This window comes from Zootoca vivipara, chromosome 11 (genome assembly GCF_963506605.1).
Source record: "Zootoca vivipara chromosome 11, rZooViv1.1, whole genome shotgun sequence".
NCBI classification, from domain to species: Eukaryota; Metazoa; Chordata; class Lepidosauria; order Squamata; family Lacertidae; genus Zootoca; species Zootoca vivipara.
In genome coordinates, this window is record NC_083286.1 from 3,271,274 (window position 1) to 3,343,362 (window position 72,089).

General features: G+C 43.4%; 1 non-coding gene across 1 annotated transcript; it reads left to right on the plus strand.

The window, feature by feature from the left end:
• The first annotated feature begins 41,455 nt into the window (after positions 1-41,455).
• On the plus strand, positions 41,456-41,527 carry TRNAA-UGC (transfer RNA alanine (anticodon UGC)). The gene has a single exon. It is a non-coding gene; the product is annotated as a tRNA-Ala (tRNA).
• Positions 41,528-72,089: the final 30,562 nt, after the last annotated feature.

The window sequence follows — 72,089 nt, forward strand, 5'->3', positions numbered from 1 at the left end:
GCACTTTGCCGTGCTTTCGGACTGCTAGGTTGGCAGCAGCAGGGACTGAACAATGGGAGCTCATCCTGTCACGGGGATTCAAACCGCTGACCTTCTGATCAGCGAGCCCTAGGCTCTGTAGTTTAACGTTCATCGTCTGGAACGGATTAATCCACTTTCCATTACTTTCAATGGGAAAGTTCGCTTCAGTTTATGAACACTTCAGTTTATAAACAGACTTCCGGAACCAATTGTGGTTGTAAACCGAGGTACCACTGTAGTGCTAGCCCACACCCAATAGTCCGCCGTGTGTATACCTAGTTCTGCACACATTGTCTCATACTTGGGAGCCCCAGGATACATTTCAAGAAACCTGAGTGTATCTTATCTAAATAACTATTTTATGCTTGTATCCATAATGGGATCCCAAAAAGTACCTGGGATGACACCTTAGCTTGAAAAATCTGAATTGTAACTGGTATAACTTGGTTAACTTTCTGAAAATAAAAGTGAGCTACTGCTGAGGAGGTACACTTTGCCTGGTTTAAAGCACTTGTGCGATGGTTTGACCAACCTGAGTTGCTCTGGAATAAAATTCTGAGATATCTGTGCATATTTACTGAGCAGAACTCCATGCATGCAGCATTTGACAAGACCCATTGTTATTATGGATATTTAGTAATGTAATTTGGCATTCCCTCCACCCCTGTAAATCACTTTGGGACTCAGTTTTGGTGCCCAAAGCTATAAATAAATTTAATAAACTAAAGCCAAAGCGTGCTTGTATTAACAATTTGACAGTGGCACTCATCATACCTTAACACTCACTAAATCCCTGAACTACCCCTTTCCCCGTGAAATATGACCTTGTAAGCTAGTTAGTTTCCTCCCATGTTAAGTTTTTGAAGTTTTGCTACAGTTTGACAAATGCAAGTGTTTCATCTATAATATTAAAATGCAGCAAATGTTTCTCAGGCTTTATCTGTTTTGGGATTTTTGTCAGTATTACCTCTATTGAACCTGAAGCACTTTTATCTCTTTCTCTGGGCTAATTTTATTTCTGTTTTTCATTTGTGTGTGTGTGTGTTTCCACAAAAATAAAGGATATTCTTCACAAACTGCATTTGATGATGATGATGACGATTACAATGATAATTTTAAAAAATCCCTCTTGAAAGATTGAATGGAGAGCAGGATAATAATCTTAGAGAATGACAAAGTCACACAAGACTTTCCGGAGTTCCTTGAACTTCACATAGTACCATGTTCCCCCTGGAACCTGTGGGCTTTCATGTAGTATCCAAAAGAAAAGAGCATGATGGAATATTGTCTGGCAAAAAGTAACCCAAATGAAAGAAAGAAACTACAGTATTATTGATTGTAAAATAAAAAGGCACAAGAGGTGAAGGGAGTCAATCTTTCAGGTGAGTAAATACAAGATGCGGAGAGTCTCTTATATACTAAAGCTACACTAAGCTAAATGATGACCGAATCAAAGACCTCCAGGACCCTGTGGGTGCAAGAGAGTCTGAAAGCCATATCTAGAAGTAAGTTTATTTTGTGCTGATTAGGTCATGTTTTGATAATGTAAATGTTCTAAGTTTTGTACCAGATTTGTATATATTTTACTGAATGATATTGTATACATTGCAGCAGCCTTTGGCTATAAGCAATAAACTTCATACCGAAGTTTATTTAATGTGGGCATGTCAGTGTCGTGTGCCCTGTATCAGGACCTGAGAGCTGTCCCAGGAAGACTCCAATTGAACATGCACAGGGTCACCACAGATGGGGCAGCCCCCTTTTACAACCCACCCCCTTTTGCAGTAGCCCTGTCTCTTCTCTACAGCCATGCAGGAGTACACAACAGCAGAAACAGCTAAAGGCACTTAAAGGTATGCATGCAGGTCTCCCAAGGGATTTCACCATTGGAGGGGAAAGCTCTGCCAACCTTCTTAAGCCCAGGGTGGGGAACCTGGATTCCAATCAGGCTTAGAAGGCTATTTCCTCAAGCTGCCTCTCTTGTCCTGCACACCTGACATCACCTGGCCCATTCAGTGAGGAACAGGTAGAGACATATAGTAGCTGTACAGTCAGGAGCCTAAAAATGTGCTCCTGATTGGCAAGGGAGGCTAAGGGCTCATCCAGACTTCTGTTTTCCCTACCACTTCCCCCTGCGAAAACCCACTGTTTCCCACTGAACTGAATCTACTTTTTCTCCAGATTGACATTCGCTCTGATTTAGTACCAAAGAGTGGGTTTTCCAAAGAAAGCAGTGAAGTGAAGACAAAACTGCTCAAACTTGTGCCTAGAATGCACGAGACCAGTGCTTTCTAGGCACTGGACAAGGGGAAGTGTGGACAAGCCCTTGCAAATTTCACAGCAGCTTCTCCCAACAGCATGGATGCTCTGGTTTCACAGTGTTTCCCAGTCCTTCTCCAGGAGATGGCTGCTTCTGAACATCCATTCAATGTTTAGTAGAAAGAAAACTGCAGGCAGATCACACTTGGCAATACCTCCACAGTTGGAGGCAGTAATGCTTCTGAATTCCACTTGCTGGAAACGGCAGGAAGGGAGATTGCTGTAGCACTCAGATCCTGCTTGTGGACTTTCCATACGCATTTAGTTGGCCACTGTGAGAACAGGATTCTGGATCAAATGGGCATTTGGCCCAATCTAGCAGGCTCAAGTTATGATCTTATGTTCTTTCACGTCATTAGAGTCCTATGGCCAATATCCAAGAAAAGACCTCAATTTGTTACACTGGAGCTTGTAGAAAACAAGTGTCTAGCAAATTGTGCCACTAATGGCAAGCTGACGAGGAAAAAAAAAAACCCTGCTTCCCCTTTCCAATGTGACAATAGTTTTCTGAGAAAAGAAATAGAGAAAGAAAGATCCATGCTTCTCAGCTATTGGTGAGCATTGTTTAAATGACTATTGGGAGGTGCTAAAAAAATATGATGGTGATGACAATAAATAAATAAGAGTGTGGGGACCCGGATATATATTTTATCTTGTCTGTTTGAATGGATTGTCAACCAGATCTGAGATTCATGTTTAGCCATCACAAGTTGAGGGAAATTGCACCCTATGGTTGGTTTGCGTAACTCTTCCAGGATCCTGTATAGTTGTGAGCTGGCTATAGTGTGCATGTATGTTTAACCTGACACAAATTAAACATATTTTCACTTGAGACCGTATTTGAAAACTAATTAAATAATGACAAGCTCTTTTCCCTCCCAGCACATCGTTTTTGTAAAGAATCTTAATCCTTTTAACTATTTTGATAATGAGATTGGGAGAGAGGGAGTTGAAAATATATTTGATAATGTTTTCCAAGTATAATGAACTTGTACTCACATACTATTATTTATTGTTGGTGGATATGTTAAACAACACACCCATATTCCATCCTTATTAGATACAATTTTTTTAGAGCAAGGGGTACCTATGAAACCTGAAATCTTCTGATGATGTTGCTTCCTGTTTAGCAATGTGCACAAAATTGTTTCAAATGCTATGTTGCTGTGAGTCCTGCTATTGATTATGTGATAGTGATTACTGTTGTGCTTTAAGTGTCTAGAAATTCCAGTCAGTTATGCTTTATTATTGATATATATAAATTTATTTATTGTTGATATATACAAATTTATTACTTAAGAAAGAGTCCACCCCCTGAGGAAACCATTCCTGTGAAATGGGGAAGAAGCTAGCCACCCATCGGATGAGATAAGAACGCATGGGAAGAGATAAGAACACATGATACATTGTAGCACTTTATTATTGGACTTGGTTATTGCACCTTATACTGGACTTTTAAGACTTAGAGCATGAGATTTTGTACACATTTTTGAATCTTTTTGTATATGTGAAGGTTGTTGGTGCATATACATTTAAATATTTGCACATCACGGTTGTTTACTTTTTCATTGTTTTGCTAACATTACCGTGTTGTCTGTTTGTTGCTTTTATCCTTAACCTTAACCTAGCTCCCTAAGCCATTCATCAGCTCCTTAACCTTCTCTTCTCCAGGCTAAACACACCCAGCTCCCTAAGCTGTTCCTCATAAGGCATCGTTTCCAGGCCTTTGACCATTTTGGTTGCCCTCCTCTGGACATGTTCCAGCTTGTCAGTATCCTTCTTGAACTGTGGTGCCCAGAACTGGACACAGTACTCCAGGTGAGGTCTGACCAGAGCTGAATACAGTGGTACTATTACTTCCCTTGATCTAGATGCTATACTCCTATTGATGCAGCCCAGAATTGCATTGGCTTTTTTAGCTGCTACATCACACTGTTGACTCATGTCAAGTTTGTGGTCTACCAAGACTCCTAGATCCTTTTCACATGTACTGCTCTCAAGCCAGGTGTCACCCATCCTGTTTTTGTGCCTTTCATTTTTTTTTGCCCAAGTGTAGTACTTTACATTTCTCCCTGTTAAAATTCATCTTGTTTGCTTTGACCCAGTTGTCTAATCTATTAAGGTCATTTTGAAGTGTGATCCTGTCCTCTGGGGTATTAGCCACCCCTCCCAATTTGGTGTCATTTGCAAACGTGATCAGGATGCCCTCAAGCCCATCATCCAAGTCATTGATAAAGATGTTGAATAAGACTGGGCCCAAGACAGAACCCTGTGGCACCCCACTAGTCACTTCTCTCCAGGATGAAGAGCCATTGATGAGCATCCTTTAGGTTTGGTCAGTCAGCCAGTTACAAATCCATTGAATGGTAGCATTGTCTAGCCCGCATTTTTCCAGCTTCTTTACAAGAATATCATAGGGCACCTTGTCAAAGGCCTTGCTGAAATCAAGATATGCTATATCCACAGCGTTCCCTTCATCTACCAGGCTTGTGACTCTGTCAAAAAATTAGATCAGACTAGTCTGACATGACTTATTTTTCAGAAACCCATGCTGACTTTTAGTGATCACAGAGTTCCTTTCTAGGTGCTCACAGACCGTTTGCTTAATGATCTGCTCTAGAATCTTTCCTGGTATTGAGGTCAGGCTGACTGGGCGGTAATTGTTTGGGTCCTCTCTTTCCCCCTTTTTGAATATAGGGAGAACATTTACCCTCCTCCAGTCTGCTGGAACTTCGCCTGTTCTCCAGGAATTTTCAAAGATTTTTGCCAGTTGTTCTGAAATCACCTCTGCCAGTTCTTTTAATGCTCTTGGATGTAGTTCATCTGGCCCTGGAGACTTGAATACATCTAAACTAGCCAAGTATTCTTGTACTTATTCTGGGCTGTGTTTTCCCTGCTAAATGAGCTGCTCCATATTCTTCAGGTCGGGCATTGTTTTCTTTTTTGGAGAAGACTGAGGCAAAGAAGGTATTGAGGAGTTCTGCCCTTTCTCTGTCCCCTGTTCGCATTTCACCATCTTCTCCTCTAAGTGACCCAACTGTTTCCTTGTTTTTCCTTATGCTACGGACATACCCATAAAAGCCCTTTTTGTTGCTTTTAACCTCTCTAGCAAGCCTGAGTTCATTCTGTGCTTTAGCTTTTCTGACTTTGTCTCTACACGTGCTGGCTATTTATTTGAATTCCTCTCTGGTGGTTTCCCCCTTTTTCCATTTTTTTGTACATATCCCTTTTAAATCTTAACTCAGTCAAAAGTTCTTTAGATAGCCAGCCTGGCTTCTTTAGGCACCTTCCATGTTTCCGTCTCATTGGTATTGCCTGAAGTTGTGCTTTTAATATCTCCCTTTTAAAAAACTCCCAACCATCATGAACACCCTTCCCTTTTAGTATTGCTGTCCGTGGGATCTCACCCAGCGTTTCCCTAAGTTTTCTGAAGCCGGCTTTCTTAAAGTCTAGAATTTGAGTCTTAGTATGCTTGGTTGCTCCTTTCCACTGTATAATAAACTCCAGAAGAGCATGATCACTCCCACCCAATGATCCTGCCACTTCTACCCCACTAACCAGGTCATCACTATTGGTATGGACCAGATCTAAAATGGCTGATCCTCTTGTTGCTTCTCCTACTTTCTGGACAATGACATTGTCTGCAAGGCCAGTGAGGAATCTTTTCGACCTTATGCTCTTGGCTGAGTTTGACATCCAACAAATATCAGGATAATTGAAATCCCCCATTACTACTATCTCACTTCCTTTTGAATGCTTGGTCATCTGTTCCAGGAAGGCATCATCTGTGTCCTCAGTTTGGCTTGGGGATCTATAGTAAACTCCCACAATGAGATCACTGTTATTTTTCTCTCCTTTAATTTTTACCCAGATACTCTCAAATTGGCTTTGAAGTTTTAAATCCTGGATCTCTTCACAGGTATACACATCTCTGATATATAATGCCACTCCCGCTCCTTTCCTGTTTGGTCTATTTCTCAGAAATAGATTGTATCCCTCTATTACTACATTCCAATCATGAGACTCATCAAGACTCTTCAAGAAACTGCAGACCATGATCTAAGAATCCAAACCGTTCTTGCTTGCACAATTTGTGAAGCCAATTGTTCACCTCCCCTATTTTGGCTCCCAGTATATTTCCGAGCACAATTCAGAGTGTTGGTGCTGACCTTGAAATCCCTAAGTAGCCTTGGCCCAGAATACCTGAAGGAGCGTCTCCACCCCCATTGTTCAGCCTGGACACTGAGGTCCTCCTCCTGTTGCCTTCTGGCAGTTCTCCCACTGTGAGAAGTGTATCAGCGCCGTCTTAGGCGCCCCCGGCGCCTTGGTGTGCCGGATCCTCCAGCGCCCGCCGGATCCCTTCGGCGCCCTCCCGCCCCGTTCCGACACCCTCCCACCCCGTTTCCCAGCGCGGTGGGCGGGTGGGCGCCGCGCAGGTGCAACAGGCGCTGCTGCACGGCAGGCGGGCGGGCAGGCGCAGCGGCGCGGCGGACCGGTCGGCCAGCGGGTGGGCGCAGCTCGCGGCGCCCTCCTGGCGGGCCGGCGCCATGGTGCCCTGCGCCACCCAGCCTGCACGTAGGGCTGGGCCTGAGTGTAGTTACAGGGAACCAGGCAGAAGGCCTTCTTGGTAGTGGCACCCACCCTGTGAAACATCCTCCCATCAGATGTCCAAGAAATAAACAACTATCTGGCAGCCCTTTATCGGGAAATTTTTAATGTCTGATGTTTTACAATTGTTTGTGCATGCTGTGAGCCACCCAGAGTGAGATAGATAGATATCTTTATTTCAGCTATAAGCCCGCATAAATAAAAATAGGTCAAAAACATAAAACGCACATACACATTTCTGATACATAAATAAAATGAAACAAAAATAAAATGATTACACCACCACGTATAGGGGGCACAATCTTTAGATATCACATATGATTACTGATAATAAATCAAATAATGTGTTAAAATTTAATAATCGTGGAGCATTCCAGTTCACATTTTTTTGCGAAAGAAATCTTACTACCTGCAATGTTCTGTGCAGGTCATTGTCTTGAAGCACGCATGCTAAATGGGACTCAGATAGTTTATCCGCCATCTCCAAAATTATTGGATTTAGAATGCTGGTCCGAGCAACAGTGTGCAGGGGGCAATTAAACATTATATGGTGAAGGGATTCTATTGATTTATTATCGCAAGCACATAAAACAGAAAATTGGCCTTTGGAGAACCTGTGGCTCAATACATTAGATGGAAACACATTGAACCTCGCTTTGATGAATGCAAATCTATGTGATGCAATGGAAAGGGAGGACAGATATGGTGGAATCTGAGACATAGGAGAAATGCTAAGGTTCAACGGAGAACAAGTTCCTCTGCCCGTCATAAGGTTATTTTGTAGATCAACATCATCCAGTCTTTGTTTGATGACTCTTTTGGCTGAGGCGAGCTCTAGGTTCAACATATCAGATGGAGATATTCTGTAAGACAGAAGTTTAGCATGGATTTTTTTTTTACCTACCATGGGCTGTTAAATTCGTCTCACCATAGGCATTTAATAAGATAATAGCTAAGAGTTATTTTCTGCACTGGTCCAGTAAAACGCTTGTGCTGCGCAGACCAGAAACAGTTCTCTTTGCAGAGCATTAACAAGCACAGCGGCTGGATTCTTGTTGTGGTAAAAGCCTTATAGCTTTCCCAGTAACGACCCACGGAAGCCCAATTTTCGAAGACAGTTTTATTGCAGACAGATAACAGAAACACCTCCAGAGCTTTCAGACATGACTGCTCCACACCCCACAGGCAAACAAAACAAACGCTCTATATATACTGAGCATCTTAACAACTTAACGACTTGACAACTTAAATCACATGACCTTGCTACTTTGCCAGCATCTTAGCTTTAAAGCCCTAACACCCCCTCTCGCTGGCAAAAAATAAACAATCCTACAAAGTTATTTCAGACCCATTTATTCACAAAATTCTTCATGACGCTGAAACCCAAGCGATTTTGTAAATCCATCAGCTAAATTTTCATGACTGGGACAGTAACTTAATTTAACAATTCCTGCTCTCACTGTTTGACAAACATTTTGAAAGCGGATATCCAAATGTTTTGTACGACCTTTATACTGACCATTTTGTGCTAATTTAAGACATGGTTGATTATTACCCCATATAGCGATGAAAAACACACCAAGCTCCTTCATAGAATTCAATTCCTTCTGGATGACATCGTGCCACTTTCTGGCCTCCTCCTGGGGTAATTGCTCAACTTCCTCAAAACTTTCAAGTTCGCAATTCGCCAACCCTACCCAAACACTAATGGCTTGATACCTTTCTGGAGGTTTTCCTTTGTTGGTACGCTTGGAATGCCTTGGCAGCTCCTGCGATGCTCCATCAGTTGCCCCCCCCAACCCAGAATCACTGGTCATCACCTGTTCGTCACTAGCAGTTGAGGGACTTTCTCAACATCGTGCAAGTTTTCCCCATAATAGCTCTCTGGGGATGCTATCAAAAGCTGCCTTCAGATCTATGAAGGCAGCACAAAGTTGACCACGGCCAGATGACGAATATTTCCGAGCGAGATGATAAAGGATTAATGTGTGGTTGGTGGTAGAGCGATTTGGTCTGAAACCAGCTTGTTCATGACCGATCAGTTTGGTGTCACCCAGAGTGACTAGGGAAACCCAGCCAGATGGGCAGGGTATAAATAAATAAAGTTGTTATTGCTGCTGCTGCTGTTGCTGTTGTTAAAACCACAACAACCAGTAGTTTGGAAAGGTATATTTGGTTTCCTGCCCTCCCTCCCTCCCTTCCCAAGCAGCTGGTTGTAGTGTCCTTTTTTCTTTAGGGTCTGTGTTGTCACAGCCTAGGGTGTTCCATTTCCTCTGTGTGAGACTGGCACCAGTGTGTTTAGCACACCACACAAGTGACACACCTGCTAAGGGATTTGAATTCACTTCAGTGGAACATGCTTCATTGAAACACACATTAAAGGAACCACATAGACAGACGTCTGTACATGAACCCTGAACCAGCATGGAAGCGACCCCAAAAGCAGTAGGGTGTGTCATTAGGGGGGTATTAGATGTGTTTGTCTGTACATCAGAGCAGTTTATAATGTTAATGTACATTATGATTCTCGTTGTAAAGTGGTAAAAGCTGATGCACTGCCAATGAATTTAGTGGGGGTGTTTCATTCAATGGGATAATTGCTTCAATCAATAAAATGTTCAGCATAGAGGGAAACTTAATCTTAGACTAAACAGAACACCAAAAATAATCCTGAGCGGCAGGAAATAATTGATCCTGCCTTGCAAGGAACTGTCTCTTCTCATTATAAATCTCAGGGCATTACATTTTAACTGATTTATTTTATTTTAAATATGAAAAGCTCTTCCTGGGCTTTAGGGCTCCCAAAGCCCTAAAAGAAGCATTCCTGTATAGCAGGAATATCCGTGTGAACGTAATTAAGTTTGCTGAAACTGTTTCCACAAAAAACTTATTGTGGAGATAACAGCACCCTTTTCATGAGCTGGTCAAAAGACAACAAGCTGTCACAATTTTTAGTACAAATTGGCAGAAGTAATGTACCGGTAATACTATTATCATGCAGCAACCCTGTATGTAAGGTATTTGTGCCATCACTTCAAGACCTTTTTCTTACAGATTGTAGTTGTTTGTCAGGTTTGACCTTTTTACTTTTGGCCCTGCAAATTTATCAACTTTGACATTTCAAGCGGCACAGGAAATAAGTTTGCCAGAGCCTAACAGGTTCCTTTCATGTGTCATTCACTCAACATCAGTCAGGTAGGGGACTTGAATTCATACACAGATTATTTAGATTGTGGACCTTTGGATGAGCAAGGAGCCTATCTATACCTATCTTGAACCCATGGAATAAGGCTACATTATCAATAAATATGTATGTATATAATCTGAAATTTAACAAAAAAAATCTGAAACTTTAAAAAAAATGTCCAGAGGCAATCACAAAAATTATAGACAAATAATATTCAATAATGGGCAAGATGTTGAAATTGTGGTTGAGAGTTTTAAACTAGGAAAGTCAGAAGCTGTCTCAGACTGGAGGGAAGGGAGATAGTATATGCCCCCGTTACTAGGGACAACTAAGGTTTTTTCCCCGTGCCTCTGGTAAATGGCTGTACCTAAGTTTTGCTTGGAGAAGGAATGACTTTTTAATCTTTTGTTAGTGTGACTTGCTAGAGTTTAATTTCTCCAATGTTCAGCCCTCTCCTCAGGGTTTATTGACATTACATATGAATGGGTGGGTAGATGCTACAGTTGCTTGTTTAGCCGGCATTTTTCAGTCCAACAACCTGAATGCAGTCATCTTTTAGTGATATATTTTAGGGTTTCATGTGCAAAAAATGCATATTTTGGGATAAAACACATCCCAATTTAATTTACATTTTCATGTAGTTTTTAAAAATTACCAATTGATATGAGCATGCATATTAAAGTACCATGTAACACACACCTGTCATTTCACACATTATAGCTGCTGATCCTTCCAGGATGCCAGAACAAACCTGCTCCTATTTTTACATGTGAAATGTTGGAGGATATGGATAATATATCACCAGTTCCTTCTCCTCCTCCTTTTCCTGCAGGGCACATCTCTTTGGATATAGGTATGAAACCACCTATATATAGCCAAACAGAACTACTAATGAGCAAGCGGGAGGTAGCCCACACAGACAAATAAGAAGATCGAAGTACACACACAAAAAAAACTGGGGGGGGGACCCAAGCGCAGAAGTCCCAAAATAGACTGGTGAGGATCGAGCATGTTAAGTGGACATAGAGTGCTGACTGTTGGAGAGTAATAGAATGGATTCTTTTGAAAGATGTAGCAGATGGACTGAAACATCCTGCAATATTCTGTTGTAGACCCCACTTGTGACTCCTAAAAAGCAATGCAGCCTATCCCTGTCAGGCTCCTACTTCCTTGGTAACATAAGAATCCACACTCCCCAATCTCCTACGGAACAATCCTAAAACAGTTTGCCTTGCCGGCTCACAGCCACCGTGGTTGCTTCTAAGCAGTGGGGATTTGAACCATGCCCAAGGTAAACCCTAAGCACTGCCTTGCACAGGCTGTTCAGGGTTCAATAAATAGTGTCCCGTATGTGTTACTTTTCTTTGTTTTCATAGGCTGAGAGTTTTTGTAAAAAGCAGGAATAAGGCTGTCTGACATGTGGCAGATTAAAAGCATAACAAAACTAGTCTCATGAGGATGACACAAAAGAAGGTTTGTTATGAGAGCCACATATATGTACTGTATATACATACACACACACACACCAGCCCTTTCTTTATTCCAGACATTGCTGTTTCCTCATAATATCGACAAAAAAGGCAACATCTGCATTAGTAAGTTCCACATCCCAGTGTATCTTAGGCGCACTAACTTAGAGCCTCCCAAGGCAATTACTTGTCTATATGTCACAAATGATATCCCCAAGTAGTTTGACATTTCATCTATTGAAATGACTATAGTATGCGTGTCTCTAAGCAAGATAAAAGCCTTTCATCTTACTAATGCAACAGCAGTATGTCATTTTGGCAAATCTGATATGTCCCGTTGTGAAAAGAGCTAAGCTTTCTCCAGCATGGCTTATAATTCCAGGAAAGGCTCCATGTATAGAAGAATGAACTGAACAACACAAATAGGGCTACAGAAACCAAATTTGGGGCTCTCTCTCCTCTTTACATGAAAGTCATGGAGGAAAAACCGAAGAAGAAGAAGAAGAAGAAGAAGAAGAAGAAGAAGAAGAAGAAGAAGAAGAAGAAGAAGAAGAAGAAGAAGAAGAAGAAGAAGAGATTTGAGTCAAAATCTAGACACTCTCTTTCTGAGATTCTTTGCTACAGGAGTAATTTAAGGAGAAATTACCATTCTGTCTTTCTACCACCTCCACTGGGTCTTAACAAAATAAGGTTATGGCCTTACAAAATGCATGAACCACGTCAGATTTCTTAGGTCACATTCGCATCATGGATGGTATTCAACTAAGTAGTTGGACTAGCACAATGGGGTCTCCTACCTGCCATGCACACATGAGCCACCCCCAAATCTGCTCTGGAGGGTTGAGGCAACTCCCACTGTAGGAACTGAAAATTGAGAGTAAATTCAAATATATGACTGTTGACTGGTAACACTGGTTGACTGGTAATGTAATAATAATAATTAATAATAATAATAATAATAATAATAATAATAATAATAATAATAATAATAATATATGCCAGTGTGTGCCAACATGACAATTGTTGATTCATGATAATTCAACATGATAATTCAACCATGTAGGTTTGTATTGCTACAGCAATGATTAAAATAGTTTCATATATTTATTGGCATGTTTTATGAAACTGTTTTTAGAGAAAAGGATGAAGAAGAATGCTGTCCCCGGCTTTTGGGGGGCTGTCAACTTATATATTCTCCAATGCACAAAATAAAACAAAGCTTTGTTTAACATTTTACAATTCCTCGAGGAAACTCTTTTTTCTCCAAATACAACGGGGTCGGTGAAGGCATTTTTACTTCCTAATTCTCCTGAAGTATGATGCTTTTGCTTTTTGTTGTTGCCTTTTTTTGCCTTTTTGAGTTGTATGAAACTTTGAGCAATCCCTTTTCATAATTGCTAGATAAATATATTCACAAGATTGCATACCAGTCTGCATAGATGTCAGAGAAAAATCATTCTTTTTACAATATGCTCACGAGATCCATTAGGGATGGTTATAGACCTACAGCAATGAGCTCTGAATTGGCTGTTGCCTCATGCATCAAATATAAAAAATGCTCTTAGGTGAACTTAAATGGGCATGGTCCCAACCCTGCTTTTTACCCTTAAACCCCACGAGATTCAAAATAGCATAGGATCTCTGCCAGTTAATTAGTCAAAGAGGAATTTTGCACTGAAGTTGTCAAAATAATATGGTTCCTCAATCTAATATAATGCACCAATATTTTAAAATTAGCATCTGCATTTCACGTGACATTGCAATTAATATCTATTATTCTGCTCAATTTATCAGCTTCACACAAGCTAGTAATGACTATTTTGTTCAGAAGTTAGTAATTCATGCATAATAGATGAACAGTGATTCTTTCCAGGACTCTAATTTCTCTACCATTTGTTTTCTAATAAGGTAATTAGTTGCCATAATTGTAGAAGAAATGTATAGACTGTTTATTAGCTCCAATACACATTGAGTGAGAAAGAAGACTTGCTCTGGGATTTTCCAAGACACTTAGATCATTTTTTAAATGCACACGTACTGGTGCTTATAAGTGTAACTGTATTATTTTAACTATCTCCCTCATTTAAACACAGATGAATGGAAACTGCTGACAGTCGATGTTCAAAGCAGTGTGGGTGGGGTTTATCCTTGAGGCTGCCATTGATCTTAATGAAAGTTGCCTGGCACTGGCAGAAATCTCTGTGCACCACTTTGAGCAATTTTCTCTCCATCAAATAGGTTGCCATTAACATTATGGAGAGCAAAGTCATGGGACACTGAAACACATCCATCATTCTGCTGCACTTTTCCATGGAATGAGTAGAGACTATTGGGAGAAAAAATGATAATCTAATACTATGGCTTTCTTATTGGTTGATTGATAATTGATCAAGGCTGAGATTCTCACATGTAAAGACAAGGGCCTCCAGGTTCCCATGTGCATTACAAGGCTCCTATTACCAGCTATTTATAGATGTTGTACCAACATCCAAAGCTTTCTTCCCATTTATATATCCAACCTGGGACAAAACATCCTCATGGATGCCAGGCTTAATCAGTAGAGCATAGCCAGGTTAAACTGAAGAACCTCTGAACTCACTGGGTCCCAGATCTTTAGATGCAACAGTATGTGCACTATATTTCTCCATGCACAATGGCTAATTTTATATTCCTGGTAAACTGATGACCTTCCATACGCCCCAGGCTCCTGATACATAAGGGTGATGTTCACTGTTCAGAAGTAACTGATGATTTAATAAAAAAATTTAATAAGTGGCTTCACCTTCTTGTACACAATACAAGTTGGATTGCAGTATGTGTATAAAAAGCCATTGTCTTGGGTTTGGTCATTTGTAGAAAAGTGATTCAAAGAACTTCAGAGCTCTCTATGAAAACCACCGCTTCATAAAATAAGTGGCCACACTAAATAGGGTTTATTACTCCTAAGCCAAAAGGCAGTATATCTTTAGCCACTTGTCATTTTTCAGGTTGTTGTTTTTTTAATGTCACAAACCCAAGTACCGAGTGAACCACCAAAGTAGAACAGAAAAGTTGAATAATGAAATGGAACATCCCCAAGGCAACAAGCAAGCTTTTAATTGCTTTAACATCAGTTTTGCTAATAAAGGATTTTCAAGGTGATTGTGTGATGAGAGGTTTCACCAAGCCCTAAATTTTGAGCAATGTGCTAAATAGATTTGTAACAGCTCTAGCTGTTCATTCAGCTGTGACCTTGCTAACACGGCTACTGATTATCTCAGGTTTGCTTGCTTAGCCTCTGACACTGTGGGGAAGAAGAACAGTCCTGAAGACATATCTGAAAGCATTCACAAAAGCCCTCTTCTGGTGTTCAAGTTGAGCATGTGAAGGGGCAAGTGGGAAGGAATCAGGTGAGCACCACTCCATTGATGAGGCTACATGTCCCAGGCACACTTCTGGCCCATGCAAGATTGGCATTAGTCTAAAAAGGACCACCTTATTCATGCAAGTGGTTTCTTCCAACACTGGAATAGTTGGCCAGTATTCCTATCCCCATTGGGGGGGAGGACCCTGTGCAAAAAAGGCAGTCCTCTTATGAGTAACACCAATCTCAAATTGGTCAGAGTGTGCCTAGGTAGAGATGGGGCAAGAATTTCTCTGATCTGCTTTTTGCAGTGGACCAAACTGATTTCACTCCTGAACTCCCTTGCACTTTGGAGTGGAACTCCCAGTTGAACTATATGGTTCTCTGAACTTTGCAATACAATTTATTTATTTTTTGGTGTACAAAACCTGTATGCAGAACTGCATGTTTTATGTAAGAGATGCATACAAAATGGATTATTTTACTAGTGAATGCTTTGAAAAGTTTGTGCTTTCCATAAAAAGTGCACACAAGATGCATACAAAATATAGACAATGAGGCAAAACGACATGCAATTGGGTGGTATGAGATGCAATGGCACACCTCAGGATAAGGTAGAATGAACTTCTGATTGAAAGCTAAGAGCAAAATGGCACTGAATAAGCTTCTTAGCCCAGAACACAGTACATGCAAATCTCAAGTTAAAGAGATCTCAGGGAACAGTACTGGAAACAGAACATTGGATAGATGTTGCCAGTCAGTGTAGGGTAATATAGGGTAGCTTCATGGAATCGTATTGTTATTTACACTTTAAGCATGTCCAAAATGCACCTTCCAAAGGAAATATTTGCAGAGCGAATTGAGGGAAAGATGTACAGTGGTACCTCGGGTTACAAACGCTTTGCGTTACAAACACTTCAGGTTACAAACTCTGCTAACTCGGAAGTAGTACCTCAGGTTGAGAACTTTGCTCCAGGATTAAAATGGACATCGCGAGCCAGTGGCATGGCAGCAACAGGAGGCCCATTAGCAAAAGTGCGCCTCAGGTTAAGAATGGTTTCAGGTTAAGAACAGACGTCCGGAACAAATTAAGTTTGTAACCCGAGGTACCACTGTACCATCCAACCAAGTTTTAGTTGTTGAAGCAGGGGATGCCAAAGGAAGTTGAAAAAAAGGCTGTGGTCATATAACTTGGAAAGATATCTTCTCGAGCCTAGTGACCTAGCCCTCTGGACATCTTTACAGTAACCACACAAATACCACTAAATGCAATTATATGGACAGACTCATCTTGTTTGGCATCTGCCGGTCTTGGGAGACAATGAAGGAGTTTGCCTTTGGAGGTGAAGTCAAACCATTGGAGAGTTGTAGTACCAGATGTGTCTGTAGAGACCAAAGAAGGAGATGCATGTTTTGTTGCAGCTGGGGCAGAAGGCGGCGTCCAGTTGTGGTGCTGCAGTTGCACCAGGGTGTTTCTCCTCTCTGTGCTCGTCCCAGGGTTCATTCCTCCTCTGGTCACTGCTATGGAAAAATGTCTCCAGATGCTGGGGTTGTCTGCAAGGGATTCCCACACAGCAGGGTCGATGTTGCCAGCCTTCAAGTCCTGTTTGCAGACATCATTGTAACACAGAGTTGGTCTGCCAATGGGCCTGATGTTTGGAATAGGTAACTTTTAATAATGAAAAATCATTAACCTAACCAAGGCTAGGTTAGCAACTGTTTTCTCAACTGCTAATGACACATGTTAGACACTTGGATCTAAGTGACAGATAAGCCCTCTTCATTTGTCATACCTACAGTGAGGAGGGGGCAAGTGCACAGTGGAGCTCTGCTGAGTAGCCCCTCCAACTGACACCCGTGTCAGTGAGGGAGCCTCTGCATGTAAAGCTTTCCTATGACCTGAAACTCTTGAAAAGGGCTACAGTGTTCCAGGTACAATGCGCTGGAAGTTGGCTATTTCTGGTTGCCAATGAGCAGCACAAGCTCTTAAAATAAAGAGTGACATGATGCACAGATAACATTTCCAGGGATGCTAGAAAGTATCTAGGAAGTAAACAGAATCTGGATAGTCATCATTTTGGGATTCTGCATTGGTTGGGGTTGGACTAGATGAACTTTGAGGTTGCTTTTAACTCTCTGATTCTATTGTTATATATCATCCCCAGGCCCTACAGGGGCCCCTTGCACACAGGGGGCTGGTAATGAAGATGGCGGGGAAACCAGCAGTAGGTGGAGCCAGAGCCAAGGAGAGGCAGATCCATTGCTCTGCAAGAAGGGAGGCAGGAGATGCTGGTTGAGGCAGACGGAGCTTTGCCCTCACTGACCAGCCATCATTGCTCACACATCTGCTTTTCACAGCTTCCAGCTTATGTGTGAAGCGACTCTAGAATTGCTATTCTTCTAGGATAAAGAGTCCATTGATCAGATCAGATCAAATTTATTGCAGCTATAAGCTCATACAGCATAAAATAAATACATCAAGACATGCTTGCTTTGCAGTCAATAAAAAAAAATTAAAATACAATATAAAATACAATACAATAAATACAAATGAATATAAGGCTAAAAATATGCTACTTCAGGTAATATAAGAATAAGAAAAGCAATGTGATAAAAGGTTTCAGGACAGGGCCGGCTCTTCGTAGACCCCCGGTGGCGCAGTGCACCATGGCGCAGGGCTGGCAAGCTGGGCGCCGGCCTGGCAAGGAGGGCGCCGCACGGCGAAGCCACGCGGAAACCAATTGCACCCTGCGAGGGCGGGGCGGGCGACGGAGCGATCTCCGCCCCTCAGCACCAGGGCGCGCGATCTGCTCAAGACGGCCCTGTTTCAGGATTTGTATAACAGTCCATTTCGCCTCTTATAGGACAGAACAGCAGTTAGAAATCTTGCCACTTGCAAGGTTACAAAAGAATCCGTGTCTTGCAGTAATAGGGTGAGGTGAGTCTCTACTGGAAGTCCAGAGAATTTTTGGATTAATGGACTCAGTAGATTTCTCCTGACAGCACTATACAGGGAGCAAGCAAAGACTATGTGCTGGAGGGATTCCATCGACTGGTTATTAGGGGAGGTATTGAACCTTGCTTTGATAAATGCTAAGCAGGGGCTAGCAATGGAGAGGGATGATAGATAAGCTAGAAGGTGCTGTATAGGAGTGACACCCATGTGCCAAGGCGAACACAACCCCCCCCCCTGCATAATATTACGTTGCAACTCAGTATTGACCAGTCTTTGGTTAATAAGTTTTTTTTGGCAGAGGTAAGATCGAGTTTCAGAACTTCTAGGGGGGAAATTCCCAAGTGCAAGAGTTTAGCATGAATCTTGCTGGCCCAGGGACTGGTAAATTCATCGCACCATAAACATTGAGCTAGAGAATAATTTGGTAATCTATGCCAAAGAGTTAACCAGTAGTTTAGAGCCTGTTTCCACAGGAGTGTTTCTATCGAAGGGATCTTCAATTCTAGACGTATGGCCACATTGCTCACACATGGGGGAGGTTTCAAGAGGCGGCATAAGAATTGATTTTGGAGAGTCTCAAGAGGGGCAAAATTTGCCAAGGCAGCCCAGAGTGGTGCTGCGTATGAGAGTATGGCAGCTACTTTTGCATTATATACCTTCAATCCCGAAGGCACATGCAGAGCCCCATCAGAGAAATAAAACTGGAGGAGAGCATGGGACACCGTTTTAGTCTTGTTGAGGAGGTAATGAATATGTGCTGTCCATTGCAAATTTGGTTGAAAAAATATACCTAAATATTGAAATTTGGAGACTTGTTCCACTGCTTCTCCCTCGAGCTTCCATTTATACAATTTTCAGCTTCTAGAAAAAAACATTATTTTGGATTTAGAATGGTTAATGACTAACTGATTGGTTTGACAATAAGAAACAAAAATCTTCAGTGCTCTGTTTAGACCGACTCACAAATAGGAGAGGATTACTGCGTTGTCCACATACAAAAGGAGTGGACAGCGATAATCCGCAAGGCGGGGGGCATGAATATTAGCCAGTGATTCGATTAGAGGTTTTATCATATCACTTATAAACAAATTGAAGAGATAGGGAGCTAATATACAGCCTTGACGGACACCCTTTTTTATAAGCACCAAATTTATGAGTTCGCTAGCTGGACTTAGTCTTACTCTGGCAACTGAACCCTCATGCAGTTGGATCATAAGCCATAAGAGTCTTCTATCAATGCCCCAAGCCACGAGTTTCTCCCATAAGATGTTTCTGGGGATGCTGTCAAAAGCTGCCCTCAAGTCGATAAAGGCAGCACATAGTTGGCCCCTACTAGGGGTAGAGTATTTCAGAGCAAGGTGGTAAAGAATTGTAGTGTGGTCCTTTGCGGAGCGGTTAGATCTAAAACCTGCTTGTTCATGGCCGATTAAATTGGACTTATCCAACCACTGGGACAATTTAGACAGCAGGAAGCGGGCATATATTTTCCCAAGGGTTGAAAGTAGGCTGATGTTGCGATAGTTTCCAGGATTAGCGGTGGATCCTTTTTTATGAATTGGGATGATAATGGCCTCCTTCCACAATTTGGGAATAAGTCCTGTGGCGTTTATTGCATCAAAAGCTTTGGCCAGAATTCCAGCCCACCACACTGAATTTGTCTTAATGGCCTCTGCTGGGACCAAGTCTGGCCCAGGAGCCTTACCCACTTTCAGTTGGGATATCAGATCATTTATTAACCCCAGGTCGGTAGGAGGCCAAATGGATAGATGTCTAAACAGGTGTTCCAAGCAGAGAGATGGGGTGTCTGCCAATGAGAAGCACTTCCTCAAGAACTGCTCCCATGTAGGGGCAGGGATAATGCCCGGGGGGTATTTTCTCACTCTTCTATTGATTAGCAACCAAAATTCACGTGACCTATTCGCTTTGGATGCTGCGATTAAAGCCTGCCAGCGATTCGCTTGCCAGGTGCATTTAGCCTTTGCCTGGCCCTGTTTATAAGCTAAGTTGGCTTGAAAATATATACAACAACAACAACAACAACAACAACAACAACACCGTTTATTGTGAGGACCATGCCTGTACACAAATATCAACACAACAAGAGTCAAGAGTCCATAGAGTTTCCTCTTATGTTGCATATAAAGCAGTGACAAATTTATTTTTCCCCATTTCCCACAAAATCCACACATAAGGCCAATAATATATTTCACTATCACTTTCACTTCAGATCTGTCAAGATTTATATAGCCTTTTCTGAGGATGATCTCAGGGCCTCTTCTGTCGTTACCTAGTTTACAGAGTGATCAAATACTTTGTTACCACTATTCTGATAAAATATTGTTTAACTAAAGTGAATGGGGTAACTGTGCCCCTGAAGGACCAGGTGTGCAGCCTGGGAGTCAGTCTGGACTCACAGCTGTCCATGGAGCCACAGGTTAATTCTGTGTCCAGGGCGGCTGTCTACCAGCTCCATCTGGTATGCAGGCTGAGACCCTACCTGCCCACGGACTGTCTCGCCAGAGTGGTGCATGCTCTAGTTATCTCCTGCTTGGACTACTGCAATGTGCTCTAAGTGGGGCTACCTTTGAAGGTGACCCATAAACTGCAATTAATCCAGAATGCGGCAGCTAGACTAGTGACTGGGAGTGGCCGCTGGGACCACATAACACCAGTCCTGAGAGATCTACACTAGCTCCCAGTATGTTTCTGAGCACAATTCAAAGTGTTGGTACTGACCTTTAAAGCCCTAAACGGCCTCGGTCCTGTATACCTGAAGGAGCGTCTCCACCCCCATCATTCTGCGCGGACACTGAGATCCAGCACCGGGGGCCTTCTGGTGGTTCCCTCATTGCGAGAAGTGAGGTTACAGGGAACCAGACAGAGGGCCTTCTCAGTAGTGGCACCCACCCTGTGGAACGCCCTCCCAGCAGATGTCAAGGCAATAAGCAACTATTTTACTTTTAGAAGACAACTGAAGACGGCCCTGTTTAGGGAAGTTTTTAATGTTTGATGTTGTACTGTTTTTAATATTCGGTTGGAAGCCACCCAGAGTGGCTGGGAAAACCCAGCCAGATGGGCGGGGTATAAATAAATTATTATTATTATTATTAATATAAGTGTCTGACTTTCAGCTCATAACTACCCTCAAAACATGACCATTCAACCCAGTCTGATATTTTCTTTTCCATTCAAAGCTCATTTGAAATGGGTGGTGTAGCCTCTAGGCCTGTCTGAGGATGCACTGATCAGTGATTTGACACTTAACTCAATTTATTAGGAAAAGGAGGGGGGAGAACTTTGCATTCCATTAGTAAAATTGTCATTATATTTTATCTTCTTCAACATCAAAGGGATCTGAGGGTTTATTTTCCCAGTTTTTATTGTTTAAACATTTTAATTAAAAATATGCAATTTATTATGTGAATCATTGATGGCAACTGGGTACAACAGCTCAGATTTACATATGAAAGCAAGCAAGACTATGGAATCTACTAGTCAGCAATTTTACATTTTTTAAAAATAATAATGATGCAAAACCTGTTATGGGTTCTTAAGTATTTTTTCAGATTCTGGAATCTTGCTTCAGAGTAACCAACATTAAAGCTTCTTAGTCTACTTGTGAGAGTTTAACAAATAGATTAAACATTTTCAGTGCTTATGAAAAATTGAAGTTCCCCTTTATTATTTCAGTCTAATATTCCAATATACAATATTCCAATATCCATTGTTAAAATGAAGTACTTAGAGTTACTTTCACTCCAGTCCAGCAAATGAGATCAATGCATGTAAGAAATCTTCATGTGCACTGCAGATGGACTTACACACCTAGAAGCAATCCTCATGGTTGTGACAACTGAATTGACCCAATGGATAATCAAGTGCAAAGCCAAACATATAGCCTGATCTCCATGACAATTACATTATGTGTGCCTAGATTCCCACCGCTGGGTTGGGGCAAATGACTTCAGTGGAACCCCAAACCCAATTCTAAATAAGATGGCTTTGATTCAAGAGCCGTTGTGCATTCAAAGCATCACACTCACACTGCTGGACCATTCATGTTCACACACACACACACACACACACACACACACACATCCTCAGCAGTTCACAAAATTAGGAATGTTCACTTCTGTGTTGTGTGGAACACAGTGGCTTGTGGTCATTTCAAAGAAATAAGTATGACTGCAATAAAGGAGAATAATGGTGTAATTAAAAGGTCAGTCGGTGGCCTTTTCACATTTCTCATAATAGTTTTTGAACCAAACACAAATTAATCATGTTTGTGGTTTGGGATTAAAGGTATATTGCCCAGCTTATCACAGCTGATCAGATGGTTTAGTAGGTAAGGGCTCTCACACACAGCCTCCCCATTCCAGAGCACTGGACTTCCATGGATTATATGTTAAGTGTCATTTGGGTACAATTGGGATATGCACGCCTCTTTCTCTCTCATTCTCATAAGGAGAATGGGAAGGGAATGTGCAACTTCTGTTTAAAAACCAAAACAAAAAAGCCAGAGCACATGTCTACACAGATGTGGTTTAGGAAACTCCTCTTTAAGAGAAGGGGAATAGCTGTCACTAAACTCTTGGCAGAAAATTTGCTCTCCATCAGAAAAAGAACTTTTATCTTTAAAAGGGGCCATTGGGTTAAATTTAAAGTTATCACAATCTGGTTGTAGAATGCTAATTTAATTATTTTTCATTAAATTCTTTCACCTTTACACTCTACTAATTTCTTTTTCTTCCTTGGGCATTTTGTCAAGGTTACAAAATATTCTGGCTATATTAAGATGCAGGGGAGGTCGCTGAAACCCCTGTCCCCTCCTGAAACCTGGGATAGCTCAAAAACAGCTGTAACACTTCTAAATATAATACCCAATTCAGAGCTCCTAATTTGCTGAATCTCACAACAGTTTTTTTTTCATATACCCATTAATTCTTTGCCTCTGGCCATTTCCTCAGCTATAATTCTGTTTTACTCAACTACGTTTAGAAGAGTCCCTTTAGCTTCGGAAGAAAACTTTGCAAAAATTGAGCAGAACTGTAACCGTTTCAAACATAGCTTCACTTTTTAACACTGATAATACCTTCCATGCTTTTCTCCCTTTCATATTTTTGATCTTTAAATTTGAAGGTGTTAAAATGTGATCTCTCTCTCTCTCTCTCTCTCTCTCTCTCTGTGTGTGTGTGTGTGTGTGTGTGTGTGCGTGTGTGTGCGCACACACACACACGTGCATGTGTGGCATAGCTGTCAAGTACTCCCCTTTTTTAAGGGAAATTCCCTTATGCTGAATAGGCTTCCTCGTGAGAAAAGGGAAAACTTGGCAGCTATGATGTGTGGTGGGGAGGACCACGCAATAGGTGATATCAAACTTATTTCACAGCATAGAAAATGGAATGGAGTGTGCTTTAAAAAGGGAATAATGGCAGATTAAAGAGTATACCAAGCAGGGAAAGCGCAGGGGTGGCTCAGGTGAGGTGGTACCCTTTGCCTCAAGCAGTGGATGCAACCCCCAACCCCACTGCTGTGGCCCTGCCAGCCACAGTGCACACAGTAATGCATAAAAGCAGTGTACAAATCGTAAATGAAATTAAACATGTTTATAAACACATAAAGAGTCAATTGATCGTTAATTTGGACATAGGAACTGACTTGATCTGTCCTTCTCAGGCAAATTGGCAGATCAGAACTTAGTCATCCATCAACTTTCAAACTTCCGAAATGTTCAAGTCTAGTTATTGGCTCAAAAAATGTATAAAAATGAGTTTAAAAATCATATTTGAGCAGAAATACATTTACAGTACAATCCTTGTCTATCTATTTATCTTTGGGAGTAAGACCCATTCATTTCAATTGTGATCACTCCCAGGCAAGTCAATATAGGAATGCAGCCTTAGAAATGTGCACTTTGGAAGAAAATACATTTAGAAAATGTGAATTTTGAAAGGAAATGTGTGAAATGCAAATTTTCATGCCGATTATCTTTATGTGAGCACAGATTAATGCAGGAACAGGACAAAATGAACTTATGCCTCCATTGTTCCTCCCGCTTATGGGCTTCCAATAGGCATCTGGTTAACCACAGAATGATGGACTGGCCTATGGTTGTGTTCTTATGAGTGAACTCATGTGAAAAGGACATGGCCTGGAAATAGACTGACATGTCCGTCTCTACATAATGTGTCGCAGTGAGCTATTGGTATCTCATTATGCAAGTTGAGAAATAGTCTTCTCTTGAGAATTTGGTATGGCTTAGTCACTGGTGGGAAACACTGTGCACTAGGGGTAATTGGCTGCAGCAAGACACCTTTTGTTCCAGACAATTGAGTCATGCACATACCTGCAAGATATTAATGGTCTTGTCACAGTGGCCGGAGTGGACTACTTCAGAGTAACGACGCTACGCAGCTCTGCATTTTATTCTTTTATTGGTGCTGCGTATTTACAGTGCTCAAGTCATTGCTATTTACACGGAGCGATGTTGTCAGTCGGTTTCAGAACCTCCTAATGGCTTTTGGCGCGTCTTTCTCCAACACAAAAGCTTTGGCAGACCCATCCTCTTGCCCCTCCTCTTCCTGCGTAATTCTGGAGTTGGAGGGATGGGTCTTCCCCCCTTGCTTGCCCCTTCCTGTCCCACCTGGGACCCTGGCTCCTCTACCTTGCCTGAGCCTCGGACACGACTTCCTGCTTCCCCACTGGAATCGGAACTCTCCCTGCTTTCCCCTTTGCTCGGGGACGGGCTTGAACTCAGGAGGGGAGGGACTTCGCGATATCCCCTGTCCCTCACATCCACCCCCCTCCCAAGCTCTCCTTCACCCCTCCCCAGGCCCCCCCCATGTGTCGGTGACGACTGGAAGCCTAAGAACTCAGTGCTCTCCGAGCCCGTTGGTGTGAATACCTCCCCCCAGTCCTGCGAGCCCCCCCCTTCCGCCTGGGCGGACGGGAATCCCAAAAAGTCCGTGGCGTCAGAGCTGGTGGGGGTAAAAACGTTCTGCCAATCTGCTCCTTCCTCTGACTGGGTGGATCTCGGTGACACCCATACCTCATCCTCTGGTTCCTCAAACTCCGCTTCCCAGCGCCATGGTGAGCTGCTCTCCCGTGCCTCCTCCTCCTCCCCCTCCCTTTCCATGTGCCAGGGCTTGGGTCTGTGGGGAAAGAGGGCGTGAAATTCTTCCACCAAGAATTCCTCCTGTATCTGAGTGGCTGGGACCCATTCATTCTGGGACGGTGGAGCATCCTCCCATGCCATGAGGTACTCCAGTCCCCCCACCCCCCACCTTGAATCCAGGATGGCCGTGGCCTCATTGAGTTGCTCCCTGCCTTCCCTCTCCCCCCCTCCCTCGGGGGTTTGTTCGCTGTCTCGGAGCCTGCTGCTTTCCCTGTACGGCGACAGCAGCGATCTATGAAACACTGGATGCACCCTCATGTCCTCTGGCAGTGCCAGCCTGTATGCCACCGGGTTTACCTGTTGCGTGACCGTGAAGGGGCCCAGCCTTTTGGGTGCCAGCTTTTTGCACCTCCCTCTGGTGGGAAGGCCCTCCGAGGACAACCACACCTTGTCCCCCACCCTGATGACCTCCCCTTGTCGCCTGTGGCGATCTGCCCCCTTTTTGTACGCTTCCTTGGCCCTCTCCAAGTGTTCTCTGAGCTGCCGGTGCACCGTCTCCAGTTCCTCTGCCCAATCCTCAGCCTGTGGGCCCTCCTCCTCCTCCTCCTCCCTCTCCCTCTCTGGGAAAGATCTGAGGTCGCGCCCGTAATTGGCCTTAAAGGGCGACACCCCTGTGGAGACGTGCACTGCATTGTTGTAGGCAAATTCTGCTAGTGGCAAGCGATCCACCCAGTCCGTTTGCCGCTGGCTGACGTAGCATCTCAGGTACTGCTGCAGAATGGCGTTGACCCTCTCCGCTTGTCCGTTGGTCTGCGGGTGTCTAGCCGTCGACAAGCTGACCTCCACCTGCAGGAGGTTCATGAGCCGCCGCCAGAACCTGGAAACAAATTGGCGGCCACGATCCGAAATAACCCTTAAAGGTAATCCATGCAGTCTGAAAATGTGATCAACAAACAGTTTGGCTGTCTCTTCTGCCGAGACTGCCCTGGCACACGGTATAAAGTGACACATTTTGGACATAAGGTCCACCACCACCAACACTGCAGTCTTACCCCTGGACGAAGGCAGATCTGTGATGAAGTCCATGGACACCACTTCCCACGGCCTGTGTGGTGTGGCTAAGGGCTCCAGCAACCCTGGTGGCGCTGCTCTGACCACCTTCGCCCGCTGGCAGGTGGTACAGCCCCTTACATAGTCTCGAACATCTTCCCGCACCCCTGGCCACCAGAAGTGTCTCATGACTAGGTGAGCGGTTTTGTCCCTTCCAAAATGCCCCGCTGTAGGGTTGTCGTGCATCTGCTTGAGGACCGTACGTCGAAGCTGGGTGGTGGGTAGGTACAGCGCACCCTTGTAGAAAAGCAGCCCTCTGCGTTCTGCAAAGTCTTTTGCCTGCTCCCTCCCCCCTCTCAGTTCTCTGAAGATGCGGTTGGCAAATTCATCCGCTGCCGTCAGTGCTGTGAGTTCTGCCTCGCTCACCACAGCTGCTCCGCAGGACCATGCCGACGGGGGGAAAATGTGCCTTGGGGCTGGTGGCGCCTCCTCCTCCATGTACTCTGGCTTGCGGGAGAGGGCATCCGCCCTGACATTCTGCTCCCCCGGGATGTAGTGGATGGAGAAGTTGAAGTTCGAGAAGAACTCTGCCCACCGTATCTGCCGCTGGTTGAGTGCCCTGGCAGTTCTCCAGAACTCCAGGTTCTTGTGGTCTGTGCACACCTGGATGGGGTGCTTCGCGCCCACCAGGAAGTGTCGCCAGTGCTGGAACGCAGCGTAGATCGCAAGAAGTTCCCTATCAAACACTGTGTAGTTGCGTTCAGGCTGTGTCAGCTTCCTGGAGAAGAAGGCACAGGGTCTCCACTCCCTGTTGGCGTCCAGTTGCAACAAAATTGCGCCCACAGCTTTTTCAGAAGCATCTGTCTCAATGCGTAGGGGCGCGTCCTGCACCACATGGAACAGGTTTTGGTCTGAGGCGAACACTCTCTTGAGGCTTTCGAACGCTGCTTGCGCCTCTGGTGTCCACTTGAACTTCTGCTTGCCTCTCAGGCAGTCCGTGATGGGAGCCGTAACGCGAGAGAAGTTCTTGATGAACTTCCTGTAGAAGTTAGCGAAGCCTAGTAGGCGTTGGGCATCTTTGCGCGTCCTGGGGCTGTGCCAGTCCAGGATGGCCTGCACCTTGTCCTTGTCCATCGCCAGCCCCTTGTCTGACAGCTTGTAGCCCAGGAAGTCCACCTCTTTGGTGTGAAACTTGCACTTCTCCAGCTTCACATACAGGTGGTTCTCCTTCAGGCGTTGCAACACCTCTCTGACATCTTTCACATGCTGCACTGGGTCATTCGAGTAGATAAGGATGTCATCTAGGAAGACCAAGCATTTCCTGAAGAGGAGGGACCCCAGGACGTGGTGCATGAAGGCCTGGAAGCATGCTGAGCCCCCTTGCAAACCGAAGGGCATCACCAGATATTCAAAAGAGCCCAGAGGCGTGAACATCGTGGTTTTCCATTCATCTCCTTCCCGGATCCTGATCAAGTTGTACGCCCCCCTTAGGTCCAGCTTGGTGAAAATCTTGCCCCTGCGTGCCGCTGTCAGGAGATCATCCACTCTGGGCATGGGGAAAGCCACGGGCTCTGTCACCGAATTCAGCCGTCGAAAGTCCACCACAAGACGGCGCTGTTGCGTGTCTTTCTTGTCCACCCAGAAGACCGGGCTGCCCCCTGCTGCCTTGCTTTCCCTTATGAACCCCCGCTTGAGGTTCTTGTCGATGAAAGCGCGCAGATCCTCCAGCTCCTGGTCTGACATGGCGTACAGCTTGGCTGGGGGTATCGTCGCCCCTGGCACCAGGTTGATCTGGCAGTCAAAAGGCCTGTGCGGGGGTAGGTGGTCGGACTCCGCTTCGCTGAAGACCTCCTGCAGGTCCCAGTACTGCTTGGGTATTGCCTCACCCCCTTTGATATGCATGGTGGCCACCGTGGCTATCGGAGGCCCCTCCCCTGGTTGGTGCTGCATGCAATGTTCCAGACAAAAGTCTGACCCAAACGTGATGCACCTCTGGTGCCAACTGATGGAGGGGTCGTGGCGCGCCAGCCAGCTCATGCCCAAGACGATGGGGGGGTCTGAGATGGTGGTGACGTTGAACGCCAGTGTCTCTGAGTGCCTTCCCACCGTCATTCTCATGGGGGGGGTTTGATGTGTGATGGCCCCTCCCAGCAGCTCCCTGCCGTCAATGGTTGCTACGTGCAGAGGAAAATCCAACTGCAAAAGCTGGATTTGGTGCTCTTCTGCAAAGCTTCTCGAGAAGAAGTTGGCGGACGCCCCACTGTCAATTAAGGCGAGGACCGTCAGGGGATAGCCATTTGGGAGCGTTAGCGTCACTTCTAGAACCACTCCTGCTCTGGGAGGGGTGGGCTGGCTCTGCACCTCTCTGTGCGGGTGGGCGGGCTGGGGCTGTTGTCTGCTGACTGTGCCTGGCTGCTGCCCCTTGTCTCCTGCAGCCAGGCTTTCCCGTTTCCCTGCTGTGGTGCTGCGTCAGTGGGGGAGGGCACCACCGTTCCCGCCTTTCCTTGCCACTCCCTGCGATGTGGGCAGTCTCTGACGAGATGCTGGGGTGAGTTGCAGAGAAAGCAATTCCCGCCCCTTCCCTCCTTGCGTCTTGGCGCCGCTGGGGTTTGAAAAGCCCGCGCGCGCGCGCTATCAATCTGCATGGGCTCCTGGTCCTGGCTGGCTCCAGGCGTGGCCTGAAAGGGTTGTTGAGGGAGTGGCTTCTCCTGCGACCGTGGGAACCAAGCCCGCTTTGCGCGCGTCGCTTGCTTGTCGTTCCACCGGGATTCCTGCCTCACCCCCACCGCCAGAGCTGCTTTGCTCAGCTGATCCATAGTACTGGGCTTTGGACCTCTCGAGAGTTCATCCTTCACCTCCTCGCTCAAACCCAAGTAAAACGCAGCTTGCATGGGAGGCGAATCCAAAACCCACCCCAGTCTGTGCACCAGCATGGTGAATTTCGCCCAATATGCGCGAACTGTCATATTTCCTTGGCGTAAATTATGCAGTTCCTCCTTAGTCTGGTCCAAATGACTATCGGACGAATACATCGTCCTCAAACCTTCTAGAAATTGTTGGACATTTTTCATGCAAGGATTCTTGGTTGCGATTAATGGTCTTAGCCACTCCCTGGCTGCTCCGGTGAGATGTTCCACAATAAACGCTACTCTGTGCTCATCATCGGGGAACTCATTCTGGTGCAGCTCAAGAGCATACACGATCTCAGTCTCAAAGCCCTGAAACTCCTTCGGGTCTCCATTGAACTTGCTTACAAGGGTCCCTGCTCTCCTTCCTGGCAGCACTTGGACTTGGGGAGCCCCTCCCGCCTTGTTTTTCTCTGCATCCAGCTTGTTTTGGAGGTCTACCGCCACCGCCCTTAAATGCTGCTCTTTTTCCTGGAGCTCTCTCACCTGTTCCGCAAGTTGTAGCCGGTCGTCCTGGACCTTCTTAGTCTCCTCTTTAGCTGCCTTCAATTCTCCCTGCGCCTGCAGCGACAGCTGTTGCAGTTCTAGCTGGGCTTGCTCAGCGATCTGCCGCCACTTCTCCGCCTCGGACACGCTCATCCCGGCAACTCCGAAGTAGCCCAAAAATGATTAGGAGGTTGCTGTCACAGTGGCCGGAGTGGACTACTTCAGAGTAACGACGCTACGCAGCTCTGCATTTTATTCTTTTATTGGTGCTGCGTATTTACAGTGCTCAAGTCATTGCTATTTACACGGAGCGATGTTGTCAGTCGGTTTCAGAACCTCCTAATGGCTTTTGGCGCGTCTTTCTCCAACACAAAAGCTTTGGCAGACCCATCCTCTTGCCCCTCCTCTTCCTGCGTAATTCTGGAGTTGGAGGGATGGGTCTTCCCCCCTTGCTTGCCCCTTCCTGTCCCACCTGGGACCCTGGCTCCTCTACCTTGCCTGAGCCTCGGACACGACTTCCTGCTTCCCCACTGGAATCGGAACTCTCCCTGCTTTCCCCTTTGCTCGGGGACGGGCTTGAACTCAGGAGGGGAGGGACTTCGCGATATCCCCTGTCCCTCACAGGTCTGAAATTGGCTCTCCCCTCCACCATTTGAACCTGAAATAGTTCTGCAAGGAAAGTGGTGTGGAGGCAATTTCTGGAATTGGCAGGCAGAGTTATTGCATTTTCAAAATGCTAAACTGCTGTTTTTTTCCTCCTCCCACCCAAACCTGCAAATGCTGCCATTTGAGGAAAGGGGCAGTAGTGAAAGCAGTATCCTCGTGCAGGAATTAGAGGGGTGTCAGGGACTGACTGAGGAATGGGTGGCAGAGGCTGACCCAGGGGGAGCGGCAGTCACTTATGGGGTTTTGTACTTACCGTGAGGCAGGAGCTAGCTGGAGGGAGTGGGAAGAGTCTGGGCAGGAAGAGACAGGGGAAGGGGGGCAGGACAAGGGGCAGGAGCCGGGCCTGGAGAAAAGGCAGGACATACCTGGAGTGGGGGAAGAGTGCCAGAGGGATAATCCCCTCTGCCCCCTCCTCCACTGTCTCCCAGGACCAGGAGGGGCTTGAAGAGACAGGCACAGCAGTGCACATGCTGTCAGACCAGGACAGGGGCATAGGAATAGGGTGGGGGTGCAGGCCGCCCCGGGTGTCATCCCTGAGGGGTGATAAAATGGCACACCGCGGGGGGCAGCACTTACTGCGGGGCCTGGCCTGCAGCATGCCCAAGCCATACGTCTCTCCTGCGAGTGACATTGTGGCTCAGGGCCCAAAACAACAGCGTAGGGCTTGCATCCGCCAGATGGACACTGTGGGCAGCTTGACGCGGTGCCCCTGTGGGTGGCTTGCCCCTCCCCCACCGTTCCAGGTGCTGGAGCAGCTAGCTACACCCCTGGACCAGAGTACTTAAATTCAGGTAGTGGTAGGATTATGTGAGCTGAGAGGGTTAAATAGGTGCTGGGGATTGAACTAGGAACCTTTTGCACTAAAAGTGGGTATTTGCCCCCTGAGCTATGTTCCTTGCAGTTCTCAGCACACAGCCAACTCAGAAGCATTGCCCAGTTTCTCTACCCCTCTACCAGTCTTACTCCACAACAGGTATGGCCACAGGTATCCTATGGCTTTGAGTATGGAAATCAATGGGTCTGAGTACATATGATTCATAAGAGGGAAGTGGCTGCTGCTAGATGGTGCCTACTTCATTATGGATCCTGACCATTTGCAAGAAAGACAGCTTGTGTTGCCTGAAAGAGGCTTATCTTCTCTCCATGTAGGAGTTCCTTCTCTGGGCTGAGTCTGCTACTCCCAGAGAAGGATTGTTGTTGAATTGCTGGCATCCATCTGTCTTGAGACACCATGGAGTTTGCCTCCAGGGATGAAGTCAAACTGAAGTGACCTTTCTGGGGTGCAACCCTGGGTGGGCTGTATGGAGGCTTCCCAGATGACAAGCTCCCCCTCTTGGTCTCGCTGATGTTGTCGAAAGGAAAGCAGAGCAATACGTTTGGCACCAGCTTGGCTGCAGGAGCTGCCAGGAGGTGTACAAGATGTCATACAACCGTCTTAGGGACTCCACTCTAGATTTGTGTTGGGTTTACTCTTTAGCCTTATCTTCTCCCAGGGAAGAAGGCTTGCTGGATTAATGTAGGAGTGCTGAACCTCAAGCTTGCAAGCGAAATGTGGTTCCCCAAGCCTCTTTTTTTTGGCCCTTTGGACTCTTCCAAGGCCATGCCCCATCCTGGCCCTGCTTCACATTCTCTTTGGGACTTTGGAGTTGCAATAGGTCGTTCTTGCTTCTTGCTTCCCCAGATAGAGGACAGAGAAAGATGTGTGTGTAGAAACTAACCTTCTGTACTAAGGTAAAATATACATTTATAGAATCATAGAGTTGGAAGAGACCACAAGGGCCATCCAGTCCAACCCCCTGCCGAGCAGGAAATACCATCAAAGCATTCCTGACAGATGGCTGTCAAGCCTCCGCTTAAAGACCTCCAAAGGAGGAGACTCCACCACACTCCTTGGTAGCAAATTCCACATTTATAGCTCTGCGCATGTTTGCTTCTGGCACACTTGGCACTGGTCCTTTCCACATCTGGCTTAAGGGATCTGAAATCCCAATGTGCTCCAGGAGAATTCAGAAGTAGGTCATGCTGGGCCATGACAAAGACTGGGCACATTCCAACCCTTCAGCTCAGCAGAATCCTTGCACCTTCATGACTATGACTCATCCCTAACAGTGAACAGATCTGTGGGTTATGTCATTGCAAGAGAAAGTATTCTTATACAGCCACACCTCAGAGAACTGGGTTGCCTATCTATAGCTGTATGGATTGGGAGAGTTCATTATTCTGTCATTGATGGATGTAGCAGCACAGACTGTATCTCCCTTTTCTGATGCTAGACGCAATGCAATGTAGCTATTAAAACTTTCCTCTAGTTATGTCTGACTGAAAGGTGAAAGCTCAAAGGTAAGTTTAAAATGAGTGGAATAGTCATTTTTCATAGAAATCATAAAGCTGAATGGGAGAGAGAGTCATTGCTCGACCCTGTTGTGAAGGCCCTGGAGCTTATCCTCCAGTACATTGTCTAGCCTTCCTGGTAGCTTTCCCATAAGGTCCTCTTTCTTTCAACTACTTCCCTTGAGATGCTGTTTCAAAAGCCAATAGAGTTTACTGTCATGTTAGGTGATATTTTCGTTTTTGAAATGGCCAGACTGCTTGTTTTCATTTCATTATTTATTGGTTCAATAGACCACACCCCTCCAACTTGCATTTTTAGTTTGCCCTCCCCTTCATTCTCTTCAAAGAATTTAGCAAGTAAAATAACCACAAACTCAGAGGTTTCCATCTTAATTCTACTTTCAGTTGTAAGGGAAACATTTTTGGTTTTGTGTAAGAAAGTGTGACCCAGTCATTTTATGAAATATTGATTACTAGGGGGCTGCCCCCTGCTCACCAAACATACCTACCCACCACCAAACCCACCACCCCATTGCCAACCCTTCCACCTCCTTTTACACTTCACCTCAACCCCATCTCATCACAGCTGCTCTAATCCCCCCATATCCTCATAGTAGCTCCCTCGAAATACTCACCCTCACATCTCCTCTGTGTCCTTCGATCCCTGCTTTATTCAAACCTCTGCTGTTGTTTTAAACTCCCATTTTAAAGCCTGCCTTCTCTTTTGCTCCCCCTGCCTGGATTTCATGCAAATCTAGGATTGGAATGTGGCACCACAGATTCCATGGCTGGGAAGGCATTAGAAATTTCCCCATAGGAATCAATGTAAATTATTGACTCATTATGCAAGCAGAAATCATTTGCTTTTTATGTGAATGCTCACCTAACACGATTTCCAGGGAATGCATTGTGCTTGTAAAGGGGAATCTGCCTGTGTATTGGAAGATACAATTGTAGAAATGTTTTTATCACTTTTCAAAGCCTATATATTTTGCATTTTATCTCATTATCTCACACAGCTTCAGCTGGCCTCCTAAAATTCTGAAGTTTGTCAAAAAAGATTGTATGAGAATGTTCAGCTCATTTATTGTTGAATGAATCCCTATTCATGCTGGTGGATGAAAAAAGCAATGGGCTAAGGCAGTGGTTCCCAATTAGGGGTCTGGGGGTCCGTGGCCCCATCCCTTGCCTCCCCCCCAACTAATTTTCTGTCATTTTTTGCATGGTAATATCACAAATTTTAAGATCTGTTTTGTAGTATACATAAAATCCTTTGTCTATCGGGGCTACCCCACATTTTGTTCAAAAAAAAAATAGCGTTATCATAGAGTTATCAAAATTTTCAAAAGCAAAGGGTCCTTGGCTTGGCTTTTGAAAAATAGGGGGTCCTCAGTAATTGGGAACCACTGGGCTAAGGAAATAGATCTGTAACAATTATAGAGATCATTTCTCCAAATATTCTTCAGGGAAGCACAGAAATTCTCCAAGCATTCACAAGACTCTTAGAAAAGAGACTCTTGGATGAACTTCAAAAGTTCATCCATAAATTCTTTTATGGGGCATTTTGGATCAGTGCTAAAACCAAGCTTTTTGTAGCACAAGAGGTGTAGGAACCAATTGGCTGAGATGAACCCATACCACCATCATACAAAAGAAGAAAAACAATAAACAATACAGGTTTAACTCACAGCCATTTTGGATGCTAATGGTCTTCACTGGAAACTAACATAACCAATATGCTTCCACTCCTTAAAAACAAAGGTGACCAGTCATTAAACCCAGCTGGTTTTGATCAATAGACTTAGTTAATCAAAAGCAAATTAGGGAATATTTATTCTCCCTTCTAGTTCACCCAGTAGCAAAACTATAATGCATCATTCTGTCAGAGATTATTTCTTCAGCAGCAAGCCCATCTCATGTATTGTAGACAACTCAAGCTCAATTCTCACTACTGCACTTTCAGTAGATCATTTCATGGATAGCAGCAGGAGGTTGGCAAGTCTCTGGAAAGGAGAATAGAGTCCTTCCTCTCTGAGGCAAGTTCAGTTTCTTGCCAAGTTTATGAAGTGATGAGCTTCAGGATGAGTTCCAATATCACACGTCACTTGAAGTAAATTGCACCTGCAATTAAAAATGTGCTTTCTGGTGCCTCTGTACCAAATCCAGCTCTTTAGCTAATTACATGTTCCTCATCTTCAATTTCTTGGCAAAAGGCAGAAAGGCAATGTTTATAAACAAGGAAACAACCAACAAGATGAACAATGAATGCCTGAGAACTTTGTGGTTTAACACACATGCGGTTTAAGAGTAAAATTTCCATTCTAAGCAAATGACAGTACATTTGATTCACCAAGGAAGGGGTTAACACAAAGCTGGCATTCCTGCTATCAGAGCCATTGACCCATGAGGGCAGTCATGGGGAGTTTTCAGATCTGCCTTGTCTTCAGCTGAAAGTGTCTCTCACTTCTCACAAGGGAATGTGAGAGACCAAAGCATCTTGCTTCACTGAGTTATGGGATACTGGGGTGGGAGTAGTAGAGGATTGCCTCAGTGCATGAAACAAAGTGAATGAATGAACCATATGTGAAAAAATTTATGTCAGTGGACATTGGGCTGTTCTAATCACAAATATCTCCCCCCCCCCCAACTCAAAAAGTCTGATTAGTCATCCTGTATCATGGGCATACAAACTACGGTACACTTAGTAAGGACACTTAGTAAGGCCATGCTATTTGGCATGAATAGCCCCTTGAAACATAGAATTACCCTGTGATTTCCACAACCATTTATCTTTGCATGCTCTCTTAACTAACAAATGTCAAGTACAGGTCCGAGAAAGTAAAATTTTCAGTCTGCTACTTGTTTTGTTTGAACTACCACCAGCACTTTGCGTTGCTGTAATGTGTGCTGTTGTCGCACCCTCCACCATTACACGCCTTGGAAAAATCTACTTCTTGTATTCCATTAGCATAGATCCTTTGTGGACCCTTGGTCAATGTGGGGTCAAAATCGCAGTTGCTACAAAAAGAGAGGAAGAAAGACAGAAAGAAAAATAATGGTGAGAATTTGGAGAAAATTCCTCAAGTACCTTTCTTTCTTTCCTTTCTTTCTTTCTTTCTTTCTTTCTTTCTTTCTTTCTTTCTTTCTCTCTCTCTCTCTCTCTCTCTCTCTCTCTCTCTCTCTCTCTCTCTCTCTCTCTCTCTTTCTTTCTTTCTTTCTTTGTTAGGGGATCAGGAGAAATATAAAAATTTCAGAAATTTTCTCAAGGAAAAAAAAGCCTTAAATATCTGTTGACTCAACATTAAACCAGCCACAGGACCCTGGGAACAACATGGGAAGTTTTGCTTTCTGTGTTAGGTGGACTCCCTCTTCATCTCATGTTTCATAAGATATTGATCATCCTTCCAGACAAATAAGTGTGACTTTTGCTCCTCTGTCACATTCCCACTAAGTGGCACCCATGTAACCCAAATTGATTTGCAGAGTGGGAGAACAGACATTCGCACTCTGACTTGAGCAAGAAAGAGGGAGAGTGGAGGGGGGGAGATCTGCTTACCTTGAGCACTAAGATGCTTCCTCTTGTTTGTTGCTATACATTCTTACAAGTGAAAAGAAATTCGACGGCAGAGGAGCAGGTGTGGAGAATTGTTCTATTTCTTAGAACATTTAACAACCGCAATAGTTTATGTAGTTATTTTCCAGCTTGATTCCAAGGTCAGCTGACACTGAATTCAGAGGCAATTATAGTAAATCAAATGGTAGAAGTTCCCTACAGGGTTGTTTCAAAGATACCTTTGCATCATGGCCCTTCTCTCCCCCTGCCTTTCCCCTTTCCTTTCTAACCCTAGAGCTCACACATCCAGCAGCTGCTTTCTTTTTGACAATTCGTCACTCCTGAAAAATGTTTGCAAGCACTTTGGATAATTTCCAATTCATTCTTGCAGGAAATGAGGATTTGCTTCCTCACTTGGGATACCTGCTGCTAGGTTTATTCACTAATAAGCATGATAAATGTTTTAGCCTTTGATCAGTGCTAATTTAACAAGTAAGATCCACAGGAAAAAAAAGTCTTTGAGGCTCAGGGGCTCAAGACGGTGCATGAGTTGGAAATATGATTGATTGTGTTGCTGTGAGAAATTTCCATAAAAAGAATCTTTTATCGTGCTGCTGTATTTCGAACAATTAAATCAAAAGTGAAAGATGCCTACTTTCCAGTGTTGAGAGAGACAAAAATGGGACTTCATGTGACTTTGCTTCAAAATTACACAGGTTAATTTTCCAGGGACATTTTCAATCTTCTCTTTAATTAATAGGTAGATTTTTTTTTACCCTTGTTAGCCATTTCCCCCCTTTCAGTCACACTGCCCTTGGTTTTACCACAAAGGATGCTCTTTTTTTAAAAAAAAAACACATTTTAATGCTAAATAATACTATTCTCCAGAGCACAACAATATAATCCAGAGCACAAAGGCAAATGCTTTTTTGCAAAACAGGACAATAACCCCCCCCCCCAAAAAAAAACAAGCAAGCCAGCAACAATATCCAACATTTGTCTTGACAGTCTCCTGAAACTCAAATATCAGAAAGACAAAATTATGTTATAAAAAACATTTGTGACTTAGGGATGAGCAAATATGCCCTCCACAATGTTATCTTGTAAGCAGTAAAATGGGAGTGGGGCATTTTGCCGAAAATCTCTGGGTTCATTTATTTATCTATCCAAGTATTTGTATGATAATTTTTATCAAGCAAAAGTCCACAAAGTGTTTTCCAAGAAACCCAGCAACAAAATTATATGGATAAAAATGTAAAAAAATAAATGAGAAATTGGGTCCTCCCTGCAAGAGAGGGCACGCGTTGTGGTGGGTCCCAGCAACTAGGTCTAGGTCTAGGGCAGGGACACTTGGAGCAGCCACAACACCCTATTGGTGGTCCATCCGACGGGGTGCAATTGGGCTGAGGGCATGCCAATCAAAGGAGTCAGGTGGACCACTATTTAAATGTTGCATGTGTCCAAAGAGATCCTTCTTCTCAGGGCCGTCTCAAGCTGGTCGGGTGCCCTGGCGCTGTGGCACGGAGATCGCTCTGGTGCCCCCGCCCTGGTGGGCGGGCGCAGCGCCCTCCTGCCGGCCCAGCACCCCGGCGCCCCGCACCATTGAGACTACCCCTAGAGCCGGGCCTGCTTCTTCTCCAGCACGGTGCATCGGAACACCTGCCCACCGCTCTCTAATTTAGGGCTTTTGCTTGACCTTGCTATGCCGCCGTGTGTCATCTGCCATTGTTGCAGGGGCACGGCAAGAATTTTCCCCACTTGGCTGATTGGCTGGTGTCATTTGGATTTCGCCTGCTGTGTAGCAATTCGTCACAACTTGTACGCTTAGCGGATAGGCTCTGGTTCATGCTGAAAGGAGTGGAATGATCCCTTACCACCCTATCCACATGTATTCCTCTTAAAGGATTCCATTGGACTACTGGTTGGTATTCCCCCAAGCGGGGTGTGCCCTCTCCAGAGTTCTGGGCACACATGGGGGAATCAGGACCTGGTAGTAGTCAGGTACCCTGTCCCCTGGCTGCTGACTTATGGTGTGCCCTGAGTCAGTGCTACCCTAGGTAGCTTTGGAACCAGAGCCTATGCAACCACTCACTTGATTTGTAATCAATAAAGTTGTGGCCTAAATTCTGCCAAAAACCAAACCAAAAATATGAGTCATGTCTGAATTTATTTCTAGGCCTAGGTTAAAGTGTCTCCACACGCAAATGTTAAAATAGAATAAAACACTATAATATAAAAATATAAAGAACAGCTAAGCAGATCCACCATCAATAATGTATTTGAATGGCAATGGAGGAATTTGTCAGATCTTATGTTCTTGGTTTGAGTTCCAACCTATATTGGGGAAGTTGAAGTCTCCCATGACTACTATATGTCTCCTTTTTGAACGTGTGGTAATCGGCTCTAGGAAGGCATATATACAAAGCTTCAGTATAGCTTGACAGTCTATAGCAGACCCCCACAGTAAGGTCACTGTTGTTTCTCTCTCCTACACTTTTTACCCATATACTCTCAATCTGCTTTCCATGATCCAGGTCATGGATTTCTTCACAAGTGTATACATCCTTTACATATAAAGCTATACCTCCTCCCCTCCTGTTTGGTTCACACAATTCATTTCACTGGAGATAGATTTACATGAGGATGGTATTTGCAACCAAGCGCATGGAGCTTTGGTTTGGTTGACAATGCTTCAACCTCTGCAGCAATAGCTGTCTTTTCTGTGTAGTGCTGAATGTGTGCAAAACTTCCTGAAAGTTGTACATATTCAGGAAACAAAAGCATGTAAATAGGCAGTTTCCGCGCACTACATGTATCTTTTCAAACTGGGCACTTAGGAAAGTATTATAACTGCTTTCATGCTTGGTTGTGCAAGATGTTCAAAATGTACTGTCACTTCATCTACCAGAATCTGCTAGAGGTGCAGAGCAATGAGTAATTCCTGAAGTGTCGACTTACTGATTTCTTCTCTGACTTGACATAAGATGCAGCAGAGTTGTGGTTAGGGCCAGAAAATAGATGTCATCCTTGATATCTGTTCCCCGCAGTGTATATTATGAATAAATGCATATGACTCATATACATTTCCTGAAGTTGAGTTACTATTCAGTCTGAACTTCAAAGGATTGCAGAGGATTCAAACCACCAAGACTGGTGAATACTGAGGTTGTGGTGCTTGTTTTGCTTTCAATTCAAATTTCAAAGTGTAATATGATTATGTTATCACATCTATGTCACTCTTTGGTCTACAAAATGCTTTGTATTTCTTATCTAATTTATCCTCACTGGCACTCTGTGATGAAGGTTCATCTTACCTGAAGAAGAGGTGGGTCTGTGATTCTTTAAAGAAATGCATGCTAACTTTCTAGCTGCTGGGACTCAGCCACAGGCAGCAGCTTAGATTGAATCAGAAGCTAGGAACTAGGGGCTGTAAGATCAACCAGCACTCAGAACTGAAAACAAAGCACAAAGCTGGATGGAAGGTCAACGAGCAAGTCAGAGAACAGGGTGACAGAATAACCAAGTATTCAGAAACATAGGAACACAGGTGGCACTGTGGTCTAAATGTCTGAGCCTCTTGGGCTTGCTGATCGGAAGGTCGGTGGTTCAAATCTGCATAACGGTGGTGAGCTTCCATTGCTCTGTCCCAGCTCCTTCCAACCTAGCAGTTCAAAAGCACACTAGCATAAGTAGAGAAATAGGTACCACTGTGGTGGCAAGGGAAATGGCGTATCCATGCACTCTGGCTTCCATCACTGTGTTCCATTTTGCCAGAAGTGGTTTAGTCATGCTGGCCACATGACCCAGAAAGCTGCCTGAGGCAAGATGAGCGCCACACCCCATAGTTGCCTTTGACTGGACTTAATCATCCAGGGGTCCTTTACCTTTACCTTTTTGGACCTCAGAAACATAACAGAGCTCAGGAAGAGATGGTTACCCAAGGAAGGTTCAGCTTGAACTTCTTATGTAGGTTGCTCTACTTGGGGCCCCCTCAGCACCTCTTCCGTGTTCTCTTCACCTGATTTCTCAACCTCCTCCGTTTCTGTGGATAAGCCCCCAATAATTTCACCATACCTTCCACAGTGCCTGCTGAATCAGACAAGAGCCCCTTATGTGAGCACACTCAGGACCGTTGTTTCCTCCAAATGTTTTGGACCACAACTCCCATCATTCCCATAAAGAATGGTTAATGGTCATGAATGATAGGAGCAGTAATCCAAAGTCTCTGGAAGACACCAGGTTTGGGTAGCCTGCTTTAAACTGGATATGGACTGGACATCCCTTCACACAGAAGTCTCCCTCACATTGAGGATTATCCTCTGGCACCCTATGACCACCCTAACGTGAGTTGTGAACGAGATACACAAATATCAGAGACATGATGATTCAGCTGATTGTACAGGAACCAAGTAAGTCTAAATACGATCACTAGTCTTTGCATGTAAATGGATGGGAGAGATATAAACCATGTTGCTTGATAAACATTGATTGTTGAATTCAGAATCCACAAAGGCACTAGGAACTTTGGTGATTTATTTACAATATCACCTACAGCTTCAGATCAAAGCTACTAGCCCAGGCCTGCAGCAGAATTTCACCCGAGGCCTCCTTACACTGCTTCATCAAGTGATGAATTATGGAGCTCCAGTGCTCAGTTTCAAGGCATGGATTACTGGGCCCCTTACTCTTAGTCCAACATAGGGTGCAGTAGCATAAACTAGCTTTGTGGTCCTCAAGTAATCACTAGTCCATAAATATTTGTAGGGGCATGGATATGAGAAAGACTGCTCAAAGAGCAGTGGAAAGTCACTCTGTTGGCTTGCTCCAAGCAGAGGGAAAAGTAAAGGGGTGGTCAGTCCCAGCATTCATTCCCAGCCTAAGCCATGGTGTATTTTGCTTTGCTGAGCGTACTCTGCATAACCTGGAAGAACAGCATAATGTTAACATTATGGCCCAAAGATGATTAACATCCCTGTTTTGATTGTTCTGTTTCACAGCACAGCACAACCACCTAGCTCTTACGTTTGAAATCTACCAAGAGCCGTTTTCTACAAATTATTTTATCATCTGTGGCAACTATTCTTCCCCACTTTTCTTGGGCATTTTCCCAGTCGCCTTTCATTCCCCACGCCCCCCAACCCTGCACTGTATTCAGGCTTTACTCCAATAATCCTCAGATGTTAAGAGAACACCAAAAGGCAACATTGCTGTGTACACATAACCTACTGTCACTTGCTTTTCCCCTCATAAGGCATTACTCTTTCACCTTATATGGTCTGCCACCTGCAAACAGGATAATTTTCACCAACAAATAAGGCTGAATGGCAAAGCTATCCTGCATTTTCACATATCTATCTCATGCCATTCTAAGAACTGAAAGAGGGACAACTCTGGCATAATCTGACCCTGGTTAATTACCCTGGGTTACTAACCTATGAAATAGGGAAGGGATGTAGCTCAGTGGAAGAGCATCTGCTTTGCATGCAGAATGTCCCAGGTTCAGTCCCTGGCATCTCTTGCTGGGCTGAGTGAAAGCATGAAACCCTGGAGAGCCACTGCCAATTAACGTTGCAGCGCTCATCTTGCTTTACTGGCCAAGGGAGCCGGCGTTTGTCTGCAGACAGCTTCCAGGTCATGTGGCCAGCATGACTAAGCCACTTCTGGCGAACCAGAGCAGCGCATGGAAACGCCATTTACCTTCCCGCCGGAGCGGTACCTATTTATATACTTGCACTTTGACATGCTTTCGAACTGCTAGGTGGGCAGGAGCTGGGACTGAGCAACAGGTGCTCACCCCATCACTGGGATTCGAACCACCGTCCTTCTGATCGGCAAGTCCTAGGCTCTGTGATTTAGACCACAGCGCCACCCACGTTGCCTCTTCAACCAGTTACTGATCCATAAAAGGATCTCTCCACTTATTCCATGTCTGCTAAGCTTACTTGGTGACATACTTTGTCAAAAGTTTTTTGAGAGTCTGAATACACAATGCCGACTGGATCAGCTCTATTTAAATGCTTGCTGACACTCTCAAAGAATTCTAAAAGTTTATTGAGGCAGGGCAATTGGACAGTCTGTCTTCTGATGTAAGTCAGATTCTTATGATGTGGGGTTTTACCCTAAGTTGTATCAGTGGATGGATGATTAATTGTATAAAGGTAACGGTAAAGGGACCCTGACCAGATCGTGACCAACTCTAGGGTTGCAGCGCTCATCTCATGTTATTGGCCGAGGGAGCCGGCGTACAGCTTCCAGGTTATGTGGCCAGCATGACAAAGTCGCTTCTGGCGAACCAGAGCAGCACACGGAAAAGTCATTTACCTTCCCTATTTATCTACTTGCACTTTGATGTGCTTTCGAACTGCTAGATTAATTGTATAATCTATACCTTTTCAGTTTTCAAGCAGCTATTAACACCCTGGACATAAGTCACACTAAAAATCAAAATAAATTAATAGTTCATTTGCTTGTTCATTAAGATGTGTTTGTGTAAGCAATGGCTGGATATGCTTGGTTTAGTCCAGGTGCTCCCTTCTTTTCAAAGACCCCCAGCTGGCAAGAGCAGCACTTGAAGGAGCCACCTGCATGTTGAGTGGAGCTGTCCAAGGTGACAGTGAATGTAAGTGCCGGATTGATATGCCGACTTTGTATTAGCTTTCATGGATAGTTTTATAAAGTGATAATTGGACAGTAGCTTCTGCATTCTGATTGCCTGAGGAGCTTCACTTCCACTCTAATAAAAGGGATTAAAGTAACATAAGAAAAGTACGGCTTTCTGTTTAACAGCACACACAGTATTGATTTATGTATTAATGGTGTGATTACTTTCTCTCAGAGTTTGAAATCCTTAAAAGAACAAAAACAAAAAAATCCACTACCACATACACAGTGGCTGCCAGGCCAAGCGGAATTGGCTTGTGAAACAGTGGTCAAGTAAACATCCGATTACAAAGGACCAGATAACTTCTCTGCAATTCTGACTTCTTCCTTCAAGACGAGAAGTGAGATTTGCAAAGAAAACGGCAGGACTGACACCATAAATCATGTGTAACAACATACTGCAAAATGGGCAAGAGGCAGTTCGTCCTGTGACAAATACAGCTGACAAGAAGTGTGTGCATGTGTTTGCTAGGATATATGAGAAGAGAATAATAAAAAAGTGAGCTTAGTATTTGAGTTTGACGAATCTTTTTTTAAAAAAAGACTCTTGGTTATCTTTTCTAGTTAATAAAACACTTAAAAATGCACACACAGAGGAAATGTACCATCTTAAATATAGCTCATATGCTGTAGAAACTTGGTGAATGTTGATATTTACTGGCTTAAGATTTTAGGAAGCCAATGAGAAAGTCCCCTTTTGCTCTACTTACAGCTGTTTCTTCGCCCTTTGTCCTCTCCCTTCCTCCCCCAAATGCTTTAAAGTCAAAGGAAAATAATCACCAACATGAAAATAGTAATAATAATCAGGTGTGGGGAACTTGTGGCTCTCCAGGTGTTGCTGAATTACAACTCCCATCAGCCCCAGCAAGCCCCAATGACAACATCTGGGGTTCCCCACCTGTGCTATTTCCAGTTCATTTAAGGATATTGCACACCCGCTAAAAATAGCTTGAGGAAGGTTTTCCGTTGACTTTGGACTATTCTTGTCCTTTCAGGCCTATCATCGACTTGCACAGTATGGTTGCAGATAGCTTCTTCTTTAGACATCACAATTTGGATGACATTGGAAATGTAGATGGGCCACAGGAAGGCATAGAGAAGAATGGCAATAAAGTTCTCTGAGTGACTGAAAAGAACTGGTTGTGTGTCTAAAATTTACTATAATAGAGACAGAAAATACTTTATGCATTTATGTTATAAGTCACCTCCTTTCTTCCATATAATTCCAGCCAGATTACAGATGGATGGTGTAGATTAGCATTTTGATTATCAGTTGTGGCTCCATATATCTGATGAACTGATATTAGAAAGGTTCTTAAAAACATACTGATTAAAGACACATTGGTGCTGCTATTTTTAACACGTCTATTCAGGTGTAAATCAGGTTCTGAATTCTACTTTCATAAAGCTATAGAACCGCCATCTGAACAGCCCTCCAATTATTATTTTCTTTATTATTATTATTTTTTACTCTTTCAAATGACTTTGCCAAAAAAGATCACTAATCAAACTTTCTTTAATTAACTTTATCTCATGAAATAATCAAGGTGCCCTTAGATTAATTGTCACTGAATCCCATCTCACTGAAACTGTAGGATTTATTTGTAACTACACATCTAACCTCTAAAATAGAGGAAAAGATTTTCAGAGCCATGGCTTACGATCCTGAAGTTTGTGTCATTGTGTGCCTCTCCGGCCTAGAGTCAGAGCTGGAAGGGACCCTGGGGGTCATCTAGTCCAACCCCCTGCAATGCAGAAATCTCAGCATGGTCATACATGACAGATGGCCATCCAACCTCTGCTTAAAACCTCCAAGGAAGAGGAGTCCATCACCTCTTGTGGGAGTCTGTTCCACTGTTGAACAACTCTTCCCCTATTTTGAGCCTAGTGTATTTTGGAATGTAACTAACTAAGAAGTCTATTTCATCAGATCACTCCTGCAATAGGAGTGTGTGTTAGTGGTCCCCCTTGGCTCAGAGGTATGGCGCGTATCAACCAGAAGTTATCAGTGCCTACTAATGCTGATAGATATGTTCTACCTCCAGAGTCAGGATATTTCTGAATAAACATTTGCTGGAAACCGCAGGAGGTGAGAGACTTGTTGCACCCAGATCCTGCTTGTGGGCTTCCCAGAGGCATGTGGTTGGCCATTGTGAGAATGCTGGACTAGATGAGCCACTAGCCTCATCCAGCAGGATCGTCTTATGTTCTGTGTCTCTGGGAGGCAAGTTCTGAGAAGGCCCTGCTTCTTGGAAATGTCAATCTAGTGTCACTAAGAGATGGATCTCAGGGCAGTTCTCAAAGCATGGAGTAAGGAAGTGGTGGTCTATGAGATACTGTGGACCCAGGCTGTTTATGACTTTGCAGGTCAGAAACCTGCACTTTGAATTGTTATATGTATGTGTGTGCTTATTCACAAATGCAACAATACACAAACAAGCATATCTCTCTCTCTCTCTCTCTCTCTCTCTCTCTCTCTCTCTCTCTCTCACACACACACACACACACACACACACACACACACACTATATGAAGAAAAGGTCAGATAATATTGCACTAATAATAATATAGAATGGGTGAGCAACATCTGACTCACATCTGGCCTGCCAGCGGTTCCAATTTGGCCTGCAGGGGGATTTGTGTTCAGCCTTTTCCACCTGTCAATCAGGTGGGATCACCTCAATGGGCAGGTTTAATGGATATAGTCAATCCCTGCAGGAAATGGTTTGTGCAGTCATCTGTAGAAAGCATCATTGAACCCCTAACTCTTCAGTTGATTGGCAGGGAATTGACTCCTGTTTTGTCACTATATCCCTCCATTTCTATTGGCCAACTTTCATAGATGAATGGGAGCACTCACCTGTCAAAGTTAAAAATGGCAGAGCAGAGACAGTTTTAGGGTAGCATGGCCTGTTCGTCCACATTGGGTGCCATGTTGCAGGGGGCACCACAACAATGCTGTAGAACAGAGTATGAGAGGGGGGGACACACTGAATTTTGGAGTTGCATGAGGCACCGCTGAAATTTGAGAGCCCAGAGTCTGCCACTGGGCAGAGGGAAGAAGAAGATCTGGCCCATCGGATCAAAAAGTCACCCCACTCCTGCTTTAGGAGGATAACATTTCAGCAGCAGCATCAGGGCCGTCTCAAGCAGGTCGGGTGCCCTGGCGCTGAGGCACAGAGATCGCTCCAGCGCCCCCGCCCTCCCAGCGCACAGCGCGGCTTCGCTGCGAGCACACACCCTGCTGGCCCAGCGCCCTGGCGCCCTGCGCCACCGGGACCTTACCTAGAGCCGGGCCTGAGCAGCATTTGCTGTGCCAAAGTGAGAGCATGACATATAGTAAATATAAATAGCTGTTCTATATGCTGGTTGTTTGGTAATCTAAGACAGAGTATTGGCAGGGGCTTAGTTTAATTAGTTTAAATAAATCCCCTATTTTGTTCATTTATTTTTACAAGGCTCAGATTTTGTTTCCCAGTGCTTGACACTAGCTGTATCATCCTAGCTGCAGTTAACAAATACAAAAGTATTATGAAGATTCCTAGAACACACATATGAACATAGTTTAGTAAACATACCACTAGGCAAAGTATCAACTGTAAATCAGAGGACCTCATTGAGTTCACTGGTTGCCGTCTTCCAATATTCTTTTACTCAGTGAAGAAAATTCCACTTAGCTGATTGGCATAACCAACATTTGCCATTGCATTATAAAGATTTTATGGATTTCCAGAGGGATTAGATTCTATTGGAGAACTATCTTAAAGTAATTTTCTCTGATGCCTAAGGAGACTGTAAAATGATATCCTTTCAGGATTTTTTTTTCTGGGATGGTGTCTTAAAGGTTGCTGTTCCATTTTATCTTTTAATGCAGTTGCTTCTCTCTTACTAAATTTGACATGGTGTTGAATTGTTTATTTGGATTATCAAATTCAGATACAGAGTGAATTTATTATAGCATCTATAGTTAGGGATGGGCCATGCAGCCATAGCTGCCAAGTTTTCCCTTTTCTCACGAGGAAGCCTATTCAGCATAAGGGAATTTCCCTTAAAAAAAGGGATAACTTGGCAGCTATGCATGCAGCCCATTGGGGTCTACATTTCCCAGAGTTCCCTGGAAAGAGAGATTGATTGTTAAGCCACTCTGAGAACTGTAGCAGTGGTATGCTCAATTTTTCATTTTTATTGTGTCCCTCCCTTCTGTACCAACATCTTTCTTCCACTCTCCTTGTGGAAAGCTTCACTACACTTTCCTGCGTTGCATTTTGTCAAATGTGACCTATACATGTAATTATAATTACTTTTAAGTACATAATTAAGGTAGACACATGTAATTGCATTATTGTAATATGCAATAATCTTGTAACAGTTCTTCTGAGACACTGGGGCAAAATTGTCGCCAGCATGTTGGACCTTGTCTGATCGGCAGCTACTGCTATCACACCCATTAGTTGTGCTGGCATTTTAAAATGCAAAAAAATACAAGGATTTAATCTACATTATAGAGCAACCCCTTTTTCAGAAGCAGCATTGAAATGTTTATCCCAAAGTAACAGGATGTTTTGCAAATCTCTGTCAAGTTGGCTTTTCTTTTCTTTCGGAGTTGTCAGGGATCTCAGAAATGAGGTTTCTTTTGAAATGTTGCAGACATGGAAAAAATGGCTTTGAAATATAAGCCCAATTATTTAATGTGCAGGGATTTAGCAGCGCAACACCCATGAATATCACTGCAGGTTCTGCCTCCGTGGCCCAGGACGCCAGGCAGAGAGCAAACTGCTTTAATTTAATACTGGTCAGAAGAGAGTTGTGAAATAATTACTTGCACTGGACGTCTCTCAAAGTATTAACAAAAAAACCCTTGTGTAACAGTGATGACAATGGGGCCATCTGGTTCCATTATTGTAATAATTAGCGCACATTTCATAAATAGTGGTACATTTACCTCACGGTATGTGTGTGAGAGAAGAGAGGCTGCTAGTGCAATTTCCTCTGTATGTGTATGCAAAACTCCCTGCACATAAAAAAGCAGTTTATCCTGGAGAAAGTTCTAGCTTAGCTTTCTCCCTGAGAATCTAGTTTTGAGCAAGAAAGCGTCCCAGAAACAGACACAGCAGGTGTGGAGAACTTTTGGCCCTCTAGATACACACAGGCCCTCTTGATATTGTTCCCATCATCTCTGTCCACTGTCCATCCATGCTGGGACTGATGGGGCTTTTGGTCAGTGACACCTGGAGGGCCAGAGGTCCCCAAACCTGAGATCCATCGTGTGAGGAGGCTGATAACGTGCTCTGTCCCTTAGACATCGTCATCCGTGGCAAATGGTTGCCATTTTTAGTGAGGCACTGGAAGAAGTTTGTTCTTCCAGATTTCATTCCAGTGAGAGAAGCTAACCCATAACTCATTTTGTGCTGCTAAACTGTTATGCTTTTGTTTCTATTTTAAGGATCACCATTGTTGAACAACCTTGCTCACAAAGATATGCAGGACCAAATGGTAGCAGGTGGATGGTTGCTTTACTTGCTAATTATGGGTAACTTTTCTAAGCAAAGTCCAAAACTTTGACAATGTTGGGGCTTATCCATTCTTACCTTTTGCCCTGCAATTTCTAGCCACAGGTTCACACTTTTCCAGTTCATGTCCAAGCATTTTTACTCCCCCCCCCCAGGAAAACCCTATCTTTACCACTGAATAGGAGCAAACAGCAAATTGAGTTTTCCTGAATTAGTGACTACACCACACTGTCTCTCCCCCCAATGTCATCACCCCCACAATGCAAAATTGTTGCCTGAATCCATCCTTAAACTGCATCCAATTGCCTTCTCTCTCGAGTGCAGGCTAAACGAACAAACAAACAAGTAACATTTTCAATTCTCGCAATGTTTAAATCACAAGCAGGATGCAGTTATTGTTGTGCTTCGAAGAGGACCCTGTGGTGAGGATTAAGACTTTTTCTTTCAGTGTGTGTTCCTCAAGTGTCAGCACATATCACAATGCAAAGAAAATTCCCAGGCTTTCTCTATGACACCAGTGCCTAGCAAGAGCTAAAGCTCCACACACTGGCAATGCTAATTATACTAATAATCCTGCTAAGCAAGATTATATATATATATTCACACTAATGAAGCTCTAGCGTGCCTCGAAAAACTCAGAGAGGAGTATAGGATGACATATCAGAAAGAACCGCTGATAGGCGAGAACGTAATTCCTCCTCTGCTTTCCAAAAGGCTTGGAAAGCATCAACAAAACCGGGAAGTTGAGATTAGAAACTGCAGCAGCATTTAGTCTTTCTAGAAAGGGGTTGTATTAGCCAGGGGATAATCTTTTCCTTTCTTCCGGGTGGTCTTGGGACATGAAATCAGCAACTAGATTTTGGAGACAAAAGTAGAGATCGTCTCAAGCATTGCCACGCTGAGATAAGTCTTCATGGCAGTTTTTCCTGCTGTCAAGGAGAAGCGAGAGCGGGCTCAGTTTTGCATGACATGGAACCAGCATCAACACAGGAATTGTCATTTAGAGGTGATAATGAAGCCTCTGTTTTTAACACAATGGGAGTTATTTTCGTATTCTCTTCCCAGCTGCTTGCATCTCTGAATGTTCATGTTGTTAGATAAGGTAGTGCTATATGTCAAACATTATCCCATTTGAGAAAAACCTGTGGTTTATGCAATAAGAAGACCAGGTCTGTTGTTCCTGAAAAGAAGTTTCTTCCTTCCAGTCTTAATTGTTCAAATGTTTGCCCACATCCAACAGTAGGGCAACTCGAGGGCCACATTCCTTTCTAGGCAAACTTATGGGGGCCACCTGCCAGTGGTGGGCAGCCAGAGGCAAAAGTGGGCGGAACAACAGGTGAGACTTTCACCTTTGTGCAGCAGGCTAGTTTCTAATGCATCCACATGCCCCTCTCTAGCCTCCATTTGGGGAAGGGGGAGGCATTATTAGAGGTAAAGGACACATTCCAACAAGTAGAGGGTAGCAGCTGTGACTAAGGGGAGTCCCAAGGGCCAGCAAAGCAAGGCTTGGAGGGCCATATTTGATCTCCAGGCGCTAGGTTCTCTACTCCATCTCCCTTAGAGGATATTTGAGAAAACGCTCTCTTCCCCAGTTTTGCTGCCCACAAATAACATGGACAAATTTTGGAGGTCATTCTACTTCAGCCTAATTTCCTGCCTCTTCCCACCCTGACGCAATTGGAGAAGAGTGTGACCGGGAGGGAGGGCTCTGATGCCAGGCCCAATGGGAATGGGGTGGGGCAGGGAGGCCTTTGAGACCACATCCAATTAACAACACCACAAAAACCTACATCTCTCTTCTGCCACCCTGCTTTCGTTCTCCATGGAGAACAATGGCACTGGTATACTGTATTATTGGCCGATCTAATCCCAGTCCTGACAGGTTCCCTTATAGGCTTGTGTGCAAATATTGTGCCTTGGAAATTCATTGACATATCTATTTAGACATAACTGACTACACAGCATAGCACAGCCTTCAAAATAATGTCTTAATTTGAAACAGTGAGACACTTTAGACCAGGGGCTTTAAAGTCTGACCCTTTCCTGCTTCAAAGCACTGTTAATAAGAGAATACTCCCAGCTCAGGAAGGTACCAGGGATGGGCATGTTTTTAAGTGGCGCCCCTAATTTGTAGCTACGGCTCGCGGGCTCATACTCAAGGTCTTGCACACGCTGAACTTTACAGACAGAATGGATTTGTTAATTCAAACCTTTGATGCCTGTGCTATACCTTGGCTCTCAGTAACAAGAGAAGATAAGAAATATAAACAAATTCATGAATGACTGCAAAAGCCGCCAAATCAAATAATAAACACCACCAACATAATTCACACATAGACAGACAATACAGTGAGTGCTGTACAACCCACAGAAATGACTGCCCGGTGGGGCTTAGTGTTTTTGTCCACTATAAGCAAATGGATCATTTCTTTTATTTATTGTCAAATTTGGCAGTTTAGTAGGCAATCCTTGGAATATTTGCTATTTTCTCTGGAAAATATGATTTTAAGCTATTGCTAATGTAATGCAATTTAAAAATATTAAAATAATAAGTGAATAAATTCCTAAATGAACAATAACAGGAGCAACAAATTAGTGCTAATAAACGGCCAAGTCTGCACATATCATTTCTGGACTTTATGATTCTACAAATCCAAACATTTAAGTATTAGTTATTCACCATTAAATGTTCATAAGTGCCGGGGGGGGGGGGGAGAGAGAGAGAACGTCCATTGATTTCTGTGCAGGGAATGTAAGCATTTTCTTAGACATAAATGGGATTGAAAAGCACCAGAAGTTGCTCCTACGGTGACAAATGCTGTTTTATATTTATTTCATTTTAATAGAATTGGATACATGGCACCATTCATGTATTCCTCAAGCATTCATTCAGTCGTATAGCAGCTGTGTTGTGAAGACATCCAGAATTAACAAGGTGAAAACCACTTTTGTGGTTTCATTCAGTGGGGCAATGGGGCAACCATTGACTCCACCAGGCTGCTCTGTTACTTTCTCTCTACACAAGGTTAAGAACTCTTTGTACTGATTTGACATGGTGACTCTTGTCTCCCCTCCCTCCTGCCGCCAATCTGTGTGTGCTTCAGAGCTAATTGGAGCCCTCGACTAGCATGCAGTTAAGGGTAACTGGGAAAAGGTCAAACTGTGTTCAGACAAACACCTCAATTATAGATGCTTACATGTGCTAACTAAAGAATTCATTGTGACACAGCCTTGCAACCCCTTTATTTATGACACCATTACAGCACAGACATATTAGCTTTGGTGCAGGAATTGCCTGGGGGAATATTACAGTGAATGTGTTGACAGATCACATCCTAAGAGAGTCTTTTGAACAATACCAGGAAATGCTTATTGTCCTTGCTCCCTCAAGACACATTATCAAGTTTTTATAACACATATTAGTGATTCCTTAGCACCTTGTTATAATACCCTCCCTGGAAGCTAATCTCTAGAACAGGCACCCCCAAACTGTGGCCCTCCAGATGTTTTGGACTACAATTCCCATCTTCCCCGACCACTGGTCCTATTAGCTAGGGATCATGGGAGTTGTAGGCCAAAACATCTGGAGGGCCGCAGTTTGGGGATGCCTGCTCTAGAAGGTGTCCTATGGTTGAAATGATGCTGTTGTAAGATGCAAGTTCACTCTGTTCAGTCTGTGAGGTCACAGTTCTTCCTTGGCACCTGGAATGTGAAGAGTAGGTGCCAGCAACCCCCAGAAGACTACAGCCTCAACCACTGAGCCTAGGGCTTGCCGATCAGAAGGTTGGCGGTTCAAATCCCTGTGACGTTGTGAGCTCCCGTTGCTCGGTCCCAGCTCCTGCCAACCTAGCAGTTCGAAAGCACGTCAAAGTGCAAGTAGATAAATAGGTACCGCTACAGTGGGAAGGTAAACGGTGTTTCTATGCGCTGCTCTGGTTCACCTGAAGTGGCTTTGTCATGCTGGCCGCATGACCTGGAAGCTGTATGCCAGCTCCCTCGGCCAATAACGCGAGATGAGCGCCGCAACCCCAGAGTCGGTCACAACTGGACCTAATGGTCACGGGTCCCTTTACCTTTACCCTTTAAAGGTTCGTTTAGCCCAACCCCCTGCAATGCAGGAATCCCAGCTAAAGCACCCACAACAGATGACCATACAACCTCTGCTTAAAAACCTTCAAGGAAGGAGAGTCCACAACTGTTCCAATGTCAAACAGTTCTTACTGTCAGAAAGTATCTTCTTGATGTTTAGTTGGAATCTGCTTTCTTGTAACTTGAAGCCATTGGTTCAAGTCCAACCTACCAGGGCAGGAAAAAAACAAGCTTGTTCCCTCTTCCATGTCACAGTCCTTGAGATATTTGAAGATGGCTATCATACATCCTCTCAGTCTCCTCTTTTGCAGGCTAAACACACCCAGCTCCCTCGGTTGTTCCTCACAAGGCTTGGTTTCCAAACCCTTGATCATCTTGGTCGCCCTCCTCTGCACAGCTTCCAGCTTGTCAACATCCTTAAATTGTGCTGCCCAGAATTGGACACAGTATTCCAGTTGTGGCCTGACCAAGGCAGAATAGAGTGGTACTATTACTTCCCTTGATCTGGACCAGGCACCCCCAAACTTTGGCCCTCCAGTTGTTTTGGACTACAATTCCCATCTTCCCCAACCACTGGTCCTGTTAGCTAGGGATCATGGGAGTTGTAGGCCAAAACATCTGGCGGGCCAAAGTTTGGGGGTGCCTGATCTGGACACTAGACTTCTGTTGATGCAGCCCAGTAGACCATTAGCTTTTCCTTTGCTCCTGCATCACACTCTTGACTCATGTTCCCCTTCCACTAAGATCCCTAGATTCTTTTCAAATGTACTACTGGCAAGCCAGGTGTCCCCCATCTTATATTTATGCACCTGGTTCTTCCTGCCTGAGTGCAGAACCTTACATATGTCTATATTGAAATTCATTTTGTTATTTTGGGCCCAGTTCTCCAATCTGTTAAGGTCATTTTGAATTATAATTCTATCTTCTGTGGCACTGCCACACACACACACACACACACACACAGTTTGGTGTCATCTACAGATTTGATGAACATCCCCTCAATTCTTTCATCCAAATTGTTTATAAAGATGTGGAACAACAATGGGCCCAGGACAAAACCCTGCGGCACCCCACTTGCCACTTTTCCCCAGGATCAGGTGGAACCATTAATGAGTACTGTTTGAGTTCAATCAGTCAAGCAGCTACAATTCCACCTAACACTTCCCTTGTTCAACACACATTTTACCATATGAACTTTGGTTAACATCACCAAGTGCCACTCTTAACAATGAATTCTGACGTTACCAACTCTACTGAGGGCAAGGAGATAGGAATGTTCCAGAAATAATGGGAAGAACCACTCATGGCAGGATATTCCTTCCTCGTATCAAACTTCCTTTAAGCTTTGCACTTAAATTTTGATGGGCTTTTAATGTGCAACAAATACCTGTATTGTTGCTAGATTATTTTTATTTTTTACCACCCTATTTTCAAAAATGAATTAATTCTTTTTCTCCTGCTGCTATCAGATTTTTGCTTTGTTTAAGTGTTGGTTGCATCTTGTAATTGCTTTTAAAAATTGATCATTGCACTTGCATTTCTCATTATATCATATGGTTTTAAGATGAAGCTGTTCATTGCTCTCCAGAAGAGCAGGATATAAAGAAAAAAATACCACTAACATAACAATATAGGAAACTGGCTCATACAGAACCAGGCCATAGGTCCATCTAGCTCAGAATTATCTGCCCTGACTAGCAGTGGATTTCCAGTGTTCCAGACAGGGGTGTCCCCTGGTCCCACCAGGAGACAGCATGTGATGCAGATACTCTACCACTGAGCTGTGGCCCTTCCTTACTACTACTGCTACTAGTACCAGCACTACTACTACTAGTAGCAGCAGCAGAAGCATTAGAAGTAGTACTACCACTAGTACACAGTTTGAGAATCTGGGACTTTCTTTTGTCAAAACAACTGCAGGAAAAAAAATCAGATTTCCAATTGGGTTCTATCTGTCACACTCAATAATTGTGGAAAGTTTTCATCAAAACCGCCAAGCCTACATATATTTCTGTGAGAATGTTTTGTTCTATTAGAAATGAAGAAACAATAAGGGTAGAGTGTTTGTTTTTTGTAGCCTTCAGATTATATTTCATTTTGTGCAATGTTCTTTATAGCATTTTTAAATATTTTTAATAGCCCACAGCAAGGTCATCATGATGAAAGGTCATCTGAAGATGCAGGTGCTCCTCTGCCACAAAAGGCAGCAGGATCCTGAAACCGCCAAGCATGCTCTGTGGTCACTCTCAGAAGAGGGAATGGCAAGCATGACAATGAAAGGACATCTGAACTCAGATGCCACCTGGGACCTCCAGCTTCCGTGCTCATTTCAGGACTTGTCTAGCCTAGTGCCTCCACTGAAGGTGATGATAAAGAGGGCAAAGTTGAAGGCAACCCATATGCCACAGAATCAAAGTAGATGTGGTGTACTGCCAAGGAAGGGCACTGCAGCTGCTGAAATGCAAGGTTGCCATTTCCGGAAATTTTGCCTGCACCACACTGCTTGGATTTGTAGGACTATCAATGTGTGTGCCCGAGTCATGTTGAATGGCATTTTGTTTTCTATATTTTTAAAAAACTTGCACATTCTGTGTAGAGAGCTGCAAGGCAATGTGGTGTTGAAGAGTGTTAATGTTTGATGTTTTATTATGCTTTTATATTTGTTGGAAGCCACCCAGAGTGGCTGGGGCAACCCAGTCAGATGTTCAGGGTACAAATAAAACATTGTTATATTTTGTTGTTGTGTCCGAATCTCCGTGACCCCATGGACCAGAGCACGCCAGGCACTCCTGTCTTCCACTGCCTCCCGCAGTTTGGTCGAGAACACTGTCCAACCATCTCATCCTCTGCCGTCCCCTTCTCCTTGTGCCCTCAATCTTTTCCCAACATCAGGGTCTTTTCCAGGGAGTCTTCTCTTCTCATAAGGTGGCCAAAGTATTGGAGCCTCAGCTTCAGGATCTGTCCTTCTAGTGAGCACTCAGGGCTGATTTCCTTCAGAATGGATAGGTTTGATCTTCTTGCAGTCCCTGGGACTCTCAAGAGTCTCCTCCAGTATCATAATTCAAAAGCATCAATTATATTATTATTTGCTGCAAATATGTAAAACAACTATGCATTTTGTAGAAAGGAGGTTGGAAAGCAACCTTCTATTTGCCAGGAGGTGATGGGACCAGTGGCCATGATCTTGGTTTTTTGATGTTGAGCTTCAGACCATATTTTGTGCTCTCCTCTTTCACCCTCATTAAAAGGTTCTTTAATTCCTCCTCACTTTCTGCCATCAAGGTTGTGTCATCTGCATATCTGAGGTTGTTGATATTTCTTCCGGCAATCTTAATTCCGGCTTGGGATTCATCTAGTCCAGCCTTTCGCATGATGAATTCTGCATATAAGTTAAATAAGCAGGGAGACAATATGCAACCTTGTCGTACTCCTTTCCCAATTTTGAACCAATCAGTTGTTCCATATCCAGTTCTAACTGTAGCTTCTTGTCTCACATAGAGATTTCTCAGGAGACAGATGAGGTGATCAGGCACTCCCATTTCTTTAAGAACTTGCCATAGTTTGCTGTGGTCGACACAGTCAAAGGCTTGCTACAATACAGCCCTGCTTTTCAACAACGAAGGACAGCCTTTCTTACTGCCACAGGCGAAGTTTTTGTGGGGCAGGACGGGGGGAGGGGCTGGGAGTTCCTTTCATCATCAAAAGGGTCTTGGGAGTAGGCTCAACTTGCACATAAAGCTACCGAGTACATACATGGAGAACACATACATTCATACTACATGTATTTCATTTCTGCTGCATGTTTGGTTGTGTTCGGGGAAGCGTCCTGAAAACTCAAGTCTCCTAGTCTTTTATACTGTGCTCTACTGCTTGAAGAAAGAAAACCTTGCTGCTTGTATTTTTGCTGGTTTGGGTTCCATCTTGTATTTTTTTTACAAAAAAAACTTATTTTATACTGTGTTTATTTTGCGTAAGCTGCCTTGTGTACTATTACAAAGGATGGGAGATCTAATTGGTAAACTTAAAAGCATAAAGCTTTGAAATCTGAGCTCAGACTGCCAAAAACATAGAGCTCATTTGATAGGGTCACCACTGAATTTCACTCAACATTGATTTCAGCAGAAGATGTGAGGCTCTGACCCCATGGGATAACTTTTGCAAACAGAAAAAGATGGGTTTTTTCAAAGTTCTATTTATTGAAGATTTCATAAAAAAGCTAGGATCCCACCCCACCCCAAATGATCCCAATGTACAATGCCCCAAAGTCACTTGTGCAATTGCAGTACATTAAATAAATAAATAGTGTGTGTGTGTGTGTGTGTGTGTGTGTGTGTGTGTGTGTGTGAAGGATGGGTGAATATGCCCATTTCAGCTTCTCTCAGTTTCTCATTCTTCCAATCTTAAGTTCAGTTTTGATTTTTCTTTTGAAGCACTCATGAAATTCAACAGCATTTTAGTGTCAATTTATTCCAAAGTACACATTTTTCTATGCAATTTTTTGCAATGGGATTTTTAATCTTGTTGTTGTTTTACTAATATATGTGTTTTATGTGTACTTTACACCAGCCTGTGCATTTTGTATGCATTATTTGGCTGGATAACCACAGCAAAAATTCAGAGAACTATAAATATCTGAAGGATATTTGTGAATTGTTTTGGAAAGTGTGATTTAAGAATATTCACCTTTAAATGTGAACGGAATTGAGTTTCTCCTCCATATCGTGTGTGTGTGTGTGTGTGTGTGTGTGTGCGTGTGTATCTTTGTGCATATTTGTGACTGCAGTGAAAACTTACTTTGTTTTAGCTCCAGCAATCTTAAATTGCTGGCCTCAGCTTTTCTCGCATTAAAATTATGAAAATATATTTCAGAACTGTTACAGTCTTCCCCCCTTTTGCTTTCCCTCCCCTGCCACATCAGCTTACAGCTCTCCTTCTTGTACTCTTCAAATTAGACATTTACTTAGTGCCCACTCTTCATTCCTTTTTTGCATTGCAATACATATTTATAGACCAGGAATTGCAGGGTACAGGGAAGGAGGATATATATGTGTGTGCTTTTAATCTTCATTAAAGATCTTCATTCTTCTGAAAACAAGATAGAAATTCTGTGCACCACTTTAAAACAGCGGCTAAGTTATTGACATTTGCAGTTGTAACACATTTTTAGCAGTTGTTCCAGTATAGCTAATTGTCTAATATAAAACAATCCTTGGCAGAAAGGCAAACTGTTTCCTCCTTACAAGAAAAAGGTGCTAATGCACAGCACATACCCAATCCAGGTAACGGATGATTTGCTTATTTAACAAAGCTGATGTAACTAAGAAGGAACAGGTTGTACCCCAAGGGCTTTTGTACGATACCACAAAGAAATATCAAAGAAATTTAAATGTATTCTCATTAAAAGTGGTGGCCCAGTTTCCAGGGCACAGCGCTGAATCATCCCAATCCATTCCATGAGAGTAAACTTCTAGTGACTTTCTTGAGAGCGGATCCAAAAGGAAGCCCTTCAACCCAGTTGCCTGAGGGAAATGGCATTTGACTCTCCCACCTGAACTTACTTGCAGCTTCAGGTATAAAAGAACAAATTAAGTTCTGCTCCTTCCCACTACAGAAAGGCCATGGTCTAAAGGTGCATTAAAATGCTTTGGGGGGGGGGATGATACCAAATCCCTTATTTGCATTTCATTTCTTACTACATTTTGTATCCTACCTTCCCACCCCCCAAGGCGTTCAATCAACACAGTTCTCCTCCTCATTTTACCTCACACCAACCCTGTGAGGTAGGTTAGGTTAAGAGACAGTGACAGGCCTCATTTTGAGGGACAAAAGAGGTACGGTGCTTTAAGTACAGAATCTCAATGCCCTGTCCAGCTTCCTCCTTCTATAGTGATTAAATGTCAGGTGAATTCTACCCAAGATCTTGCTATGCTCATGGAGTATGTGCCAGAAACAATGCCTTTGGGGGGGGGGCACAATGACGACAGAGAACACTGAGATAAAGACGCAGATGGAACTGCCAAGGTACAACAATTATAATGAGTCTCCTCTGGCCATCAGGAACTCTTTAGGATCTTGGGCAATATTATTTTCAGCTCTGCCACATGAGAGACTTTCATTGACTCTATTAAGGTCCTTTATAGAGTCAATTGCCCCGAAAAAAAACTGGAACATCCCATTTTTTTCGCGCAGCTAAAATGGTTACCCTGATCTTGTGCGATTTTGGGCCGCTTTTTTCAGGGTAGTGATCTTGTGTGGTGCCCAAAACACATGTCTTTTGGCAAGGTTCCAGAAAAAGTGTTTTTTGGGGAGCAGCGATCTTGTGCAGGTCATGTGACATGCATGGAAGTGTGGACCTGGAAGATGGCATCCCAGACTTGGGCGGCATTGAATTGGAAGGTATGCCTTTATCTAGACATCCAGGGTTGAGAACCTTAGGCGGAGACTACTCTACAAAAGTACAATTTACATTCATTGCTCTGCCCACTTTTGCCCCTGACCCTGCCCCTGCCCACCACCAGCCCCCAGAAGGCTGTCCAGAAGGGAATGTGGCCCTCAGGCTGAAAAAGGGCCTCCTAACCCTGATCTCACATAAAACCTCCACTTTCAGGCATTACTTTGGTGTTAGTTGGCAAGTGAGAAGAAGACAGCTCGCTGTCTCAGCCTCCCCTCCTTCACCCTTTTCATCACCTTCCAGTTCATGGAAGCCTTTTGAATCTGTGGAGGATCTCCTACATCTTAGAACCCCCCAATAAATGGGCTCTTATGGGGGCTGTGTGACCCTATAAAGAACTCTGTCTTCCTACTTCCATGAGCAGATTAGTCTCTAAGATGTGCATCAGTGTTGTTTCAGCTGAAGGGAAATAGGTCATTCTGGGCTGATAGTAGCATCTCAACATAGCCAAGCAGTTGCTGAGGACCCAGCATCCCTGGAGGAGAATCAGCATTTGAAGTAGCCCATCTGTCAGCTCCATTGCTTTGGCAGTTGTGGCCAAGGGAGAAGGCACCATTATGATGTGCCCCAGAGCATTGTGGGAGCATCAAAACAGGTGCGTCGCAGGCAATAACCCACCCCAGATTGCGGCAGTGCTATGGTTCCTTGCTCCAACATTATTGCCACTGAGTTGAGGTGGGGCCTGTGCCAGGGCATGCCCACTGAGTGTCTTATTTTGGGAGCTCTCACATCTGGAGCTAGTTCTCTGCCTAACTAAATCACACACAACACTTGTAAGGAAACCTGTGTAAGCCTGTACCTAACATTCATTCTGATAGTATTTTACATCCAGCACAAACACTGCTGTGATTCTACCCTATGTAATATAATATATATCCTATGATTATCCGAATACAATAATTCAAAAATCCAAATGACTAAACCATGACTATCTCATATACAGTTACAGGTAGGTAGCCGTGTTGGTCTGAGTCGAAACAAAATAAAAAAATTCCTTCAGTAGCACCTTAAAGACCAACTAAGTTTTTATTTTGGTATGAGCTTTTGTGTGCATGCACATGAAAGCTCATACCAAAATAAAAACTTAGTTGGTCTTTAAGGTGCTACTGAAGGAATTTATCTCATATACAGTACTTCTAAGGCTATTTTAAGAATTGAAGAGAAAGCTGTTGAATCACACATGTACGGGTCCATTCTATATAACTTCAGATGTAGTCTTATATGTGAACTCATTTCTTTGCTATTGCCAGATGTTCAGAAGCCCCATGACTGCTTTACATTAGTCTAGCCATCAGTGTGAATGTTCATGACATATATGGCTAAGTCCTACTGACTAGAGTTCAATTAGCATCGGTCAGGTGAAAGGAGGTTTGTCACTGATTGAAATTGGCACCTAGGCTGTGCTGGTATTTATACCCCTCAGTGCTTGTGTGCATGCAATGATAGATAGATTGTGCTGATAAAGGAATTACACTGATATACTTGACCTGTGTCCCCGTTCTTACAAAACTGCCAGAATGAATGATTGTTTAATGACTCAACTGCACTATATATTTCATGCAGTTGTTAGGAAACCCCTATTCCCCTCCCAGAGCTACAATTCCCAGAGTGGTCTAATAATCAATCGCTCTTACCAGGGGACTCTGGGAACTGTAGCTCTGTGAAGGGAATAGGGCTCTCCTAACAACTCTCAGCACCCTACAGTCCCTTTTCTTCTTGTTTTGAAAAGCCATGACTGGCACAATACTGCTCTAATGTAAACTGCAAGTCCACCTAGTGAGCTTAATAGATGAGAAAGAGGTTCAAACCAGATCTCTAATGTTCAAACTCACACTGCTCAAGATGCTATACCACAGTGTTCTGCTTTTGACAGCCATGACAACCATGAGAGGCAAGTTTGAGTCCAAATCCTTTTGAATTTTTTACTGCCGTTTATAAAATGGCTTTATATCTGTCTGTCTATAATAGCTATCAATCTATATTGTGTGCAACCCCAATTTCCAAGGGATGAAGGACTCTAGTTTCAAGTGTTTACCCAAGGTTCAGTTTCCTTGGGATGAAAGTTAACAGAGATGGTGGCATCTTGAGTTTCCCAGAGTTAATGCTCCAGCTGATCTTGCTTCCCCATGAGGTTACATGAGAAGCCCTAAGTCACCATTTAGTTTCAGCACAGAGCAAGACAAGCCTCTGTCTCTCCAGCTTCCAGCATCAGTCCAAACTCACCCACACTGCTTTCCCCTTGGTCCTATTGATCTCCATCCTGGTGACAACCAGGTGAAGTGGGGGAAGGTCCACCCATTTGACCAGAGCCATGCAGAGCTTGTCTGAGGACGCTGGCGGCAGTCTTGTTAGTTATAAACTCAAACAAATAAGCAGCCAGTGCCTGGCACCCTCCCCACCCCCTAGGGCAGCTTAGTCCTCTGAGGCCAGGGGCGTGGGCATCTGGCTCGCTGGCTCCCCTGGCATGGGCCTGCATTTGACTCTATGGCAACAGAATTCACGCTTTATATGTGAATGGTGGATACTTAGCTGAGCAGCTCAAACTGTTCCCTTGACAAAGAAACTGGCCTGACCACTTCAGCAAGCTTCCTCCTATGGATATAGTCTTTATAGCTATATTCTGCTTAGAACTACAATCACCAATCCAAAAGCGCCCCACTGACTAACATGGAGCTATTCTGAAGCAGGGGCTTTCAGATTTATAATGCAGGCATATTAATAAATCTTCTTCTTGGTCATATTTCCCCAAGGCTCCTCTTCTCCCCACCCAAGCAAGCACCCAGTGCTGAGATACAGAAGCAGCCACGTCTTGTACATATATCTTGCCTTTCTTTGGTGTTCTTGTGAAAGGAAGACCTGGTTCTTTTTTCAGACATGGCTGGTGCATTTCTGAACAGCTTGTGTATCTGCCTTTGCTATGCTGACGTAATAGGAAGGCCTGTTTCACTAGCAATTTGCTTGATATATCCCATCCTAAGCATTTTAAATATGTACGTCTTAGTAGGCTGTGATGGCAGTTCATTTATTAATTTATGTTATTTTGAAGAACCTCCTCTCCCTCCACCCCAATATTACATAAAGTAAAGCTCAAGAGCTCTAAGTCTTCAAAAGGCTTATTTTAATAAATATAAATGCACAAAAGAATGCATTTATATCAATTTTTTATTAGAGATCATCTCCTGCATGCAACAGAAGCTCACATTCATAGCCTATGTATTTGGTATGCATCATTAAATTTAAACACACAAACATGTGTGTGTTGTGTATCTAGATCTGATGGTTAAAAAAGATATTTTCCACATCTGAAGGATATTTAAATTTTTAATTCATTTCTTTTAAGTGCAAAAATAACTGTTTTTCTGTATACTTCTGAGGGTTTAAGGGTAAAAAAAACATTGCAATGACGAGAATGCCAGAATCTGTTATCTGATTGTTTAACCTTAAGCCAACTCAGGTGTGAAAACTGTGGATGTAACTTTGAGAAATCATTTTGAATGTGACAGCAAAATTACTGTGTTGTGTTTGTAGAGGGAGCTTTTTTTGTCATGGTGTTACCCGACAGAAACAATTCCTATATTATTCCTTACAGTGACAGTCTGAAAAAGAAGTAGGCTTCTAAGAGGCGAGATTTTGCTGATGCTGCTTTTATTGAGCTTTTGTTCACAAAGGGAATATGGCACAGTTAAAAGCAGTGAAGTCTTCAGACAGAGGAACTAGGAAGTGTGCCAGTGGCTTCCCCAGTGTAGTGAAGAAGCATGTGTGTGCATATGTGCATGTGGAAGAGAAAGGGGGGAGCTTTCTCTAGTTGTGCATCTATGTGTGCATGAGCTGTTGCAGACAAAAACAGAATAGCAGCCAGAGAGCGCAGGACTTAGACAATGTGCCACTGAGCTCAATAAATCTATACAATTTCTTTATACCCTGCAAGGTCATAGATGATGCTGACATTGGTCTCCTAGCAACACACTCTACTAACCTACTTTCCCCCCAATCATTGGAGAATGGGACGAATGCTCTGAGCAGTATTTCAACATGTGTGTGAGGGGGATAAAATCAATGCAATGTCACTGCACTTGTGCAACATGCTTAAAAAGAGAGGGAACATGGGTTCAGTTTCTATTTGCACTGAACAATATGCTCCAGTTTAAAAGATTTGACTCCTAAGCCCTCAAATCTTTGTTCAACTTTAAAAATATGTACTGTTTCATTGAATATGGAGCAATGGATTCAAACTACAAGAAAGAAGATTCCACCTAAACATTAGGAAGAACCTCCTGACAGTAAGGGCTGTTCGACAGTGGAATTTGCTGCCAAGGAGTGTGGTGGAGTCTCCTTCTTTGGAGGTCTTTAAGCAGAGGCTTGACAGCTATCTGTCAGGAATGCTTTGATGGTGTTTCCTGCTTGGCAGGGGGTTGGACTGGATGGCCCTTGTGGTCTCTTCCAACTCTATGATTCTATGAATAAAAGCTCGACATTTTGAGCTTTTTGTATATAAGCTTGAGTTGATACGTTACACCTGCAGTCTGGTCCTTAAATTGTTGGCAACATTAATCCTATAAAATAATGTGCCAAACCTCTCCCATACGGTGTTGGGGAAGAAAAAATGGGAGCATAAAAGGATCAATGTGTTAGTTTCTAGAACTTTTGAATTTGCTGTACCTGTGACAATTTTTATCAGATCTGTTTGAAATTTGCCACATTCATAAAGGTTATCAACTAGATTATGCATCTGCGCGCGCGCACACACACACACACACACACACACACACCTCAAGGTGATGCACAATGAAAACCTCTGAAACAAACACAAAAACACCAGCAGCTAAATTGAAAACAAAACTAAACACTAAATAGATATGCATGGCAGAGACCCATTCACCCAGCTTGGAAAGCCTGTTGAGACGGAAATATCTACAATTGTTTCCAGTTGATGTGTGCCTGTCACACCTCGAGAAGAAGGCAATCCCACAGAACTGGGGAAGCCCCACTGTTAGTAGCTCAACGTGCAGAATAAGGCTTATTGGTGGAACTTTCCTTTCCCCCCCACTATATGCCTTAACCATGTGCCCCTTTAATACTTGTTTCCCATAATTTAATGATGGACTTGTGAAATGCTTCTAAAATATTCAGTGTCTTTGTATATATTCATTTGACAATATAGCCTGAGAGAGAATATGCGTATTTAAAGAAGAGTGTGATAAGAGTCGTCCAGCCCAGTGCCACAATATAGTCACCAACAGCATAAGTAGACCAATGATTTGCCTTGACCGTCATGTGTGCTGCTGCTGCTGCATCTGATATGCAACTGTACAGTATAGTTAATGCAGGTTGGATGTACAATTCCACTAGTACAGACATAGCCAAAGGCACAATCCATTTACTCCGGGGCAATTCAATTGACTTAATAGGATTCATTGATCGTAAGTCCAAATACATCTCTTTCAAACTGAGAAAGGTTATTTCTGAAATAGCCACCTTATTTTGCCATGTACAATAGCTGAAAATCAAATAGCCCACCAAAGGGGCCAAATGTGGTGTGTGTGTGTGTGTGTGTGTGTGTGTGTGTGTGTGTTTCTGAGACATTATCCCTACAAGATGGCAGCTTAGCCCATATCTTTCTAAACCCTAATGTTGAATGGGTTAATAAAATAACTCCCCAGAGACAATATATATATATATAGCATCCTTGCAATAGTCACTATGTACAAAATTTGTGTTTGGTGTTTCCTTGTACTCTCATTTCCTTGTGTCCAGTTTTATGAGCACAATAGCGGTTCTGCATTGTGTTTAAGTTCTGTAACTTAAACATTTACCTGAGCATCTCAATTACCATTTGCCAAAATATCTGCGCCTCGTTACACCCCTTGTTGTTGTTGTTGTTTAGTCGTTTAGTCGTGTCCGACTCTTCGTGACCCCATGGACCATAGCACGCCAGGCACTCCTGTCTTGCACTGCCTCCCGCAGTTTGGTCAAACTCATGTTCGTAGCTTCGAGAACACTGTCCAACCATCTTGTCCTCTGTCGTCCCCTTCTCCTAGTGCCCTCAATCTTTCCCAACATCAGGGTCTTTTCCAAGGATTCTTCTCTTCTCATGAGGTGGCCAAAGTATTGGAGCCTCAGCTTCACGATCTGTCCTTCCAGGGAGCACTCAGGGCTGATTTCCTTAAGAATGGATAGGTTTGATCTTCTAGCAGTCCATGGGACTCTCAAGAGTCTCCTCCAGCACCATAATTCAAAAGCATCAATTCTTCGGCGATCAGCCTTCTTTATGGTCCAGCTCTCACTTCCATACATCACTACTGGGAAAACCATAGCTTTAACTATACGGACCTTTGTCGGCAAGGTGATGTCTCTGCTTTTTAACCCCTACCACATGTTAAAAGTCCCCTTATCTTTATGACATATTCAGCACTTTCCAGTTCTCACTTTATTTTATCATTTTGTTTTTCCATGGAATCCATAAAAATTGAGTCACTATTTTAATACAACTTTCTTTATCATTCATCACTCCTGGGAAGATTGAAGCTTTTTGAAACAAAAATTCCTACACCTCTCTTGGGATTTCTCTATTCATATCTTTATTGCATGTTAACATACTGTATATTTATGTACTACCTCTGTTTTTAATAATAATTTGGTACATTTTTACAGCAACAGTCTGATTTATATTTTCCTAAAATTATTTTAAACTCCATCTTTTCTCTCCATTATCTTATGACTCATTCTATCCAGGAAGGTTCAGATTTCTGGGGTTATCTTCATTTTATTTGTCACAAGTTCATATATTGATATCCCTTTCCAGTGTTGGAAGGTTTCTAATATTCCGGCATATAAGACTGGGCATATAAGATGACCCCCCAACTTTTCCAGTTAAAATATAGAGTTTGGGATATACTTGCCGTATAAGAAATACGACCTGGCGTATAAGACGGCCCTCGACTTTTGAGAAGATTTCCCTGGGTTAAAAAGTAGTCTTATACGCAGGAATATACAGCATATGTTCCTTCCATATCTGGAACTTTCCCAAATTAGTGCCATCTCTTTTGTGATTGATCCCCATTTTAAATCCCTTGCTATTTTATGAAGAAAATAAATTTGTAATATTGAAAGAGTGAAAAAATAAAGATTTATATTGGTTGAAAGATTTTTATATAGGCATTAGAACAAAATCAGGAGATCAACCCAAAATACAACTTGCAGAACTTGATTCCAAGTCCACTAGACTGCCCTGGAAATGTGATAAACACAAAAGGAATAGCAAATAAAGTTGTCTGAAAGATATAAAATCCCAATAGAAAAAATACCCAGGACATATGAAGCTTACAATTACTTTGTGAATTACTTTTGTCCACAAAACCCCAATTCAAGTAAGTATCAGCTAGAATAACAGAAAATGCAGTAAAATCACCTTACACTCACCACATCCAAACAAAATAGAATTAATTCAAATTTATAAAAACTGACAAGCCTGCTATACTGAAAAGCCTCCATGTCTATGTACACTTCTTTGTCTTGTTGTTTTGATTTTGTATTACAAAATTAATTTTTTAATTTTTTTTAAAGCTAATTGTTCTCTGCAGACTTCACATGTAGGTGGGATGTTTGGGGGGGGTGTTTGTTTGTTTAAAAAAACCATTTGTTATTCAAGCTCCACTTTTCTATGTTAAAATGCAAAATCTTGGATGGATGCTTCAGAATCCCATAACTGAAAATCTTTGGCTTGGCTGCTTGGAAATTGTTTTTGAAGTACAATGCCATGGATTACTTATAGCACAGAAAGCAGAGACACTTACCAGCTACCCACTGAACACCAGGAAAAGCTTTTCAAATCCAATGGAAACATTAACTACAATAGTTTCTTCCCTTTGTTTTTTTTTCTCTTGGGTCTTCTAATACACAATTTAAAGAACATTAGGTAAAATCATTGTGAAATAAAGAAGGAAGACCATTGGTTGTAACAGATTATGAAAATGTCACAAATCAAGGATAAGAAGACATTACATTTGAACAATTGTTTATCATCAATGCCACAATCCATAAGCTCACACTTTGACCCATGTGCTCTTCAGCAAACTCAAAAAATGTATTTTGGTCCACCAAGAGTATTTTGGTCCACCAAGAGGACATAAGGAAGAACCTGCTGGATCAGGCCAGTGGTCTGTCTAGTCCAGCATCTTGTTCTCACAGTGGTAAACCATCAGCACTCTTCTTCAACAGAAATTACTGAGTCTATGCACATGCAAGTTGTACACACATAGGCTCTGTTCAGATGTTTGAGTGAATGTGTGAAATTCAGGACGTTCCCACTTGTTTGTCTCTACATGGATGAATGTCTATATAGTCAACTGTGCATGGATTAATGTTTGCACCCAACCATGCAAAATTAGAAGGTTCCCCATGCACAAACATCTCTCCATCCCCTAGCCAAACTCACAAAACAAGTTATCCCCAGCCCAGGAAACTTTCCAGACAGGCAAAATCACTTGAGAAAGGCAGTGAGAGGTGCAGCTTGGAGATGCCCCAAGGGCAGGATAGAGGTCTGGAGGGCTGCATTTGGTCTTGAGTTTCCCACTCTAGTGCATTAGGCATTGACCCTAGTGCAACCCTGACAGGAGATGTTAAGATTATAAGTCCCAGTTGGGTATTTTCTAATCAGAAACTTCATGCATGAGGCAAGCCATTGGGATGAGAATGGGGATGACAACTTAAATACAATATGGGGAGCAGGTAAGCCCTGCCCCACATAAACAATCACATGACATGGTGCATGCACACCATTTGAATGGCAATGCCCATTAACTTGGGGGGGGGGAACCCCTCAAATATTTTATTGGGGGATGAAGACCCCTCAGCCCCTAGGAGTTGGCTCCTTCGGATGATAACGGTAGCTCCCTTCATTTGCAGTGCCCTCCAAGAGCTAAAGATGCCTTTCTGAAGCACTAGGGTTCTCATACATCTCAATAGTCCCAGGAACCAGGACATTCCATTATTTCTCACAAGAGCACGATGGCCATTTTGGGTGCTGTGATCTTGCATGATTTTGTACCTTGATTTCCTCGACAGAGGTGGTCCCCCCGGGCTTTAATCTCACACAGTGCCCCAAAACACACATTTTTGGGTGCTGTGCCCCACAAAAGCATTTTTGGAGGGATCGCAGTTTGAAATCATGCGAAATCATGGCACCCCAAATGGCCGCTGTGGTCTCACAAGAAAAAACAGGAAGATGGCACCCCAATTTTCCCCTTTGATGTGTTGGATGGTATGTTCTTCATCACTTGGGGAGCCTCTATTGGTGCAGCAGGTTCCCCAAATCCAACAGTCACCCTTCCACTTGTGGAGGAAGATGGGGGTACAGCTAGCACACTCATCCTTGCAGCTAGAATGTATAATAGAGGTCTGTTCAGGACTGTTGCCAAATTGGTAAGTACCAAGCTTCAGCCATTCCTGGTTTTAGAACTGTGGTTATGTTTCAGGTTTTGCCTTATCCTGTAGTTATTTTTTTCAAAGTTGTGGCTTTACTTAAATCTCTGACTGGTTCCAGTGTGTTTCTAACAGACTTGACAAAACAATGGTTAAAGACAGTGATTTAATTGTAAATATTTGAAGTATTCTTTCTTCATTTAGATGATTTCTAACCGGTACTTCAGTAAAAATAATAATAACCCTAGAGTGATGATACTATGTTGATACAGGTATAAGACAGCATTTGGTAGGTAGGCATTGCATTTTAACACAAAATATAAGAGCAACATATTCCATTTGCAAAGAGATTTACACACAAACACCTCCCCAAAACAGTGTTACATAAGAGATTAGTTTTGCTGCTCTTGGCCTGTGCCTTGCCTCTTGGATGCATATGCTGCAGCTGCTAAAATTAAGACAAAGCTCCTGCCATCACTTATAAAACTCTGCTACCTCTTTTGATCCTCACAGAAGACAAAAGGTTCATAGTCAGATTTTGCCTCTTCCCAGGCTGGGAAGAGGGAGCCCATTTTCAGTATTTAAAGGAATTGAGGGGCTGCTGCAAGAGATAAGCAGTCTTTACAAAAGCAGCACCAATTGTTTATTGTGCTGACTGTAGCAATGAAAGAAATTCTCAAAAACAAGGGTCCTTTAAGGTAGTCTTGGCAACAACTTGCACTTGTTTTTTCACACCTGCTATTAGTTTCCCTGGCTCTCTTTCTCCTCACCTGAGCAGCTAGTGTAGTTTGGAAAGCCATCATATTCTATCTGTAATGAGAGCTATGGTTTTTTTTTGTAAGGAGGGTAAAAACAGAGGTTGGATTGAGGAGGTTTGAAAGATTACTATCTTTTTTTAATTGTATGATTCTCTCTCCAACTTCTTCAAATATTTGTTCTAGAAAAAACAACGAGTTGGCTTAGTAGTCTGTGTTTGCGTTCTTTCATATTCAAATATTTGAGCCAAGTTCCGCTACCTTCCAAAAATGCTATACAAAGCCTCCTTAAGTCTTATTTCTGAAATCCTAAAGAGCAAGCCTTTCATTTTCAAACTGTGCCTCCAAAGATGTTTCGCTTTCTCAATGGGATTGCAAGGAAATAATGCAAAGCAAGTTTGACAGGATGGATTGCTAAGCAAGGAGTGGTTCACACTCATGTGATTTAACCATACATACATGCATACAGTGGAGAAACAAAGTCACCCATGTGTCCCAGCCACAGGAGCAGTGTACTATGGGTAGGATCCAACAAAGTCATTGCACGAGCAGGATGACTTCTGCTTGTGCAATGAAGTGTCCCCTTGCTTTCCTCCCTTGCACCCACCCAAAACTGCTCCAGGGCATTGGTGGAGAACCCAGTGAAGATCTGGAGGTGTGTGTGGAGGGACTAGAGGGAGGAGAAGTTCAATTGTGCAAGAGGAAGTTGTTGTACTCACACTATGACTTTGTTGGATACAACCCAGCGTGCTCTGAGTGAGGCTGCTGTGAAGCAATTGGAATCGAATGGTTGACCTGCGCACTTTGGTACCATTGTGACTCATGTCTCAGTCCTACATATGTCAATGAAAAGAAACATTGAAATTATTTCCAAATAACCTGTTCAGGAATGGGATGGAAAGCATTCTGTACTAGGCAGAGGGCACCCTCCCTCCTCCAGCATAACTCCCTTGGCACCTTGAACCTCCTCCTTTGGTCCCTCCTCTCCCCCCTCCTCTGCTGGGGTGAGGGTGCTGGTGGAGCGCTTTCTCTGCTAGATAGATAGATAGATAGTTTATTACGGCCATAGGCCCATATGCAATACCAATATACATTGTACAACAAAGCAAATATGACAAAATAAAATTAATAAAATTCAAATACATATCTAAAATCATAAATTCCTAAATTCCATTAAAATAAGAGCAATACAGCACTTAAAATATCAGATTATCACTATAAATCAGTATTATATAAGCGAGATCAATAATCATAAAGTAATCCATTTTTCCTCTTATAAGCTAAGACTGTAATCAGAAACCTGGCAACAAAAAGGGACCTACTCGGATCAGAATCTTGCAGTAAGTGTGTTAACTGTGTTTCCAAGGAGTCACCTGAGGTTTCCGATAATAAAGGGAACAAAAATCTGGTCCGAGAAACTGAATGCAGTGGGCAGCAAAATAGTATATGTTGTAAGGATTCAATAGATCTATTATCACATACACACACAGCTGAAATCTGACCTTTGGAAAATCTATTGTTCATAACATTAGAAGGAAAGGCATTAAATCTTGCCTTAATAAAGGCGTATCTGTGGACCGCTACAGACAAGGAAGTCAAATAAGATGGTATCTGCTGGGAAGGCACTATGCCAAGATTTAGTGGTGAGCAAGTGCCACTACCCAGAATGGTGTTTTGTTGGAGGTCAATCTCCTCAAGTTTTTGAATGAGGGTTCTTTTAGCCGTGGCTAGGTCCAGTTTTAATAGTTCTGATGGGGACAATCCATAGGTCACTACTTTAGAATGGATCTCTCTTGCCCATGGGCTGGGAAAATCATCCCTCCAAAGACATTGAATCAGGTACAGATTCGGGAGCCTTTGCCATAAGGACAACCAATAGCAAAGGCTGCGCCTCCAAAGAGTATTTTCTAAAGATGTAGTTTTTAATTCTAAGCGAATAGCCGCATTGCTAACGCACTGAGGGAGTTTTAACAGCCGTCTCAGGAATTGGTTTTGAATGACCTCCAATGGCATCAAATTTACTGCGGTCCCCCATAAAGGGACAGCATATGCCAGTGTCGCGATCACTTTGGCTTTAAATACCTTCAGGGCGGATGGCACATGAAGAGCCCCATCGGAAAAGAAAAAGCGCAAAAGCGCAAAAGAAAGGGCTTTAGCCTTATTTGAAATATATGCAATATGCGCCTTCCAACCCAGATTGTATTGGAGAAAAACTCCCAAATATTGAAATTTATATACCTGTTCAATAGGTTTTCCATCTAATTGCCACTTATAGGATTTTCGACTTTTTGAGAAGATTAGTACTTTTGATTTAGATTGATTTATAGTAAGGGAGTTGGTTTTACAGTATGAAACAAATATTTTAAGTGCTCTCCTGAGGCCAATTCTTGAAAATGACAAAATTACTGCATCATCAGCATAGAGTAGTAATGGGCATCGATAGTTTGCAAGACGGGGGGCATGAATGGTTGTCTGAGATTCAGCCAATGGTGTCCTCATGTCACTAATAAATAAATTGAAAAGAAAAGGAGCTAGGATACAACCTTGACGGACTCCTCTGTTGATGGGCACAGAGTTTGTGAGATCGCCGGCTGGGGTTATTCTCACCCTAGCAGCCGACCCCTCATGCAGCTGAATTATTAGCCACAAAAGTCGTCTGTCAATTCCCCATCGAACCAACTTTTCCCAGAGTAACCTTCTGGGGATGCTGTCAAATGCAGCCTTAAGGTCGATAAAAGCCGCACAGAGTTGGCCTTGGTTTGAAGAAGAATATTTTCGGGCTAGATGGTGCAAAACTAAAACATGGTCCGTTGTTGACTGGTTCGGTCTGAATCCTGCTTGCTCAGGGCCTATCAGTTTCTTTTCTTCAGCCCATTGAGTAAGTCTACGCAATAGAAAACGTGCGTATATCTTTCCAATTATTGACAATAGGCTAATATTCCTGTAATTCTCCGGATCATCCGGGGAGCCTTTTTTATATATCGGAATTATTATAGCATCCTTCCATATTTTTGGTACCCTTCCAGTTGCATTAATGGCATCGAAGGTGACAGCCAAGATTTTTGCCCACCAGTCAGAATGTAGTTTTATGGCTTCCGCCGGAACCAAATCTGGCCCGGGGGCTTTGCCAATTTTAAGTTTAGAAATTAGATCCAAGATTTCGTCAGGATCAATAGGGGACCAGATGGGGAGATG